Source organism: Eucalyptus grandis, chromosome 11 (genome assembly GCF_016545825.1).
Source record: "Eucalyptus grandis isolate ANBG69807.140 chromosome 11, ASM1654582v1, whole genome shotgun sequence".
NCBI classification, from domain to species: domain Eukaryota; kingdom Viridiplantae; phylum Streptophyta; class Magnoliopsida; order Myrtales; family Myrtaceae; genus Eucalyptus; species Eucalyptus grandis.
In genome coordinates, this window is record NC_052622.1 from 21,000,159 (window position 1) to 21,070,093 (window position 69,935).

General features: G+C 39.5%; 9 protein-coding genes and 1 pseudogene across 12 annotated transcripts; 8 read left to right on the plus strand and 2 right to left on the minus strand.

The window, feature by feature from the left end:
- Nucleotides 1-4,205: 4,205 nt before the first annotated feature.
- On the plus strand, nt 4,206-6,381 carry LOC120289430. 2 transcript variants are annotated; one of them, XM_039304317.1, is made up of 5 exons: nt 4,206-4,622; nt 4,722-4,936; nt 5,511-5,581; nt 5,798-6,128; nt 6,354-6,381. In XM_039304317.1, the coding sequence occupies exons 1-4, from the start codon at nt 4,603-4,605 to the stop codon at nt 6,065-6,067; spliced, it is 576 nt and encodes a 191-aa protein (XP_039160251.1). In that variant the 5' UTR covers nt 4,206-4,602; the 3' UTR covers nt 6,068-6,128; nt 6,354-6,381. The 2 variants fall into 2 exon arrangements, with proteins under 2 accessions (XP_039160251.1, XP_039160252.1); XM_039304318.1 differs by having other exon boundaries at nt 4,216-4,622; nt 4,722-4,959.
- Nucleotides 6,382-7,134: 753 nt separating this feature from the next.
- Nucleotides 7,135-8,992, plus strand: LOC120289431 (glucose-6-phosphate isomerase 1, chloroplastic-like). Of its 3 annotated transcripts, XM_039304319.1 has the most exons (7): nt 7,135-7,287; nt 7,713-7,781; nt 7,881-7,961; nt 8,049-8,101; nt 8,185-8,323; nt 8,524-8,689; nt 8,856-8,987. In XM_039304319.1, exons 3-7 carry the CDS (start codon nt 7,884-7,886, stop codon nt 8,981-8,983), a joined length of 564 nt encoding a protein of 187 aa, XP_039160253.1. In that variant the 5' UTR covers nt 7,135-7,287; nt 7,713-7,781; nt 7,881-7,883; the 3' UTR covers nt 8,984-8,987. The 3 variants fall into 3 exon arrangements, 1 of the variants encoding a protein (XP_039160253.1); XR_005547418.1 differs by lacking the exons at nt 8,185-8,323; nt 8,524-8,689 and having other exon boundaries at nt 8,856-8,992; XR_005547417.1 differs by lacking the exons at nt 8,185-8,323; nt 8,856-8,987 and having other exon boundaries at nt 8,524-8,661.
- A 2,483-nt stretch (nt 8,993-11,475) lies between these two features.
- On the minus strand, nt 11,476-16,300 carry LOC104455702 (annotated as a pseudogene).
- A 2,326-nt stretch (nt 16,301-18,626) lies between these two features.
- On the plus strand, nt 18,627-19,766 carry LOC104427431 (BRASSINOSTEROID INSENSITIVE 1-associated receptor kinase 1). Its single transcript, XM_010040527.3, has one exon. The coding sequence runs from the start codon at nt 18,627-18,629 to the stop codon at nt 19,764-19,766; it is 1,140 nt and encodes a 379-aa protein (XP_010038829.2).
- Nucleotides 19,767-24,280: 4,514 nt separating this feature from the next.
- Nucleotides 24,281-25,468, plus strand: LOC104429655 (LRR receptor kinase BAK1-like). Its single transcript, XM_010042503.3, has one exon. It carries the CDS (start codon nt 24,281-24,283, stop codon nt 25,466-25,468), a length of 1,188 nt encoding a protein of 395 aa, XP_010040805.3.
- A 9,134-nt stretch (nt 25,469-34,602) lies between these two features.
- Nucleotides 34,603-35,799, plus strand: LOC104429656 (BRASSINOSTEROID INSENSITIVE 1-associated receptor kinase 1). The gene is made up of 2 exons (XM_010042504.1): nt 34,603-35,472; nt 35,566-35,799. Exons 1-2 carry the CDS (start codon nt 34,603-34,605, stop codon nt 35,797-35,799), a joined length of 1,104 nt encoding a protein of 367 aa, XP_010040806.1.
- Nucleotides 35,800-43,285: 7,486 nt separating this feature from the next.
- On the minus strand, nt 43,286-43,765 carry LOC104429657 (LRR receptor kinase BAK1-like). Its single transcript, XM_010042505.1, has one exon. It carries the CDS (start codon nt 43,763-43,765, stop codon nt 43,286-43,288), a length of 480 nt encoding a protein of 159 aa, XP_010040807.1.
- Nucleotides 43,766-46,430: 2,665 nt separating this feature from the next.
- On the plus strand, nt 46,431-47,687 carry LOC108957031 (LRR receptor kinase BAK1-like). The gene is made up of 2 exons (XM_039305171.1): nt 46,431-46,466; nt 47,268-47,687. Exons 1-2 carry the CDS (start codon nt 46,431-46,433, stop codon nt 47,685-47,687), a joined length of 456 nt encoding a protein of 151 aa, XP_039161105.1.
- A 2,594-nt stretch (nt 47,688-50,281) lies between these two features.
- LOC120289508 (BRASSINOSTEROID INSENSITIVE 1-associated receptor kinase 1-like) lies at nt 50,282-53,319 on the plus strand. The gene has a single exon (XM_039304521.1). The coding sequence runs from the start codon at nt 51,974-51,976 to the stop codon at nt 53,114-53,116; it is 1,143 nt and encodes a 380-aa protein (XP_039160455.1). The 5' UTR covers nt 50,282-51,973; the 3' UTR covers nt 53,117-53,319.
- A 4,715-nt stretch (nt 53,320-58,034) lies between these two features.
- LOC104427422 (LRR receptor kinase SERK2-like) lies at nt 58,035-59,225 on the plus strand. The gene has a single exon (XM_039305172.1). The coding sequence runs from the start codon at nt 58,305-58,307 to the stop codon at nt 59,223-59,225; it is 921 nt and encodes a 306-aa protein (XP_039161106.1). The 5' UTR covers nt 58,035-58,304.
- Nucleotides 59,226-69,935: the final 10,710 nt, after the last annotated feature.

Sequence of the window (69,935 nt, forward strand, 5' to 3'; positions counted from 1 at the left end):
ACATAAATCTCAAGGGGTATAAATATATGACGGTCAAAGATTTTTGACCATAAAGAAAGGGTACAAAAATGTGACGTTATAATATAACATATTTTCACAGATAATATAGTTGCAGATCCACTAATTAAAAGCCTACGCCCATGTGTATTTGAGCAACATGTCATTAGCATGGGCCTAGGAACATCATGAGATGCTGTTATTTAGTGGGAGCTATTTTGGCTTTACTTTGATAAATGTTTCATCTATGTTCGTTACACTTTGTAATGGTTTGATATGTATCAACTTTTGCATTTAATAAAATATTTTTGAATATATTGTTATTATGTTGAATACATATTAATAAAGTCTCAAGGTACTATATAAATCTTGAGTGAAGACTAGGGCGTCCGGTTATTAGCCTTGTGCATATATCTTATTATACATAAAGAAATGTTAACCATATTGAATCCATATCAATAAAGTTGAGAGTACTCATAACCATGGAAGGCTATGTGTATATACATGCATTATCGCCATGATTCGGTGTTTAAGACTTTATGGGATATGATTGACTATTAAGAATTATCTTTAGACCAAATGTGCGCACATACAGTACGATTTCAATTAATATAGTCCAAGTGGGAGAATGTAAGATTTTTTTTAATGTGGATTAAATTAATTGATATTGTAATTTACTGTTTTTACGGTTATCGTAAAACAGGGTTGGTCTAAGGTGAGATATAAGGTTTCTTAATTAGTCTAATATGAGGCTGGCTAGTGTGCGCCGAGTTGAGCCTGGTTCGTAATGAGGGGGCCTGACTGGAAACTTTATAAATAGTGCTCAAGTCTCTCCTCTAACCCTAATTCTCACATGTATCTTCACCTAAGGAGCGTTTACTTAACGCTAAACGTGAGGGAGGCCGCCTCATTGAGTCAGTGATACGAAGGGCAATAGAGGAGAATGACTTGTGCGTGGAACATTGTGTTTCCGCTTCCACTTCAAGAATGATGGATCCAAAACAGGTGTGTTAATCTTTTTACTTAATTATGCATGTTCTTATTCTGGTTATGGAAATCTTGGGATTGCGCAAATTGCATCCAACATGGGAATGCAAGAAGACTAGGAGAATTATGCGAAATTTGCTTTATATGAGTCACGCGATTTGTCAAATTTAGGAAGCTTCGAGGCAACGAAGCCTCTCTCGCTCTCTCTTTCTCCAAAGTTGCTCACAGTTGGTTTCCACTATAAATCGAAAGAGAATGTTACAGCCTTGTGATCTCAACTTTTCAGTGAGGTGATTCTATTGCTCTCATACAATCACTTTCTAGAGTTTCTTTCTTTCGAATACAAGTTCAAGTACTAAATGATGGAGGACAAGTGATTCGGTAGTCTCAAACTTTGGAATTCTTCTTTCACGCCAAAACTTGTAAAAAAAAAATTAAAAAAATAGGGTAAACACGGATCGATTTTTTACTGTTAGTTCTTATTTTATTTAAATCATGTAATTTACGGACTTCAATTATTATTATTTTTTAATATGAAAATCATGAAATTTTACGCTAATGTAAACGAGTCCTTAACCAGGGAAGTAGGTTGTAGTGGTGATAGATAGGTGAAATAATTCTCATTAAGTTAATGAGGGAGCTCAAGGATCGGGTTTTGGACAAGTGCTGTACAAAGTCTAGCTCAAGTCATCCACAAATCATGATACAGGTTTGGGCTCTTCTTTTGGTTAAATATAAATGAGATCTTAATATGCTGGTCTTGATGAAAGCCCAACTTACATTACTCTTGTAATTAAAAATAAATGTATACTAATTCTGTTAGAATAATATAAAATTTAGTATATTGTTCTCACTAATTGATAATTCACCGCTTTTATAATACCAGAATAAAATAATCATGTGTGGGTACTATACAGGTTTACTTAGGTTGAATTGAAATAGGATTTGAGAGTACCTCATTTCCTTAGCCAAGTACGCCTGGAGAATAGTCCAAGATTAGGTACAATGCGATCTTCCTGACTTAGTAACAGAAAGAAAAACAAGAAAAGAAAGTTAGCCTAGTTGAAAAAGAAATCCGTCATCTTCGAGGGTTAAAGTAGCAAAACATATATGCACTAATTTATCGCTATTATCCTTTCTCTCTCCCTTCATTAGTTTGCTATCTCATTGTAACTCCTTAGCATTCGAGAAGTATCCTTTAAAAAAAAAAATTATTTTAGCACAACAACATTTAAACCTTTTCTCATATTATTTAGTAAATCAAGCACGGCGAACAACTCGAAAAATAAGCTGCAACTCTCACTCGCCATTCCTTTAGCCCATCCGCTCACAACACGATGCCATCATCTCGACTCGAAGATCAATGATTCGGGAGCTCGCTTTTGTCCCACCAAGTCACGACCATTGTCCACAAGGATAGACAAACATGATTTTTATTACTTTCAAATTGAAAATCTTCTGGTTGACCCATGTTGATTTTCTTTTCAAGTTCACCATACAAGAAAATTGTTTTCACATCGAGTTGTTCCCTACAAGCCCTAGCCTAATAAAATTTTTAGGTGTGCCCAATAGTCCCTTAACCATGGGCATATGGGTTAGTACTGGAAGAGCGAAATCGGTCACGAGAAGCTTTCAGGCTTGAAGGAGGTTGAGCAGGCAAAAGGAAAAGTGAGGCAAGGAGTATTCGTCGATAAAAGGATTATATTGAGTGAGCATCTTATGGTTATTGAGAGCAGATCACATTGGATAGTTTTATTTCTTTAATTTTTTTGACTTGCTCCAATGGAATTAATATCGAAAGGATCCAAAAAGAAAGTTTCATTCATAACTTTTTGTCTTCTCGCGGATCAAAGGTGGAACACGAGATGACGTTGAGGGGTAGAGTTTGTTCCTTCTTTTGCTTGATGCTGAAAAAGGCAACGGAATCCTGACAAATGAAGGAGGCGATTTTCAGCGTTGGCATTGACCCCGAAACAATGGGGAAGGTGTCATCACTTTCATCCCAAGTTACCTAGGTAGCGGGAACAAGCATCCACTGGTAATATCATAAAGAGAAGGTGATTTTCAAGAAGCTGGATATTTTTGGACCATCCGAACCCGAGTCGCTCCGAAGTGCACAACACGCTGCTTGGACTTCGGGGAACATTCGTTCGTCCTTTTTGTGGAAAGAAAGATCCTCGCGAGCGTCTCCACTGTGGGGTGACATCGAGGGTCCATTTCCGATATTGAGCAGGAACCGAACGAAGACAAGAACATCGGACATACGATTGGCCTTGGAGCGAGACGGCCCCATGCCTCAAAATCAGCCTTCGATCCAACGACTTTTCCTTACCATTTCATTCATTCGCACCGCCCAAAAGCAGTGTCCAAGCGGACGGTGTTGAAGATCAGCGCCTCTCTCTCTCCTAGAGTTCTCAAGATCTCTCTTTACTCCTCTAGATTTATCTTTCTCTCTCTAGACAATTCCTCAGCCGCAATTATTGACAAATGGGTCAACAACTTGCAATAAAATAATAGAAAAAAGATGGTGCGGGAAGTCGGTGGATGTGCCGACTTTGTCCCCTATAAATAGGGCTCAACAAGCATCCACTGGTAATATCATAAAGAGAAGGTGATTTTCAAGAAGCTGGATATTTTTGGACCATTCGAACCCGAGTCGCTCCGAAGTGCACAACACGCTGCTTGGACTTCGGGGAACGTTCGTTCGTCCTTTTTGTGGAAAGAAAGATCCTCGCGAGCGTCTCCACTGTGGGGTGACATCGAGGGTCCATTTCCGATATTGAGCAGGGAACCGAACGAAGACAAGAACATCGGACATACGATTGGCCTTGGAGCGAGACGGCCCCATGCCTCAAAATCAGCCTTCGATCCAACGACTTTTCCTTACCATTTCATTCATTCGCACCGCCCAAAAGCAGTGTCCAAGCGGACGGTGTTGAAGATCAGCGCTCTCTCTCCTAGAGTTCTCAAGATCTCTCTTTACTCCTCCAGATTTATCTTTCTCTCTCTAGACAATTCCTCAGCCGCAATTATTGACAAATGGGTCAACAACTTGCAATAAAATAATAGGAAAAAGATGGTGCGGGAAGTTGGTGGATGCTGACTTTGGAGAAAATATTCAGTGGTTCGTGCGCGCCACGTCATCCGCTGACGTGGCGTGCACATACCACTCAGCTCGACACCTGTCCTGGGGATCCGCAGGAAAATGAAAAGACTTTCTCCGCTCGGCTCGGCTCGGCTCGGCGTGGGACCCACAATCTGGTCAGACTGAGGAGAAAATCAGGCGCCATTTTAAAAAAATTTCGGACCGAGCGAGGGTTTCTTCTTCTTCTTCTCTTTCTTCGCGCCTCCCACTCTACCCTCCCTCTCTCTCTCCGACGAACAGGACGCGACTCCCAGTCTCTCTGTGCCCTCCTTCTTTCCGACCGGCGAACCACGGCCAGCAACCGACGAACCACCGCACCGGACCGGCGAGAGGACCGCGACCTCTCTCTCTCTGCATTCCCTCTTTCCGACCGACGAACCACCGCACGGACGAGAAGACCGCGAGCAATCGACGAACCGCGGACCTTCGCTTCCCCGGCCCCTCGCCGCCGGCTTCTCCCCGCCTCCTTCAAGATGCGGCAGCGCGGCCTCAGGTGCTCCGCTAGCTGGCTGTTTTCCTCGGTTTCCATGGTGGGTGTTCGGGATTCTCATTTTTTTTTTTTCTTTTTGTTTCGTGTGTGGATGACTACTAGTTCTAGGAGCAGGAGGCCGCAGGTCAAGAAGGCTTCGCCGGATAGGCCGTCGTCGATTGTGGTTAATGGAGAGGGCGAAGAGGACGCTCCTTTGGCGGAGAGCGTGCGTAGCGCTGATTGGGAAATTGTGGCTGATGATTCTGAGGACGATGATTCCGATGGAGTCGTGATTGATGTGGAGAACCAGAATGCTGATAGAACAGAAGCTTCCGACAGTACGGCGATGGAGACAAATTTGGTATTTTTCTTGTAGCATTTCTAGTGCTTTCTTGGGAAATTTCTTTTTTTTTAATCTGTCTGGATACGCGTATGCAATGTGCACATTGGTTCTAGTTCATGAATATCTCGCAAATTAAGAATTTGAGAGCATGTTTCCTTCGGGGGAGCTGCAATTGTTTTACAGGTTCAAGCACAGTGACACTATTGATGGTTGATGTTGCAGTGCCGCCTATCCTATATACGGGCTTTACTTTTTGCACTATAGCATCAATGTGGTTGAATTGCAATACATCTACATTGCTCAATTATTAGGTTGTTCTTTCCTTAAAATTAAGGGCTTAGTTCACTTGCCCTTCCTTTTTTGTTCTGTTAAAAACTAGAGAGCGAAGGCTCCATTTGCCTCTGTAATTTATTTTCCCGTCTGTTTTACCTATAGGAAATATGCTCTCATTCCTAGTCTTTTGAATATCTGTACATGTTCTTATATGGTGTGAATTGTTACTTCTATAGTAGGCCATCAATAGTTCTTTAAAGATATATTATTAATTCCTTCAATTTTTGTGGCTTCAGGCACCATGTTTCGTCGATGGAGTAACTCTCACCACAGTGAGGAAGATGACTCGCTGCAGTTTGAATCTAAGGTAATTAAGATTTCAAAATTGCAGCGCTTGTAAGGACTGGACATTTCGCAGAGTGTATCTCCTTGATCGATTGCTCATATTTATCTGATTTCCATGGCTGACCATGTGGTTGACCTGAGTCAGTAGTTTTTCTGGCCATGAGAAACCATGAAGTGGCCCTTTTTGCAGATAATACTTTAACGTCAATACACCCCTTATCTGTACCCCTTTTTGCAGATCATGGGCATCGGAGGCAAAGTCGGCAGGAATTACAGCGGGAGTGATTCGACTTCGTCGACTTTCGTCGGGACACTTCATCCCGGAACGCCTGATCCTCGAGGCCAGTACATGGTTCCAAGCAGTTACAGTTTCCCAAGGTCGATGAGTACTCCCTCAAGGAAGATTGAAGGGAGTTCGGCCGGTTCCAGAAGCAGTGGTTTCCCAAAGTCCAGGACTACGGTGGGCCCTGATGCTCATTCAGGATCTTCGGTTCTCATCTGCCACTAGTGCGGGGAGCAATTCAAGAAGTTGGATGCTGTTGAAGCTCATCATCTCTCCAAACATGCTGGTAAAATAACATCTTACCTTGAACCACATGATCATATCTGTTTCTGCATTGCCTTAGCAGTTTCTCATTCTCTGGTCTAGATAAATATAAAATCGTTTGTTTAATTTTGGAGTAGCCTGAACGAACTGGGGATTGAACTTCTGGTTTTTAGCTTATCTGAGGATGGAAATTCTTAGACTGAACTGTCAATTTGATTAATGTCATTGCAACTTTTTCTTTTTCCAGTAACTGAACTAAGTGATGGAGATTCATCCAAAAGGATAGTGGAAATAATCTGCCAAACGAGCTGGTTGAAGTCTGAGCACAGCAGTTGTGAACAGATTGAGAGGGTCTTGAAAGTCCACAACATGCAAAGGACCCTCGCCCGGTTCAAAGAATATTGAGAGATGGTCAAGATCAGAGCCAGCAAGTTATCCAAGAAGCACCCCTGCTGTTTGGCTGATGGGAACGAGCTCCTAGATTCTATGGCACGGCCGTGGCTTGCTCGCTTGGTGCCAATTCTCTTGTGCCAAGTGTCAAACAACTGTGTTGATATGAATTCAATATTCTATCAAACACTCTTGAGGCAGTCATTAGTTGGTCCAATTCCTGGTAGAGATACACTAGCAGACACTACTTTTTTGGTGCACCACCAAGAGGCCATATTCAACTTATCTTGTAGTCCAGCGGCCAGCAAAGAATAGAACAACATAGATTAGTCCCATTTTAAAGTTTGCCTGCTCTCTCATGCCATGCCCGTCTCTTTTTGCATTGCTCTTGGCTCTTGTTTCATCTTTGGCTTGGTACATCATTTATCTGTGCATGAGATGCTGTTACAGTTGTAGAAATGCTTTAAATCCATCATTTTGAAGGCTAATATCCCGAGACTCCTTATTCTCTCACTTCGTTGTGCTGTTAATATGAGAGGATGTATTTCCTCCTCTTTTAAATCCAAGTTACGAGAATTCTCCTGATCCAAGACTGACGCTTCACATTTTTCGGCGCAGGTTGTGAAGTACTTCTTGGATGCTAAGACTTTCAAAGGTTAAGTTTGTGTACCTGAAGAACAACAATAGTGTCGAGCTCATGAGATCATTCTTTGATGAGGAGAACCTTCCTACTGAGTTCGGAGGAAGAGCAAAACTGAAGTACGACCATGAAGAATTCTCTAGGCTAATGGGTTAGTTTTGGCTTTAGCTTTGACTTTAAAAGAAATGAAGTTGGTAGAAGACATAACTTCTAACTTGAAAGTGACTGGCTCATTTTGAGAATTTAATAGTACTGAACGCTGAACCTTAAATCATAGATGTTTGGATTCTTGGATAATTTTACTTCTAAAATGAAGCATATAATAACCTTGAGTGACCAAAAGCCATAATACCTGATGTGCAGTCGCTATCACCCCCCTCAGTGCAAAAAACAAAAACGAAAAAAAAAAAAAAAAAAAAAACGAAAACACACACAAAAGAAGAAGAAGAAGTTACAACATAAGAACTATTGGTAGTTTTCCGTAGCTGTCTGAGTGGCTTCTCTACTGACACTGATCAAAGGATGGTTCTTGCCTTTTGTAGTCCTGTGTCAGCGGAAATAACTTTTCTTTTCCAGGTGAAGAACAACCCTGCTGCATTGCTTGCTTTATGTTGGTATTGGGCTTCTGATGGTGTAGGATCTAAGGTGTTATATTTGAATGAGAGTGTCTTCTGAATTGTTGTTTTTTCCCTTTCAGTTTGCAGTCATTGACAATTGTTTCACTATTTAAATTGCTGCTGTCAGGACATGGTAATTCTTCCTTACAAAGTCAGCCTTCTGTTATTCAGTTGGTATCTGCAACAATTTGATTTGGATGGCAATCGGGTATGTGTTTAATTTTTGGTGAAAATAAGAGTTCCATCTCCATCTCTAGTTTCCAAAATGTTAAATCTCAAATTGTTCATTTCACAGGTCAATCAAGGGCTTACTGTTTATGGGAATAAAGGAAGCCCAGATCAGCATGCGTAAGTTATTTTTTGATAAAGTAATGCCACTATTACTTTTACATGCTGGTGACGTGAAGTGCTTTTGTCTCATTTCCATATAGCTACAAACAACAGCTGAGAGAGGGTGTGCACAACTTCTCCGTAACATTCATTGAAGTGCTTTGTGAGAGACCACCTGGTCATGATTGGGAGCTTGAACCTAGTGTTACCTGTGGTGACTATCTGTTTGGAATGCTTCAAGTTAGTTTACAATAAGAGCTACTAATATTTACCTTTAAGAAGATTCTAGCAATAGTCGAAGTTCTTATGTCTATTGTTTCTGAAGTTTAAGATCTCACACTTCTCTTGGAAAGGAGACATGAGTTCAGTGGATGATTTACTTATAGTCACTCGGTTGTTTTCTGCAATTGATCCCTTTTAGATATGGTGAACTTCTGTAGGGAACGGGGGGAACGGGCTATGCTCTATATGCCAATGATCGTGAGTCTATAACAGTCACTGTTGAAGAAGTGACCCCTAGATCAGTGGGGGCTCTTATAGCATTGTATGAGCGAGCAGTTGAGATATACGCCTCATTAGTTAATATTCATGCCTATCATCAACCTGGTAAATAGTTTACCTTATAATTCTTATTTAAATTAGATGATTGCTATATGTTTTGGGCTTGTTGCTGTTGAGAATATGTGTGGCCTCTCTGAGTCAAGAAATCAAATCAATTCATCCAACTGGCTGTCTTTTTTTCTTGGCCCCGATGTGCGACTGAAATTCTTAGGTGTCGAAGCTGGGAAAAAGGCAGCAGCAGAAGTATTTGCTCGTCAAAAACGGGTTCTGGCTGTACTCAATGAGGCCAGGTATCTTACTAGAACAAGCTTGTCTAAGATGGAAACTATCAGCTCTTAAGGAATGGGGGAACACTTAAAGGAACTGTTGAGTGGGGTGGTAGAAACATGGAGAAGAAGAAAAGCAAGCTCGTAGGCATTGCAGATGATGGACAGAAAGAGATCCGCATTGAAAGGACAGATGAATTTTGGCCAAATAGTAAGTTTTCAACGGAAAAAAGATATTAATCATAAAGCCTTGTAATACTAAATTGTCCATTATAATTTCTTTTGCGTCTGACAAAGAAACGCCAATTCATTACTTTGATGTTTTTATGCCAATCTTCTTGTTTTGAATGTTTTGCAACAGTTAACCCCAAAGGAAGCTTTCCGATTGCTTTCCCGTAAATTTCATGGAAAAGGGCCTGGCAAAATGAAGCAAGAGAAGCGCATGAAGCAATACCAGGAAGAATTGAAGTTGAAGCAGATGAAGAATTCAGACACGCCTTCTTTGTCTGCAGAGAGGATGAGGGAAGCTCAAGCCTTTTTTTTCTTTTTTCTTTTTTCCCTAATAGTAAGCCATGCTTACAAAGTTCTGGATGCATATTAGTATGTTAACTTCCTATGCAATAAACTTCCTCCCAGTTCTTTACATGTGTCCACTTTCGATAGTATTTGGAAGAAGATTTGGCAGCAGAACATGATCATCTATCAACTGGAGTCCAAGATAAGGGAATTACGGCAAGTCATCAAAGTTTAATCATGCAGTACACGCAATTGATTCTCTGTAGTCAACATGATTCCAAGAATCTGGACATTTGTTGTTCTGTATAGCACGCTGTGGAAGAGAAAGATGAGTTTTTAACATCGGCAAATGAGAAAGAGTCAATTGTATCATCTGAACCTATTGTTGATGCTGAAAGCAAGGTGGCTAATGGTTATATAGATGCAGAAGTACTTTTTCTCAACTCTTTTGATTTTATTGCTTTAATGTGACTGCAAACCCGACATGTATTCAGGCACTTCACTTTATCACCGTATTCGTCACTCCCATCACAGCAGTCTTATGTATCATGGAGCAGGCAAAGAACATATTTTAGGAGGAAACATTAAGGAGGCAGAAAAAGAATGACCACCTGCTAGTTAACCTTGTCCAGCGGATGCTAAAATCAGTATTACAAGAACCAGAAGATCTAACCTATTGAGGTCAGATGATGTCAGCATATAAATCTTTTATAGGACCTTAGCATTTAATTTTGAGTGTTTTGAGTACGGAAGCACGTATGAATTTATTTTCGAAAGTTTTAAAGAAAAAAAAAAGAGTTGCCCAAGTTTATTTCAAAAATGGTTGTTGGATAAGAAATAAAAAAAAATGAGGTATCAGGGTTTGGATGCCAAGTTTATTTTAAACTAGGTGCGTGTAATTTTTATTTTTTTTTGGTGCGTGCAAATTTTATATGCTTAGTTCCATGAAGTGATCACTTTGAGTCATGAAAATCCGTTATTTAGATTGAGTACAGACTGGAATGCTTCAATCTACATTCTCCTCGTAAATCTTTTGACTAGAAAAAGAGATTTTAAGAATCAGGATCGGCACCGATACTCATTAGTCGCCCCTTTCGCTTCACGCATTGCCATCACCTTTGGCAAAGCATTGTGCAATCTCTCCTTCTTAAGCCACACTGTCCTCCATACTCCTTGATGATGATGAGTGTAAAGCTAATGAGGCGGGAAAGTTAAACGTCTCATGATGAGTGTAAAGCTAATTAGGCAGGAAAGTTAAACGTCTCATTTGATCAAGTGTTCACTTGAAAAGAAAAGTGCGTTATATTTCAATTCGCTAGTGAAAGGGTAAACGGAAAAAGAGCGAAGTAACAAATTGCTTTTGAGAAAAGAGACCATGGCGTCAAGAATCAACAGATTAACATCAATCGCATTGAAAAATTTTGTGGAGAAGCTGATACATGCATCCCCATGAAATGTCAACAAGCATTAAAACTCATGCCAACAACTTGGCGAGTTCATCAACCCTCAAGCTTCCTAGTGGTGATACATACAAGTGGTGTTCATCCAACTCTTTTCCTTTGAATTTTTGTATCTCTCTACTTGTTTCCTCTCTCCGTAAGTGTAGAAGAAGGTTCGCCTTCGGCATCTACATTTCCATCTTCTTCCTTCACAATCTTCTTGGACACAGCTCTCCTAGGTCGGTGCCTGAAAATGGGGCCAGGTGGAGCAGTCTTTGCAAAAGCAACCGCCCTTTGGTAAGCAATGTCAACATCCAATGAATTACTAATCAAGATAAGTGCACTGCCGTTCTCGACAGCCTGCCTTAACATCGTGCAGTTTCTCTGTTTCCACCATGGTCTCGGATTCTTCCGCAACAACATCGTGCATAGCAGCAGCTGCATTGATGCTCTTTGCATCTTCTGATTCTTCTGCTTCACTGCTTTTGCCGCCTACAGTGATTTTATTTCCATCAACCTCCCTCAAAATTGAATCTGCATCAGTAACTCCATATACCTCGTTTTCTTGAACAGAAGGAGGACTGGTTTTGCCAGGAACTTCCTGTTTTCATCCTGTTCTGAGATTACTGGAAGAGGAGATCCTTCACATGCACGATCAACACTAGATGGATAATCCTTGTAATAAACTTTGGGAGTTGGAAAGGAAGACTTCCACTCTCTTCCTCTCCACATAAGTATGTGCTCATCTTCAAATGAGATTAACACACATGGGACTAGGTCCTGGAAATGAGGAACAATGAACAACACATCTTAACCATCAATAAGGAAATCCTCGTCTCACCCCTACAAGACACACCCACCTTGCATTTCAATTTTCTTCTTACATGTGATTAGAAAGACTCCTCTCAGGTCAAAAATGTTTCACAACGTCCAAGAAATCTGCTTCCGACCACAAGCAGGGGTGCCTGGACAATCTGCGAGGATGATGGAATTAGAAGAAAAATAAAGAAGCTAACTCATTTGCAAACATCAATGATCACTGTAGCAAAGGCACGACTAAACCAAATACCCGCGTGAAAGCAACATATTGCCCGACTCTTGATCGATGATGCAGGAACTAGTGACTTAATGTTCCATAGCATAATGAACCTAAGTGAAGATGAGTGCATATGATATGTTGCTTGCCTAATCAAGCAAGGAAGCTATGTAAGTAAGTGAAGACGAGTGCATATAATATGTTGCTTGCCTAATCAAGCAAGGAAGCTATGTATGTGCCAAGACGAACATTCCATCAGAACCTCAGTGATGAACTGACCAACTATATTCTACAGCCAAAAGGATTAAAAAAAGGTGACCAAATATGTTTGAGACATATTTCTGATTCAATAATATGCTCAACTTCTTCTGAGCTAGTCTTCCTCAGACAATTTGCAAAGAGGGGAAGGTATAACTAGCAGTAAAATTACCAATTTTTTTTTTTGGAACAAGCTTCTTAATTCCTTCAAGTGTCCTCCACACCACTGTCATAAACTTTAAGATATGCCTCCTCTCCTTCATCCTGATTTCGAATTATAGAAAAGGTATCAATCATACGAAGGTTATGCTAGAAATTACTAAGGATTGCTGCGACAGAAAGATCTTGCAAACTTCCACCAAATGTCATCCAGATAGAAGTAAAGCCAAACAACTGAACCATGCATTAGGACATCACCTTTAGAGAGTATTGCTACCAAAGAAAAGAAAACTGAATCTAAGTTCAGATAGCAACATTCTACAAGTTAATACAAAAGTAAGCCTTTTAAGGTTAATTGCCTCGAGATACATGCTGATTCTACACGTAGAGGAGCAAATGTACTCCAAAGGATGAGAGACAGATACCTCAGATGTGTCATCTATTGTCGCTCCAGCATTAAATGATCTAGAAAGTTTGGTTGTTTACTCTCATATCTTCCTGTGAAGGAGGAAGAGAATGCATTACTGAAATAAATGCTAGTTTTTTGTCTCATCAAATTTCTAAAAGGCAAGAGCTCGTACAAGTTCGTAATTTAGTAGCTCAATCCGCTCCAGCAAGTCTGAAATATGATGCTTAAGTGCCTGCAGTAAAAGAAAATTTAATAACATAGAATAGGATAAGCATTGTGACAAGCTTAAGGATAAGGGATTAAGAATAGTTTTTCAATCAGTTTCACCTCACGTCTCTGAAGTTCAATAGAGCGAGCCAATGCCTGCCTTCTAGTCAGCAAATTTCTGGGTCTCACTGCATGAGGCCTTTGATAATTCTTCCCACGATAAACGATGATAGCATAGCTTTTCATAGTCTTATCTAAGGATACCAGCACTCCACCACTTTCAGCCTCTAAAGAAACTACAAGACGCTTCACTTGTGCAAAACTTTTTCCCCTCACTATTAGTTTCACCAACTCGCGATACTTCCAATGCAAGTGCATGTTCTCTACGGTACCATAAAAATGCCACGCCTTCCTGGATTAAACCAAACAGAAGATGAAAAGCTAGTCATGAAAGCTGACTTTTTACATTGTTCAATCAAGAGGCAAACCAGCTATTCTTACTGATAAGCAGGAAGGGCTTCATACTCAGACCAATCTTACGTAGTAAAGATCTCTCCTCATCACTTATGGTTTCCAGATCAACTGGAAGGTCTGCTGGTCTAAGATTCTCCTGCACTTTTGCTAGAGCTTTCTCAGCCCTTTCGACCTTCCCTTTAGCCTGAAAGAAGAGGAAAAATAAATGGAAAATGTGGTAAATAATTAAGGAAATGGAGCAGAATTTTATAGCATAAGTTTGTTCAATCTCGTAACTTACAAGAGCAAGTTTCTTCTTAAGATATTTCAAGAGTGCAGCGTGCTTATTGAGTGATTCATCTCTACGCATATGCTCAACATCTTTGCTACTTATTTCATTCCCCCACTGAGAGGTGGCAGCCAGAGTTTCAGTAAGAGTGCCAGCAACAAGTGGGCTTTTTAGAAGCTTTAATTTTGATTCAATTGCAGCTGAGGCCCTCTGACATGCTTGATCTTCCTCATTTGCCTGCACATCTGTTAGTTTTTCTCTCTCTTTCAATGCTTCTACCACCACAGGAGGCAAGAAGTCATTGCCCCTGTAAAACACAATATAATCTTTGTTCCTAGAAAGTAGTGTTCCCCCAGTTAAATTCTGCATTCAAAATGACACAAATCAATAACAAGAGCACCAAATTTTCCTTACCTAAAGAAAAAGGACGGAATATGCAACACTAAACAGAAGTTGATATTATCATAATGCCAGAACATTAAGATTGGAACAAAATGCTCGGAGAGATAAGAACTTGCATAACCAATCCTTCACAACACTACACAAGTATGTCCCAGAATGGTGACACACTAACCTTGGCTGATTTTTACCATTATGACAACAATTATAAATTCCATGGTCAGAGATGAAATAGAAAATTCAGCATTGTACTGTGGGCTTGAAGGATAATGATTTAGTCAAACTACCACTCTATGGCAAATAGTAGGTAATTCTTTCTGTCAGGCAAATCAAATAAAGTACAGACTCTGAAAGGTTCTGTGCTCGATGAAAGCAACAGAACACCCATTTTCAACAATAATTAGCTCATACATATATGCTAAAAGTCAACATATGTAGATTGTCCAACCTTCAGTTCCTCAGCCATTCTATCATTGCAAGTATTTAGCACGCCGCGTTTAATTGCTATTTTTGCAATAGCACTGCTCTCCCACAACTTTACCATGGCCTCAGCAAGACCTTGCAGCTTTCTGTTTCTTCCTACAAAAAAGTAGGATTAGTTTAGAACAATTTTGAGACATAGTATAATCAAACCAGTTTGTCAGCCATTAACCAGCAATGACAGAAAAGCACAAACTTTATTGCCATTGATGCACACATACCCAGGGCAAAATGTGAAGGCATCGTTCTTGCAAGTCTACGAAACCTGGTCATCTCTTTGTTTCTCAGACAATGTCTAACCCCATAAGGAAGAAGCTTAACTGGAGGTTTATATCCTGGAACCTCTGAAGGGAGCAAGTCAGCATCAACTGAAACTGGCTCACAGCCTGACCAATCCTTGAACCGTGGACCCAACTCATCTAATAAACTGTTAGGATCATTCATATCCATGCGTTTTTCCTTAGACAGATCCTTCATATATTCTGCAGAACCACATAAAATCCGGCCTCCTTTGCTATGAAAAACATTACTGGCTGTGTCCTCATTTTTCAGAGAATTCACACTGGTCTGTATTTTTTCATTGTATGATTGGACACAAGAAAGCGTATACGCCATCCCTCGGTACAACACCACTGAACTTCCAGATCTCCATATAACAAAGCCTCCAGTCCTACTCTGACAAGGCAAGTGTATTAGAGGCTCATTATCTCAGTGCATCAATGATTCATGATTAAAATAAAGACTCTCAAGTCTCCAACGCCAACAGAGATTTATTCAAGTGATTACATCTTTTGAAGTCATGATTTTATATCCATTCCAGATGTCAAATACGGCACTTAAATGCACGCAAGCAATCAGCAAACTCATGAAAGTTCCAGGCTTATCAAGATTCAACCTTCATTTACTTACTTATCCATAAGCAAAGAAGAGACCAGCACTAACCTCCAAAGTTTCATGGGTTCTTTTCATGTTAAGTGACTGGGGACCTTCAAATTTCAACTTCACCACTTCATCCCTCTCCACTTCTCATGTATAGAATCCACCAAAGCCTGGGTAATTCCTGCATCCCCAACTTCCATCCTCTCCACCATCCTGAGAGCAATTTTCCTAAGCCTCCTGAGCTCATGTTGCGGAATTACTCTCTCCGCCAAGTCCACATGCTTCCTCAACTTGGAAACAGCTGCAGAAACCGCTTCCATAAGGAAGCCGGAGCTTGAACCCAAATGGGAGAGAGGACAGAAGAGCCAGACCACTGCCCCCGGAATGCTGGAGATAGAGAACTCCGCAACGCTCCATGGCTACAAGCCTACAATGCTTGCAAAATCGTGCGGTCCGTAATTTCTCACGCAGATGGCACGCGAAAGAAGAGATAAAGTGAGACTGCCCGTGAATTTTCTGAATCACCGACGGATGCTGCAATCCATCGGCCATGTTTGCAACAGAGGATGGGGACATGCAATTGGAGCTCCTGAGTATGCAATATTCAAACAGGACCACAAAACAAGCAGAACATCTTGCGATTGATCAAGGCAAGAAGCTCCTTCAGTGCACAGAAGCATTCCCATCATCCATTACTTTTGCGTTCTCATGTTGATCATGGCGTATATTCATCTAACTGTCATAGGTAGGGAAACATACAGGAGAACATCACGGCGAACATGAGTAACCACAGATATACGGCTTTAGCATGAAGATCTTAGAGTCTGGGATAATTGGAACGAGCATATCATCTTGAAGATCCTAGAGTCTGAGGGCGTCGACGCTGCTCTGCAGGTGGTTGCAGAAATGGGATCCCCAAATCTCGGCCGCCCAAGCAGATTAATGCGCGAAGGAAAGCGGCGCCGGAGCAGAGATGGAGCGAGCAACGGAGCAAAGAGCGAGCGCCGAAACAGAGACGGAGGAAGCGACAGGACCAGCGAGCGAGCACCGAAGCAGAGACGGAGGAAGCGACAGGACCAGCGAGCGAGCGAGCGCCGGGCGACGGCGGGGAACGGCGGCTTGACAAACGCAATGCACGGAGTCGAAGCTGATGACGATTTCGTCAGAGGGACGCAATCGGACGGAGGTCCAGAAGTTGCCGAGAGACCAACGCGAGCACAAAACTTGTGCTCGATCTCCGCGTTGGAAACGATCGGAGGTGGAGGGGTTGGGACCAGCTGCGACTGGCGGCGCTCTTGGACGAGGCGACGTGCCAGAGGCAGATGGCGGCGAGGCTTTTGGGGGAGGCGGAGCCGGAGCCGGAGCCGGAGACGGAGGCGGAAGTGGAAGGAGTGGGATGCGCGGAGAAGAAACAGAGGAGGTGTCGATTGTTATCTGTTTGCGAGGGGAGAGGAGAGAGAGAGCGAGAAAAAACCCAGCAAATTCAAGTGAGGAGAGAGATTATTTGAGCGGGAGTGTTACGCATTTATTGACCCACTGAGTTGTCTGTCCTTTCTTCTGCCAGCGAGCCGAGCCAAGCCAGCCGAGAGAACCAGCCTCTCCATTTTCCGGCGGGTCCTCACAGGACGCGTGTCGATATCTGGGTGGTACGCGCGCGCCACGTCAGCAGATGACGTGGAGCTCACGAACCACTGAATATTTTCTCGCCGACTTTGTCCCCTATAAATAGGGCTCAACAAGCATCCACTGGTAATATCATAAAGAGAAGGTGATTTTCAAGAAGCTGGATATTTTTGGACCATCCGAACCCGAGTCGCTCGAAGTGCACAACACGCTGCTTGACTTCGGGGAACGTTCGTTCGTCCTTTTTGTGGAAAGAAAGATCCTCGCGAGCGTCTCCACTGTGGGGTGACATCGAGGGTCCATTTCCGATATTGAGCAGGAACCGAACGAAGACAAGAACATCGGACATACGATTGGCCTTGAGCGAGACGGCCGCATGCCTCAAAATCAGCCTTCGATCCAACGACTTTTCCTTACCATTTCATTCATTCGCACCGCCCAAAAGCAGTGTCCAAGCGGACGGTGTTGAAGATCAGCGCCTCTCTCTCTCCTAGAGTTCTCAAGATCTCTCTCTTTACTCCTCTAGATTTATCTTTTCTCTCTAGACAATTCTCAGCCGCAATTATTGACAAATGGGTCAACAACTTGCAATAAAATAATAGAAAAAGATGGTGCGGGAAGTCGGTGGATGTGCCGACTTTGTCCCCTATAAATAGGGCTCAACAAGCATCCACTGGTAATATCATAAAGAGAAGGTGATTTTCAAGAAGCTGGATATTTTTGGACCATTCGAACCCGAGTCGCTCCGAAGTGCACAACACGCTGCTTGGACTTCGGGGAACGTTCGTTCGTCCTTTTGTGGAAAGAAAGATCCTCGCGAGCGTCTCCACTGTGGGGTGACATCGAGGGTCCATTTCCGATATTGAGCAGGAACCGAACGAAGACAAGAACATCGGACATACGATTGGCCTTGGAGCGAGACGGCCCCATGCCTCAAAATCAGCCTTCGATCCAACGACTTTTCCTTACCATTTCATTCATTCGCACCGCCCAAAGCAGTGTCCAAGCGGACGGTGTTGAAGATCAGCGCCTCTCTCTCCTAGAGTTCTCAAGATCTCTTCTTTACTCCTCCAGATTTATCTTTCTCTCTCTAGACAATTCCTCAGCCGCAATTATTGACAAATGGGTCAACAACTTGCAATAAAATAATAAGAAAAAGATGGTGCGGGAAGTCGGTGGATGTGCCGACTTAAAGGGTGCGTTTGGTTCAACTTTTGGGAAAAGCCTTGCCCCTTGAGTGTGGGGTGTGTACGTAAGTGTGTGGGGGTGAGTGTAGGGGTCTTGTGAAGTGTATGTGTAAAGTGATAGAGAGTGAGTGGGTGTGTGCGAGAGTTGTGTTCGTGAGGTTTGTGAGTGAGTGGGTAAGCAAGTACAATGAGTGGTTATGAGAATGTGATAGAATAGAGAGTTGTAATATTATTTTATAATAAAAATAATTATTTTACTTGTACATCCACTTGCTTTTGAACAGATGACAGTCCCAAACCATTCAACATAGATCAAGAAAAACCATCAAGCTCATACGATCCATTTGCGCTTGAGAAGAATCTACTTTTTCCCCGCTTAAAGATGGTGTTCAATCTCCGAACTTTCAGTTCTCCCGAGTCCGTTGAAAATGATCCAACACCTCCTAAAAGCTTCTCCCTAAAGGAGCTCCAACGCGTGACGGACAACTTTAGCGGCAACAACTACGTGGGGTTCTTTCCGTGTGGCAAGGTTTACAAGGGGCGCTTGGCCGATGGTTCGCTAGTGGCAGTGTTCAGAGCAAGCTATGTCGAACTGGGGAACAAGAAGAGCTTCGAAACAGAAGTGCAAGTGGGAAGCACGGTTTCGACACACCCAAATGTGCTTCGCCTGAGGGGCTTTTGCAGGATCAAGAACGAGCTCTTAGGGGTGTATCCATTGATGATCAACAAGACCCTATATTATCATCTTGTAGTGAGACCAGATCGTTCCACACGACCTCTAGATTGGCCGACTCGCAAGCGTATAGCCTTGGGAGCAGCAAGAGGTCTCGCACACCTACATAATCAAGGCAATGTCAAGATCATGCACCGCGACATTTGCTCGTCAAGTATATTCCTAAATGAACAATTTGAGGCCGTGATAGGAAATTTTTGGCGTGCCCTTATCATGCACGACGGAAATGCAAAGGAAGGGACTATTCAATGGCCCAGACTAAAGCACCCCGTGAGAGTCTCATCCTCATCCCAGGAAGAAGAATCGGCTGATTCTGATTCCTATTCTCTGACCTATCATCTCTACGAAGACGTGTATGTTGACACCACCTATGCCGACGGCAGAGACGATTTTATTGCCCCGGAGTACCTGCACACAGGAAAGTGCACACTCAGGAATGATGTTCACGCCTTTGGGAAACTGCTTCTCGAGCTCATCTCTGGAAAGCCACCTGCAAAACTCGATGCGTTGGCGTATGATGAAAATCTCAGTTTGGAGGAATGGATTGGTGAATTTATGAACAAGAACGAGTTGGGAAGATTGTTCGATCCCAATTTGCAAGGGAACTATGTGGAAGAAGAAGAAGCAGAGAAGGTTGTCCGACTGGCATTGTTGTGTGCACACAAGGATCCATCTGTTCGACCAGAGATGTCTGAAGTGGTTGAAATACTCGAAAGCCAGTTTCTTCAGCGGGATTCTAGTACAAGGAGTAGTTTGAGTTTGAGTGAGTGTGAATCGACTACTCCATAATACTCTTTCCCCACTTATTCTCCTCATTTGGTGATCGGTCCATGACGGGCATTTCAATGCTACAACATCACCATTGCCTTTTTTTACATTAAATAACATGTTCAACTTCTATGTTTACCGCTTTCTGAACTCTGCATGTTCCACCAGTTTCATTCGCAAGATCTTTCTGTAGTACTGCTCTCCGATATTTGGAGACATATAGCACGTCCTTCATGCGATGGCTGCCATCTTCTACATTTGTCATTGTACTAAAAAATAGAAACTGAGATACAAATTCACGGTGTCATCTTTTGATATACCGAATTATTGTGAATAAATGTTTTGTTAAGAAAGTTCTGTTGTTCTCGCAAAAAATTGAATGCCACGATGAAAGCAGTCCTTCAAAGACATTTTGATACATCCGGTGGCGCGTGCAACTTCGTGCGAATTAATCCTTGGATATTAAAGAATAGCCGAGTTGTTGGAACTTCCATACTCGCCCTGCATCTTTCAAACTTGTTTCTCTGGTTTCAGAGGAAGATACGGTTGTAGTAGGCTTTGACTTTCTTCTCCACGAGATAAACTCATATGAAGCTTGCAAGAAGATTCTCAGCGATGGGAGTCATCATTACGAAACAGCATTGCACGTCAACTTCTAGTAGGCTCCAGTCGGGACTTGTAAAATCCGTGTATACACTTTCCACAATTCACACCTACCTGAGCCATTTCAGCTGCTTTTGGGCAATTTTTCAACCCAAGCAATCTCCTTATAGTCTTAGGCTTAGTTTATTTCGTGGGAAACATATCGGGAGAAAATATTTTCCTTATTTTCCAGCATTTGATTTGCTTAGAAAAATGAGTTACTAGAAATGTTTTCCTAGTCGACAGAAAAAAACTATGCCTAAATTCAAGAAAATAATTTTCTATTTGAAAATCCAGAATATATTTTCCAAAATATGACTAGGTATTGCCCATATTTTTATAATTTTCTAGTTCATTTTTAGAAAAAGAAAAGAAAAGAAGAAAATAAAAATAATTAAAAAAATTGAAGATTTTGATGATTTTTCCTAAGAAAATCAAATCAATTTTTTCATACCAAATTACGATAAATATTTTATAGTTTATTTTCAAGTATTTTGTCGAACACTTGCAAAGATTGTCATTTTATTAAAAGAAAATGGCTTTTTGGAAATCATTTTTGAGAAATGCTATATTTTGCGTGAAATAAATTGATCCTTAATTTATTTGATTTTCTCTAAATTGCGGGAGACAATGACAAGAGCAATGACCCTGTTAATCGTGACCTCATTCGAACAATCAAGAGGTGGATTGTTCGATTCTTCCCATGTACACCTCTCTCAAGCTGTCACTGACTGTTAGTGAGTTGGGAATTGAGAGACTCATGCTAAATGTCATGTCACACAATCAGATCGTGCACCTAGGAGAGGTTTTAATAACTTGCTTAGTTTTACGATCAATTTTATTGTTCGTAGTGTACGCTGTGATATAAGTTGTGTTGTGTAAATGTTTCCAATGAGTAATGCTATCATTTGTAAGTTTTCAGTAGTTTTGATTCCAATGAAGTTTCTTTCCAGTTTTCGCATTTCAATTTTTTCTTCGGACGTACTCATCCATTAATTTCCTTAGTTTTGGCATTATTGTTTATTTTCTTTTATTTCAAGCATTGATTCTTTTATTTTCTTCTATGTTCGGGTCATCGCACTTCAATTCCAAGCACTTCACTTTCGGTTCTCACGGGCGAGCATGCTTCTCTCTCACTCAAATCCATCTCCATCCAATTTGAAAAACTTGTCTAATGGAAGCCCCAATTTGATTCGTCTGGAGAAAATCATTGGTATGTTGTCCTCAATTCCTTGGTTCATAAACGAGTAGGAGGTGTTCTTTCTAGATGGAGAAAGGTGTCGGTGGTCCTTTTGTCACTCTAGAGACACATTTGTCTTTTGTGGGTCAACAACGTCAATTACGGGATGAGTTGACTTTTTTGATTCTCTTTTGATAAGTTAGTACGCGACAGAGGCACTATTTTCTAAGGAGGTAAATTTCCAAGAAATTGTCCATCATCTGCTTCTTGAATCGCTCCCATCTGAAATTCTTCTTGGTGATGGATTCCTTCAAAACCATCATTTTCCTCGGTCTTCCCTTCTGTTATTTGTCCTTTTAATATTAGCAGAGGACCCCTGTCGCGGTCCTTTATGTATCGAAAATTTTGTGTCGGGACCCTATCAAGTCAACTATATTTGTAGGATTATTAGGTCATAAGTTTATCTAATAAGACAATTTGTTGTGAATTAACGAATAATCTAATGGATCTTACAATTCAATACGTAAAATAAGAGGCTGAAAGACGAGAAATTAAAAGTAAGAGAGCCTATTGTTATGGAGCACGCGGCTCATTTTAATAAGCTAAGCATATTTGCAAAGGACATTGTCGTGGAAGGAAAGGACAAGGTCGATCACTTTGAGCAAGAGTTCCAATCACAGATTCGCTCAAGCCTGTCTTTTGACTACCTGCTGAAATGTTCTGCAGAGAGCACTCAAAGGTGACCAGGACTTTGAGTGCAGTGCACGGAGTAGACAACAGTTGAAGAAAAGAAAGTGGATGAAATAATCTGACTCTTTCACGTACCAACCCTCTCGAAGCAATGGCCAGATCCACTTGGAAGGAAAGAGATATTTTTACTCCAAGGAATAAGACAGCGGATGATTTAAATTCATACATAATCCTTGTTATGTGACTGAAACATTAATCCGACTTCGGTTTTGTGCAACGGCACTAGAGACTGTCACTGTAATAATTGGGCCAAAGCCCATGGGCCCAAGCTCAGCCCGCCTAATGAGCTCTCAAACTCTGGAGGAGCTGTGAAGAAAGAAGAAGAAGAGAGAAAAAAAAAAAAGAGAGAGAGAGACAACCGGGAGATAAGAAGCAAAGGGAGGAGACACAAAGCTCCTTCAGGAAAAAAAAAAAAACTAAACGAAAGAAAGAAGAGAAAGGGGAATTCGCGCGTACACGCTTTGGACGTTCTGACAAATCGGATTAACTTGCGAATCGGAGTAAATCCGGCTAAGTCCTCGTGAGTCGTGGCCTGTACGCATGACTTTCCTTCGTCGGTTTTCCCTTCCTGTTCCTTCTTTCTTTCTTTTCTTTTTGCCTCTTTCCCTTTCTGTTTCTCGTACACTCGGGCCCTTTTATTGCGGAACGTCCACTTTTCTGCCCTCTTTTTTTTTTTTTTTTTCTTGACCTGGTCAAAAATCCAAATATTACAATTTTAGTACTCAAAGTGCTCATTCTTCGCACGGTACATCACCCACTGAGTCTCACTGGCCATTTATTCTTAAAAGAAAGCATTTCCTCTTTCTCATTGGCCAAATTTGAAGCTGTGTTGCCTTATTTCTCCTAAGCCAGTTCTTAGCCATGGACAACTTTCTGTTGCAATTTCCACAGCAACACAGCAACAACCAGAGATGGATTTGAGATTTCATTGTTAAATGAAGATGAGGGGACAATGCACATACCAAAAATATTGTGTACAAGGAATTTTTTGACAAATTTCCCTCAGATTAAGTTATGATAGCTTATTTCAATATTCCTTTACAAAAATATTCCCGTGGCACCTCACTTTGGTAACATTTATGGCCTTGACTTTTTATACTCAATTTAAAGAACAACGAATGGACTCCACGTGTATCCCATGCATAGCACGGGCTGCTGGGCTAGTACACTGATAAATTAGTGGCACGAATTTTCAATGTTCCTTCGCTTATAGTTTTTGAAGGACATACAAAAGCATTGTTAGTTTCTGAGTCATGAGATTTGACAATCGCAAAAGGCCAAGAGTAGTTGTGTAGGGAGTTTACAAGGAACACGAACTCATATCAAGTACGTTGGTCTCTTCCAATATTTAGTCAATACTAACTCCAGGAAGATCTAATGAAAATAAATCGCATTTTTCATTTGTTTGTAGTGTCAACTCGCTATAAGTTTTATGTTTTTAATAATTCATAGCATAGATTTTTACTCCAAATACGAGTAATTGGAAGTATGGATCTTGGAGGATTCACAAAAGTTAATAGCCTTTTTATGTAATGTCCAGCCAACGAAGTAAAAAGAAAAGACGTGTGATCCACATTTGGATTTTTCAATGCGTAGGAATCGAAAAATACGAGGAGAGTCATGCAAAATTGGCTTTATATGAGTTGCACGTTTTGACGAATTTGGAAGCTACGAGGCAGTGAAACCTCTCTCGCTCTCTCTTTCCACGAAGCTTCTTTAGGAAGGCTTAAAAGTGAGATGGCTCCACACTTTCACATCAGCCTACAATCCAACGACTTTTTCCCTGCTTAATAATGACATCGTTCATTCACACCGATCAAAAGCAGTCGTGGGTGAGACGCACAATCCCCACAGATTTATAAAAGCTGTGTGCGCAAGCAAGTCTCTTGGGGTATGCCAAAGGTATTCCCAAACCAATCACTACCAATCGAGAAAAACCATCAAGCTTACCCAATCCACATTGATGGTGTTTAATCTTCGAACCTTCAGTTCTACCGAGTCCGATGAAGGTGAAATAACACCTCCCAAAAACTTCTCCCTAAAGGAGCTCCGAGTCGCAACACACAACTTTAGCATAGACAACTTCTTGGCAGAAGGTGAAATTTGCAAAGTTTACCGGGGGCGCTTGGCCAATGGTTCGCTAGTGGTAGTAAAGAGAGCATGCCATGTCGATCGATGGAGGGAAGAGCAGTTCAAAGCAGAAATACAAGTTGGAAGCACAGTTTCGATGCACCCAAACGTGCTATGCCTGAGGGGCTTTTGCAGGACCAAGAAAGAGCTCTTACTGGTGTATCCCTGGATGATCAACAATAGCCTATATTACAATCTTAGAGAGAGACCGAATCGGTTTGCCTGGCCTCTCAATTGGACTACTCGCAAGCAAATAGCCTTGGGAGCAGCAAGGGGCCTTGCACATCTTCACAATCAAGGCAACATCAAGATCATGCATCGTGGCATCTGCGCGTCAAATATACTGCTGAATGTGAATTTTGAGGCCGTGATAGGAGGATTTTCCTTTGCCACGATCATGCATGAGCGAAATGTGGAGGAAGGGACTATTGAGTGGCGCACTTGCATGCCAAGGCAGGGCACAGGAGTCTCATTCTCATCGCCGGTAGGACAAAATTCAGCTGATTCTGGTTCCAGTTCTCAATCCTTTCATCGTTATGAAGATGTTTATGTCTACACGCCCATCCGTGGCAGAGTGGGTTTTATTGCCCCCGAGTATCTCCGCACAGGAAAGTGCACACTGAAGAATGATGTATTTGCATATGGGAAAATGCTTATCGAGCTCATCTCGGGACAGCCAATTTGCAACTTTCCCACTGAGGTACTCGATGCCAAAGCTTTCTTGCCGGAGGATTGCGATAGAAAACTTATGAATGAAGACCAATTGGGAAGGGTGATCGATCCCAATTTGCAGGGGAACTACGTGGAAGAAGAAGCGGAGCGACTACTCCAATTAGCATCGTTGTGCTCACACGGGGATCCATCTATTCGACCAGAGATGTCTGACGTAGTTCGAACTCTCGAAAGCCGGTTTCTTCAACGGGACTCTAGTACAAGGAGCAGTCAGAATCATAGTGAGAGTGACTCAACTGCGTACTACTCTTTCCCTCCTTCTCCTTTTCCTCTGGGGATTGCTCCATGACTGGCATGTCAATGCTATATCATCACCACTGCCTTTTACCTTCAATAACAAGTTTAGCTTCTATGTTTTCATTCCTAAACTCCTTATGTTCCTCTTCACTTTCATTTGAATGATCTTTCTATAACACTTTCTTTCCGATTTGCTGATACATAAATTTTAGCAACCTAATTAGTTGTTTATTGCATATAAAAATCAGGGATCAACCCCGACCTCAAGAAAAAAAAATTAGGTTAAATTGCATATTGCTATTAGAAGCATTTGCATATTAGTTGCATAATTAAACCCACATAGTTGCATTGGATTGGTGGCGGAAGGACTTAGATTAATGACTTTGAATTTAATGGATTGGACCGAGCCCATAATAGTATTAAACTTTGGTCAAGCCCGTTACTCTCTTCATGACCAAAATTATTCACAATAAAGCTTTATATTTACATGGTAAAGAAAGCAATTGGCAGGATACTCCAGAATATTCATGTATGAGAGATGGGCAGATTACTTTTTTTCCTTTAGATCTCTCATATTGGCAATTGGCGTATCTACAAGAGGGCAGAAAAAGCAAATGCTCTTGGGTCAATTTGTGATGGCCCAGGTGGCGGTGCGCGGGGAGAAGGGATGGCGGTGTGTCCTCGCCTCGGTCCCTAGACGTGCGCAAGGAGGGGGCGTGTCTCCTTTCACACATCTCTTAGTCAGCTCTGATACCATTTGTAAGGACCCGAGCCTCCCACTATGTAATATTGTCCATTTTGGACCTTCAGCCCTCATGGTTTTAAAATGCGTTACACAGGTTAGAGAACCCAAGCCTTATAAATTAGCCCAGGATTCCCCCTAAGCAATGTAGGATAGAAGACACGTCCCCTCCTGAGGCATGAAAGCACCACCATGCCTCCTTCCCGCGCACCGCCATGTGACATCCTAACTTTTCGACTCTGCTTTCAATTCAATAAATCGAACATTTCATTGACACGTCTATAGTGCTATTCTCAGAGTTGATCACTTGTGAGATAACTAGATTATCTAGTGGAGCTATTAAAGATTTTAAGGCAAATAGACTTGAGGATTCGATCAGGAATCGGCTGCTCGACCGTGTTCATTTGTTGAGATCATTTCCGCACATACGTAAATTGATTAGAAATCAGAGATATGTCGATTCAACTGAGATGATTGGTTAATCGTGGGTGATCCCACTAAATTGCAAAATTCTCAGCGATCGGCACTAATTTGATTTTTCTATCGTTTTGGTATCCTGTGTTTGTATTTGAAATCTCGAGACTTTCATGACAACTAAGAGTCGTTAATGTGTCGAATAGGTTCATTGTGGCTCGAAGAAAATCGACCACGAGTCATTTGCCCTAAAAACATTTTGAAAGCTACCCGATAGTCTAGGTCACGCTAAAAGCGCGCTAGAGTGAAATTAACCGTGAATTTGAACCTGATTTCAGAAATTGAAATTTCTGTCATGTCACGATCTATTTTAAGAACGTCGACTCATCCTCTGAAAAATTTTCAGAGATTCCAAGATTTTTACGGAAAATCAATTCGGATGTTGCGGTAAAATAGCAAAAATTCAGACATGCTCAATTGAAGGAAATTTGGACTTCCAAGCCGAGCTTTTAAATGTTGGAGACTTTCAGAAAATTGTTTGGGAGTTTTCTTTAGCGAAATTGGACCTCGAGTTGGATAATCGAAGAGGAAATTTGAGTTTAATTTAAGTGAAATTCGGAGCTGGAGTTTGAGCAGCAAATTTTGGCTTCAAATTGGAATTTTGATGGATAATTTGCAAGATTTAATTGGGGGATATTAGAGGATAATTATGAGAACTTTAGGGGACAAGGTTTTAATGCAATTGGATAACTTCTTTCACTACAAGCCCTCCAAACTTGCTGAGCACACCACCAGCTGCTTCCTTCCCATAGCTGTCCACCTCCATCTTCGTGTGTTCTTTTCTCCCTCGAGCTACTTCACTTTCTGCTTCTGTTTTGCTTTCATTTTCATCCGAAATTCAGCCCTTCTTCTTTCATTTTTTCTTCTTCACAAAACCACCGAAACCCCACGTTCCAGTCAACACCAATCTCCACCAACCCTTTTTGTTGACTGCCCTTACTCTCCTTTTTCCTTTTGAACCGAGCGAAGCCCCACCGATCCACTCTGCCATCCACCGAAGAAGTCCAACTGAAATCCCCAGCTTCTCCAGTCAACAAAAGAACCCCCACCAGCGTTGACACTCGACCCACGATTCAACCACCGAAGCTCCTCCATCTGCACGTGTCTTCAACCGAGCAACGCCAGCGAATTCAGCCGTGAGTCCAGCAGCTTCGGGGTCAGCTTCAGCAGATTTGTTGACCACAAATCTCCTCCGCCTCCACCGATTTGCACGAGGACAGCGAAGCAGCCCAGTCACCGAAGCTGCTTCTTCGTGACCCAGCTCCAGCACATCTTCGTGCCAGCAGCCCAAGAAGTCGGCCCAACTTGCAAAGATCAACCCATTTGAAGCCCACGAAAATTTCAGCAGTTTAGCCCGCAGCCCATCTTCACGTTTCAGCTCAGCCCATTTGTACGTGGGCCCATTTTAAGCAGCAAGCCCACGCCTTCTTGAAGCCCAAGCCCACGAAGTCAGCCCGTTTCAGGCCCAGCCCAACTCAAGAACAAATCTCAGCTTTGGCTGAGATTTGTTGGGCCAAGTTTAGGCCCAGTCCAAGTCTGTCAACGCGGCCAAAAATTCGGATTTCGGCCGCCGTCGCGCGCATCGTTGCGGTGAATTGATTTTCGCGATACACTGGTGAGTTTATGCACTAAACTCTTCTTAGTAGGTTAATGACGTCTAAGAGATGTTTAGTTTAATTTAATTAGGAATTAGGTGGTTAGTTAGATTAATTTAGTGATTTAATTATGCATGTTATGTGGTTAGATTAGATTAAGTGAGGCCTAGATAAATGATATTATTTATCTAGAAGGGTTTGGAAATTTTCCAGGCCCGTATTGGTATTTAATTTAGTGATTTTGGCCTAGGTTGGTATTTTAAGGATTTAAATTGATTTATTTAATTAATTTTTAATTAATTAATTATTAATTATTTTTCCGGAAATTAGGCTGGGATAGCCGGTAGCCAGAATTTCATGCTGATTACAATAGTGTGGTTAATTTCCACAATTGAATGTTAAATTCTACAAATTGAGTGCTAATTGGAAATTTGAATGTATAATTCTAAAATTATGAATTTCCAATAATTATTCAGAAAATCCCAAGTGCCGGATTTTGACACTGGAAATAGTTTTAAGTACTATATAAAATAGTGGAATTTTAAAAGAAATGATATCAAATTTTTGAGATGAATTTCTAATATGAAGAAAATAGGCTAGGTTCACCATTTTAATGAAGATAATTGAGTGCAATACACAGTGCCCTAGGGGTGTGCAATGGAAACCGCCCGAACCGGGACCGGACTGGACGAGACCGGATCAGACCGGACCCGCCGGTTTCGGTGGTTCTCACAGTCGACGGTTTGGTTCCCGGTTCCAAGGTGGGAACAGGACCAACCGGATCGACCACCGGACTAATTTTTTTATATATATAATTTATATACATATAATTTATAAACACATATAATATATGAATATTATATATGAAACTTGTTACAATTGGAATTGCAATTGAGGTAACAACCTCTTATGCATCCAAGAGATCACCAAAGCTTTTAGAAAACTTATTTGTTAGTTTTATCTTCTCCTCGATGTGGGATAAGGCTCTAGGAGTTCCTCATGCTCACTCTCTCTCTTGCTCCCCTTACTTGCAAACAACAAGGCATTTCAAGCCTCAAAGAGTCTGACATCGACTAAACATTCATAGAAGAGATTGTCTATAAAACCTAAGCCAAGCACAAATTTTACTCAAATTGTTCATGGCTTTTATGCTTAAAATTAAGAGTGAAACACATAAATTATGATTAATATTCATGCAAATGAAGTTTGAATATTTTGCACGTGAAAACATGTGTGAGTAGTTTATTAGATCACCTAGGAACCAAATTGGATTGATTGGTCTGGAGCATGGTCATTCTTTAATGAATGGTTGTTATTTAGTGAAAAAAAAAAGAAAAGAAAGTGCCGATCCTATTGAACCAAACCGGACCAGATCGGAACTGATGGTCCGATTCACAGTTCCCAAAATTGGGAACCGGTTTTCCTGGTTCGGTTCCCGGTTCCACCTTGGAACCGGACCGAACCGGGAACCGATCACCCCTACGGCACCCTAGACTATATTTGAGTGATCGTGTGTTGGTTAAGAGAATTTGTCCCGAGCTATTAAGCTGAATGTTATCCCTGTATGGGATGCCTTACCAATGGATGCCGATCGCAATAGATTCTAGACCGATGCTCCTTTATGGAATGCCGTCGACGCAGTGACGATACCGTGTACAATAATGTGAGACGATGCCTAACAATGTCAGAGGATCGTTGAACAGAAAGTAGGCCGTACTATATGCCGAGAGCAAAACTATGAACGCATGATGGTCTGAGTTTAATGCGTCGGATTATGGGACAAAATTGTGTGACGCGGTATGGGACATGTCATAACGATTTGACCTTATAATCAGGACTCATGTGCTTACTTGAGAATTTCAATATAGCGTTCCAATTAATTGAGCTTAGTTGTTGCTCATGCTTTCATGCTGTTCGAGATATAAACTGTAGTAACCTGTAGGGTGAAACTAATGCGAGGTAAGTTCTCTATGTTAAATGCGTGATTGTGTGTGTGGTTAGGACACCTCTAGGCGTATTTCTCTCCTAATTGGGGTTTAGAGTGTAGACTCGTTGAGATATATACCTCACCCTATTGTGGGATAAATTTTTAGGGTCATCGAGTGGAGGACCTGGAGCCAAGAGGAGGTGATCTAAAGTGTAGGTCAGTTAGGACTGCTTCTTTTTGAAAAGCCAATCTTTATAGTCTTTTAGTCATAAACCTTGTACATGACTCAATGTGTGTATAAAGGTAAGTTTTGTTTGTGAATTTGTTTCCTGCTTTTCTATTTCGAAATAATTACTATCAGGGAATTTATTTTCACTTCCGCATATGCAATAAAACGAAAAGGGTCGGTGACTCGTCCTAGGAAGTCGCAAAATTTTATCGACTAGAGAGGGATGGGCACGCACTCGGAGTTTGGGGCGTGACACGCCACCTGGGCCGTCACACTCTCCACCCCTCAGGAGCACAGTGTCCTCGCTGTGGCCCACACATGGTCAGGAGTCGGCTCTGATACCATTTGTAAAGACTTGAGCCTCCCACTATGTAATATTGTCCGCTTTGGGCTTAGGCAGCGGTGCCCGGGGAGGAGGGATAGCGGTACGTCCACGCCTCAGTCCTTGGACGTGCGCAAGGAGGGGGTGTGTCTCCTGTCCCACATCGCTTAGGGGGGGAGTCCTGAGCTAGTTTATAAGGCTTGGGTTCTCTAACCTATGTAACGCATTTCAAAGCCGTGAGGACTAAAGGCCCAAAGCGGATAATATTACACAAATGGGAGGCCCGGGTCCTTACACAATCAAAGAGTAAATACGAGCAGCAAATATTTGGCTCGACAGAGAGAGATCCGCAACCTCAAAATAAAATATTTGTGTGGAATCAATCAACTAGGGAAAGAAATAATTGACTGAGGAAAAGAATATATGAGGAGGTCGATTCCTATGCAATATAAATAGGCCATCGCATAGCTAAAAAGAGGAGGCCGCACAATAGAATGCATGGCCACATGGAGATAGATGAAAAGCAAGAAAAAAGAAATAGGGAAAATTTCAAATAAGGGCCTGAAATGTCCTTATTTTCTGAAAGAAATGGACTTTGTTCCAACTAAGAGCCTAACCGCCCTCATTTTTTTAAATAAGGGCTTGAAGTGCAATTTATTTTAAATAAAGATCTAAAGTAACTATATTAATTTTAAATAAGGACTTGACTTTCTAGTTCGACGTATGTATTTTCATCCTTTACATTTTCTTTTCCTTTTTTTTTCTTTTCTTTTATTTGGATTTTTCTTCTTCTTTGCCGATGACTAGGGCAATGGGCGAGGGTCGCCTCACTAGCAGTTGGTGAGGGATGGCCTTGCCTCAATGAGGCGACCCTTGCCCTAGGCGAGGCCACACTCAAAAGCTACGAGCAAGGTTGACTCTTATCAGATTTGGGCGAGGGTTGCCTTGACAGTGACAAGTGAGGGGTGTCCTCACCTTGACAAGGTTGTTGAGCCCTTGGCAAAAAAAAAAAAAAATTAAAAAAGAGAAGAGAAAAAGAGGGAAAAAAAGAAAGAAAAAAGAAAAAAATAATTTAAAATAAAAATCGTCTTTTGACAAAACTACCCTTTGATCGACTGAAACTACCATAATTATTTTAGACTCTTATTTAAAACTGATATGGTCACTTTAAATCTTTATCTAACACAAGCTCTATTTTATGCCATTTTTGAGAAAAATGGGGGCATTTGATACCCTCGATTAGAATTTTCCCAAAGAAAAATCGTGAGAGAAGGATATAGAACTCTTTTTCATCCATGGGGTCTCTTTTGGCTAGTCTGACTACAGGCAGAGAAAAGAAAGCACAAAAGAGCAGTGAGAGACAGGGGGAGGGAGGGAGTGGGTCGTCTTCTTCCCTTTTTTTTTTATGACAGGGTCGTCTTCTTCCTTGAACGACCGCGACCGAGCTCCTCCATCTCCACGACCTGACGTTGCTTTTTGTTGTGAGCTTCACGTCGCCGCCCTTGTTGCCGCATGCCGACGCCCTTGTAGCCACGCGCTGACGTTGCTCCTCCTACTCTATTGACCACCGTCGCCGATCCCATATCGACAACGCTGCTTTCTCTGTCCCAGAGCTACCTACCCGCGCTGACAGCCTACAGATCTGAAGCCTCTCCTTGCTACATCGACAGCGAACCATCTCGTGAGCTGTACGCTGTTGCTACTTCGATGATGACGACAGTGCCGCTTTCCAGTTCGCTGTCCACCATCGCTGCATCTCGCATGAGTTTTCCTTGCTTGCTGCCTCCTGTCCAGGGAGTACTACCTGACTGGGACGGCGTCAGTCGGTGAGGACATTGCTGCCGCTGTGTCTACCCACAACGGCGATTCCTCACCGTAAGGCGTGCATCTTTCCCGACAAGTTCCAGTACCTCCTGCGTGCACCTAAATCACATCGTTACCATCAACAACGGTCTTGTTTGCCATCCAAAATAGAAGATTTCACCGGCGCCTTGCTCGGAATTTCTTGGTTCAGCGACAATTCTTAGAATTTAGCTTATTCGGCACTTTTCTTTGCAAGTCCTTCAGCGAAGAGAGCCACTCTTGCAACTAATCCCAATGCCAAGTGCTCTGGGGACAGAGAATCCAAAAAGAGGAAAACAACAAAAGAGTGGGAGTCGCATTGGTGGAAACAAGTCCACAAAAGAGATACACGTTCGTAGAGGTGCTCGAGGGTCAAACTCCCTACGACACTGTTGGACTCTTCAAGTTGCTGCTTAGCACTGGTCCCCGGCAATTCAACCCGAGAGCCCTCTAGACGCGGGTCTTGATGGGAGAGTAGTAGCAACTAGAATAATATCGGATTAACGTTGCAACATAGAATAATATACCCTCTTGTGTAAACCTAATATGAACTAATATAGTAGCGTAAAATAAATATTAAGTATGCAAATGCAAGGTGATTTTTTTTATGTAGAAAACCTCATCGGTGTGAGAAGATAAAAAAACCTCTGGACCGAAGTCCATCCAAAAATTTTCACTATCAACAAAATCGAGTGAATAAAGTTATTCTCTAGTAAACAATGGATGTACATAGCAACAAGGACATCAACAACATCAATTTTGACAATACAGATAAATTACCAAAGAGATCAAGAAAAAATCTGACCAAGAACATAAGTGTCATGCCCCGAACCTTGGGCACAAACACACCTCTCGGCGGTCGATTAAAAATGCGACGACGCGACCCATTTTCTTTTCATGCTGAAGCAAATTAAATAAACCCCAGACAACAAACAAACACAGGAATAGTGAAAGCAGGACAACATATTATCACAAACCACGCTTTATAAACAAATCGAGTTAGACCTACGGGTTTATATATACAAGTATGACCCAAAAAGAACTCCTAGGCCACCTACGCCCCGGACCCCCTTGACTCTGGCTCAAGATCCTTCGCGACACCATTCAGTTTTTGGAATAATAGCATGGAGTTTTTGGACCCAGTCTAAGAATTAGTCGATAGTGACCACGTTTCTTCTACAATTTCCAAGGAATTGAAGGCCATAAAATTGAAAGTGTAATTCAAAGTGTCGTCTCTTGTTCGATTACACTAATTAAATGAGTCATTTGCCTCTTCATTTATGTATTCCACGTATTATTCTTAAGAGAATTGCTTATATGACTACGCTTAATCTACTAGAAGAATAATAGCCAAGTTTTGGGCAAAAAAAAAAAAAAAAACAAAACAAATAATTAGAAATTATTATGAAGTCCACTCTTTTAAGAATTTGTGGCTCACAATATATTATTAGTCTTATAGTAACTAAAAAACTGTTATGTTAGCAAAACCCTATTAATTTATCACACTAATGGGTGCAAAGCTCAACCACCATAATTGCCAAAAAAAAGAAAAAAAAAAGATGTTTGATGGAAAAACTAACGGATTTAGGGCCTTTTTCTTCATATGTTCCCAAGTTTTTATAGAAGAAAAGCCTAGTTAGGTCTCTTCCATGAAATTTCAATGCGCAGATGGAGCATTACTCTCACGCTCATCATCAGAGGGATCAAAGAACAAAGAAAGACCAAGCATGCTAATTTTTCTTTAAATCAATTTCACTGGAAGATTTCTCTGCGTGTGCCTACCAAAACGGGAAAAATCAAAAGAAAAGAAATCTTGGTCTTGTTTGGTCAAGTCTTTCTTTTGGTCCGCCACCCTCTCTCCAATTTTTTTACCAGTACCCTCTCTCAAATTGACTTCGTCTCTTTCTCACATGGTGATCGCTTCCGGCGTGTGAATAAAAGGCTAAGACGGTGGACGAGTTGCTATGCCAATTGATCATCGTCTTCCTTTGAGCGGCTTCGGGAATCAATCGGTACCCTTCAATTAGTGTTGAAGAGGAATTGGATTTCTTAAAGATGGTGTTCAATCTCCGATCCTTCAGTTTCACCGATTCCATTGAAGATGATCCCCCACCACCTCCTAGGGGCTTCTCTCTAAAGGAACTCCGAGTCGCCACACACAACTTTAGCGGAGAAAACTTCTTGGCCGAAGGTGGATTTGGCAAGGTTTACCGGGGGCGCTTGGCCGATGGTTCTCTCGTGGCAGTAAAAAGAGCTCGCACAGTCGATCAATGTAGCAAAGAGCAGTTCGAAACAGAAGTTCAAGTGGGACGCTCAGTTTCAACGCACCCAAATGTGCTACGGCTGAGGGGCTTTTGCAGGACTACAAAAGAGCTTTTATTGGTCTATCCCTTGATAACCAACAATAGTCTATCTTACAATCTTACAGAAAGACCAGATCGATTTGCCCAACCGCTCAATTGGACCACTCGCAAACGAATTGCCTTGGGAGCAGCAAGGGGACTTGCACACCTTCATGATCAAGGTAACATCAAGATCATGCATCGGAACATCTGCGTGGCGAGCATACTGCTGAATGTGCAATTTGAGGCCATGATAGGAAGTTTCTGCATTGCCATGATCATGCATGAGAGAAATGTCGAGGAAGGGACTACTGAGTGGCGCATGCACATGCCAAGGCATGGCACAGGAGTCTCACTCTCCTCTCCTTTAGATGAAAATTCAGCTGATGCTGGCTTCGATTCTCAAATCTATCATCGCTATGAAGATGTCTATGTCAATACCCTCACCTGCGGCATAATTGGGTTTACTGCCCCTGAGTACTCCTACACAGGAAAGTGCACGCTGAAAAATGATGTCTTCACATATGGGAAAATGCTTCTCGAACTCATCTCGGGACAGCCGATTTTTTATGTTTTCCCTGAGGTACACAATGGCGAAGCTTTATGGTTAGAAGATTGGGTTAGAAAACATATGAATGATGGCTAGTTGGGAAGGGTGATCGATCCCACTTTGCAGGGGAACTATGTGGAAGAAGAAGCAGAGCGACTAGTGCGATTGGCATTGTTGTGTGCACACAAGGATCCATCTGTTCGACCAGAGATGTCTGAAGTGGTTGAAATACTCGAAAGCCAGTTTCTCCAGCGGGATTCCAGTACAAGGAGTAGTTGGAGTCCCAGTGAGTGTGAATCGACTACTCCATACTACTCTTTGCCCCATTCTCCTTCTCCTCCTTTGGTGATCGGTCCATGACGGGCATTTCAATGCCACGACATCACCATTGCCTTTTTTACGTTAAATATCATGTTCAACTTCTATGTTTACCGCTTTCTGAACTCTGTATGTTCCACCAGTTTCATTCGTAAGATCTTTCTGTAATACTACTCTCCGATATTTGGAGACATATAGCACGTCCTTCATGCAATGACTGCTGTCTCTCACATTTGTTATCAAACTGAAAACTAGAAACTGAGATACAAAGTCACAGTGTCACCTTTTGATCTATCGAATTATTGTGAATAAATGTTTTGTTAAGAAAGTTCTGTCGTTCTCGCAAAAAATTGAATGCCACGATGAAAGCAGTCCTTCAAAGACATTTTTACATCCAGTCGCATGTGCGACTTCGTGCGATTTAATCCTTGGACATTTAAGAATATCCAGAGTTGTTGGAACTTCCATATTCGACCTGCATCTTTCAAACTTGTTTCTCTGATTTCAGAGGAGGATATGTAGTTGGCTTTGACTTTCTTCTCCACGAGATAAACTCATATGAAGCTTGCAAAAAGATTCTCGGCGATGGGAGTCATCAATACGAAACAGCATTGCACATCTATTTCTAGTAGGCTCAAGTCCGGACTTGTAAAATCCGGGTATACACTTTCCACAATTCACACCTACCTGGGCCATTTCAGCTGCTTCTGGGCAATGTTTCAACCCAAGCAATCTCCTTAGGCTTAGTTTATTTCAAGGGAAACATATTAGGGGCAGATAGCTTCCTCATTTTTTGGCATTTGGTTCGCTTAGAAAAATAAGTTAATAAAATGCTTTCCTAGTCAATAGAAAACTTATACTTAAATTCAGGAAATATCGTCTATATTTTGATAATTTTCTAGTTCATTTTTAGAAATGAAAAAGAAAAATAATTTAAAATTTTGAATATTTTGTAATTTTCCCAAGGAAAATCAAATCAATTTTTTTATACCAAATGGTGGAAAATATTTTCTAGTTTATTTTCAGGTTTTCAATCAAATATTGGTAAATAGTCATTTTATTAAAAAATAACTTTCTAGAAATCATTTTCCAAAAATGCTACATTGTGCATGAAATAAACGGATCCTTAATTTGATTGATTATCTCCAAATTTGCGGGGAGGCAATGACGAGAGCAATGACCCCGTAAGTCGTGATCTCATTCGAACGATCAAGAGGTGGATAGTTTGATTCTTCCCATCTACACCTCTCAGGCCGTCATTGACTGTCAGCAAGTTGGGAAATGAGGAGACTCGGGCTAAATGTCACGTCGCGCAATCAGATCGTGCACCTGCGAGAGGTTTTAATAACCTTCTTGGTTTTACGGTCAATTTAATTGTTCGTAGTGTACGCTGTGATTACAAGTTTTGTGTTTGTGTAAATATTTCCAATGAGTCGTCCTAATGTTTGTAAGTTTTTAATAGTTTTGATTCCAGTGAAGTACTTTTCCAGTGTTCGCATTTCAATTTTTTTTTTTCTTTGGACGTACTTGTCCATTAATTTCCTTAGTTTTGGCATTATCGTTTATTTTCTTTTATTTCAAGCATTGTTTCTTTTATTTTTCTTCTAAGTTCGGATCATTGCACTTTAATTCCAAGCACTTCACTTTCGGCTCTCACGAACGAGCATGCTTCTCTATCACTCAAATCTATCTCCACCCAATTTGAAAAACTTGTCTAGTGGAAGTTTGATCACTTTGTCTCGAGCAGGAGAAGCTTTTTGATCGTTTTTCTCTAATTGCTAGTTTGTCATAGTTTCCTAGATCGATTTAGATTCAACAGTTTATTTAAGTGTGGATGGTTCGAGGGAAAAATGTCCAAAAATCTTAAACATATTATACTTTTGCCAATTCAATTTTAAACCTCTTAATTTTGTCAATTCAAATATAAGCCTCTTTACTTCTTGTCAATTGAATCAATCCGGTTAATTTTAATCGGAAAATGCCGACGTGGATACTATCGTATCACATAGGATTTGATGATGCTAACGCGGAAATTTTTTAATAATATTTTAATATTTTGAGTTAATACTCTGAAAAACCTCAAATTGGTACATCTATGACAAATTTATTCTAAACTATTTTTTTACCACAAAAAATCCCAAACTGGTATACCTTTGCAAATTTACCCCAAACTATTACACTTGTGACAAATTTACTCTCTGTTAGTTTTCGTGAAATTTTACTATCAAATTATTAAAGTAAATAACACGTGATAGTTGATTAGTATACACCACCACATTGAGTGACGCTGCTAGCTTCAGGGCTTTCTCCCCTCACGAAGGGGAGAAGTTCAAATCCCCAGCACGTCGCAAGTGGACTTACCCGCTTCACGAGGGTGGTGGGTTCCTCCGTGGGCCCTAGGGTTTGCCCACCGGCTATCGGCTAATGGGTTTCCTTGGATCATAAAAAAAAAAAATAGTTAATTGGTATACCAATTTAGAATTTTACGCTCCGTTTGTCATAGTTTACAATTTTTTTTTTTTTTTGTGATATTAATACAATTTAGCGAATGGTATATTTGTCACAAATTTACTAATTTAGGGTTTTTTGAGGTCGAATAAATTAATTTGTGGTAAATTTGTTATAAATGTACTAGTTTAGGGTTTTTTTTTTTTATGGTCAATCGGGGTAAACTTGTCACGAGATATACAAGTTTGAGGTTTTTCATAGTAAAAAAAAAAAAAAAAATTTGAGGTAAATTTATTTCATGTGTACTAGTTTGGGATTTTTCAAGGTATTAACCCTAATATTTTTGAATTTGTATTATATTTTCTATTTTTTTCTTTTTGGCATTCTTCTTTTCCTTTTTTGATAACTGGCCACCACTCACAAGCGACGACCAACCACCAGCCACGGCTATCCCGCTGGCCCTCACACAAGCCAGATTTGGAGAGACCGTCTGTGATATCCAAAATTTCCATATAATTACATAATATTCATAAATTCGTGCTATAATAATGATATTTAGATTTTGAATTAAGTATTATTTGGCTTAGTATTCGAATGAGTACATGAAGACTTTAATCGAATCGTAAATTTTCATGGGACATGCCGGGTAATTTACGTAAACGTAAATCGCCTTGAGTTCGACATGTGAATCGAATTATGTGTGTGTATTAATAATGGAATGGTATTAATTAAATTATTATCATCTTACTAGTTAACGGTTGTTATTAATTTCATAAGTTTTAGTTAATTGATAATAATAGTAAACAATTTGTGTTAATAGTGCTAGAAGAAGAATATTACGTTCTGTTTGCTACATCTTCCCTTGCAAAATTTATTAATTAAAATTAGAAGTACCACATATCCTTAAACAAAGCTCTGCATGTCCATGTATTCTTACAACATAATATTTTGTGGTTAATTTCTTTTACATTTGAACTAAGTAACGATTAATTCAAGATGACTCATTTTTCTCTTGCATTTTCCTTGGCCACGTGCAAGGGCTTCACCTTGCATTTGTAGCGCATCAAACTAAAAATTTACATGAAATTTTACGCCTATTAATGAGAGAAAATCAAATTATCTTAATTAATTTTAACAAAACTCATTTTACCTTGCCAAAGAACTCATTTTCGTCCCTCCAAAAACTCAAACAAAAGCTGCAAGTGTTATTTCCATTTTTCAATCAAAGAATTTGAGAGCGAAACTTTGTATTCAAGAGCGATTAAGGTGGTGAAGGCAATCAGTAGTTCATGGTTTGCGGTTCTATCAAAGTAAGTGAAGTTTATAGTGTAAGGTTAGCTTAAATTTACTTAGTCACTTCTATCTTGATTGGTCGGGTGAGAGATAAAGTCTTGATGTGGGTATGGTGGTTATTACGTGACTTTGATAATGTCTTGCAAGTTCGTTTTGTTTCTTTTTTATTCGTTATGGTTCATTTTGTGTGGTTTTGGGTACCCAAAACATGGTCATTCTATTATATTTACCTTGAAAACCCATTGCATGTTCACTCTGCTTCTTTCAACCTCATTCTAAATAGTTATAATTTGATCATTTTGTTATATTTGCTTTGATGATCCATTGCATGTTTGTTCTATTTCTTTCTACCTCATTTTAGGTAGTTAAATTTGGTCATTTTGTTATATTTGTCTTGATAATCCATTGCATGTTCATTCTGTTTCTTTCTGCCTCATTCTAGATAATTAGAATATGGTCATTCTATTACATTTGTCTTGATAATCAATTGCATGTTCATTCTGCTTCTTTTCGCCTCATTCTAAGTAGTTAAAATCTGGCCATTATGTTATATTTGTCTTGATAATCGATTGCATGTTCGTTCTACTTCTTTCCACCTCATTCTAGGTAGTTAAAATCTAGTTGTCCTATGATATTTGTCTTGATAACCTATTACATATTCATTCTACTTCTTTATGCTAGAATTATACTCATAGTCAGAATATGTTTGTTTTACTTGTTTATGTTGAAATTTCCTACGACAGAGTATGTCTATTGTGAATTTGCCCCTTTGGGAATCTATTCATTTGATCGAATCTATTCATTTGTGAATATGTTCATTTACTAAATATGTCAACTTGTGAATCTGTTCATTGATAAGTATGTTTATTAGTTTAGACAGACTTTACTGAATATGGATATATTCCTTGTTGAATCCGTTCATTTGTTGATTCTGTCCATAATTAAATCCGTCCATTTATAAACCTAGTCATTTTTGTATTTGTTCTTTTATTCTGTAAGTTTTTATCAAGCAAAAATTTACTATTTTAATTGTTCAAATTTTACGACCAAAATATACTTGTTCGTCCAAACTCTAAATATATCCATTTGATTTACCAAATTTTAATGTCCATGACCTACTCAACATTTAGACTTAAATATACCCATTTAACTTACTCGATTTTAATGTCCAAAACCTTCTCAACGTCCAGAATCAGAATGTATTCATTAAATGTCCATACTTTGGTGACCATAATATGATTATACGTTATTTGATATGTCTTTATTTGATAAATGCATTAAATTCAGTTGAAATATGAATGTTATGCTTGTAAGTATGCATATATCATGCTTTGAATGAGACTAATGTGATTCTATTAATCGTGTGGCGGTGAGTGACAATGCCCCATGCTGGAAATTCGTTGGATGCCCTACCAGTTGAAATACTCCGGAGAGTGTTTCAGGATGTTTCGAAGGTCGAGATGCCCCTGTGGTGAGAATGCCCTATAGTTGAAGTTTGCAAGATATCTCGAAGTTGAAATGCCCTAGTAATTAGGATACCCTATTAGTTGGGATACCTCATGAGTGTTTGGGAGAATAAAACATTAAAGAATAAAAAGCATTATCATGTGTAGAACCAAAACATTTGTGTGAATCATAATGTGCATGTGCATAAGTTTGGATGGATGTTTTGTTAGGTGATGACTTTCGTGACAAATGAAAATTAGAAAGGTAAAGTCAACTTATATTTGTATTTTACTTATCGGATGATTATGCATTAATTTTATGTATACCAAGTGAAGTGATAAAAAAAAAAAAAAATCTAACTTAAAACTAGATATTTCATTTGCTGGGCTTTAGTTCATCCCTTTTATTTTTCAAACGTATAGGATGGACACCCCTCAACCTTTGCACTTTGGAGTCCATTTATATAATGATACTTTTTATGAAAGTGTACTTGAACCAAAGTTTGGAATAATTTATAGTAAATGTAGTTATATGATATGGGTTGATCAAGGAGGCTCCGCAAAGTTGATTCCTTTCGGTTCATTGCCTAGAACCGAAACCTTGACGGTGAGTTAGCCGGCTCATTGAGTGGCTTCGATTTAGACGACAAAGACGTAGTAAATGGAGAAGTTATCGACCCATGACTTTAATCTAGACATTTGTATAGAAAATTTTTTGGAAATATAGTATAGTATGAATATAGGTCTCTCTACCCTTACCTAGACTTCTATCTCTTACCCTGCTCAGACTTCTGTCTTTTGTTCAAAATATAATGAAGTTATGTGAACTGAAATGTGGCATAAATAACAGAAGCATAAGTATGTTGGTTATCTTTGTAAAGCTTTAATTGTTAAAAGAATATTCGTAAATATTTGATTTCGCTTCCGCACACTAAAAGAGAGTAATAATATGAGAAAGACGTGTTAGGTGACATTTCGAATGTCACACCAGCCCTTGCCAAATCTAGCTTGGGCAAGGCCGACCCTCGCCGAGGTTTGCCCTCACCAAGATGGGCCTCACCTGTGACCAGTAGCCAGCCACCGAAAAGGAAAAGAAGAAAGCCAAAAAGAAAAGAAAAAAAAAGAAAAGATCAGAAAAATCAGAAAAAATAATAAAAATTCAAAAAAATATTGAAATATTATTAAAAATTATCCACGTTAGCGCCAGCAATCTTACATGATGCCACTAATGCCCACATCAATATTTTTAGACTAAAATTGGCCAAATGGATTTAATTGGTAAAGAGTTAAAAGATTTATGACTAAATTGGTAAAATTAAAAAGTTTAAGTATGAATTGACAAAAGTGCAATAGGTTTAGGACTTTTTGGACAATTTTCCCTACAATTTGAGCCCCATGACTTGGCAAGCTTAAAATATGTTCATCAAATGACAATTACAGGCATGGATTAGTGTTTGCTTTGATACCAAGAGGTAGAGCAATATGTGAAAGGTCCTCGTTTCCTTTGAGAGAGAGAGAGAGAGTTAAAACCATGAAAAAATCTCAAATTGATATGCCGTGATAAATTTACTTTAAAACTAATTTTTTAACCATCCAAAATCTAAATTGGTATATTTATGATAAATTTACTCTAAACTAAATTTTTTATCATAAAAAACCCTAAAACTAATACTTTTATGACAAATTTACTTCCCGTTAATTTTCGTCAAATTAAATTAATACCACAAACTGATATTCATGTGACAAATGGAGGGCAAAGCTACAATCCGGTACACCTGTCAATTATCACATGTTATCCAACTCAGCAATTTGACGATAAAATTTTTAATAGACGCTAAATTTATCATAAGTATATCAGTTTAGAGTTTTTCATGGTATTAACCTTTTTTTAATTAAAATTGTGAATTATAATATTGAAATATTTTCAAGTGTCTCTCTCCCCAGCCGAAGCTACTGATAGAATTTGGAGTTTGGATTGTAGAGCTGGCCCATAAATTCAACGAATTTTTCTTCTCCTTCCATTCACACCAACCAAGAACGACTCTCCTCCTTATGAGAAAGAGATGATGGAGCGACTTTCACGCCCCCAGACAGAGACTTAGGCGCGCCGAACCAAAGCTTGAGACAGAAAAGCTAATCCGAAGTCAATCAGCACTAAAAGAAATCTCGTATGTGTTCAAGTTCCAAACCTTCAGATTCTTCAATCCCATTGAAGACGACCCAGCACTCCCTAAATGCTTTTCTCTGCAGGAGCTTCAAGACGCAACGCAAAATTTAGGCCGCGACAATATCCTGGGCAATGGTGGATTCAACGGTTTACGGGGAGAGCTTGGCCAATGTTCTCAACGGGCGGTCAAAAGGACCAGGAACGTTGCAAGCCCCCTTGCTGCTCCCAAGGCTATTCGCTTGCGAGTAGTCCAATTGAGAGGTCGGGCAGACCGATCTGGTCTCTCTGTAAGATTGTATGATAGGCTGTTGTTGATCATCCAGGGATACACCAGTAAGAGCTCTTTCTTGGTCCTGCAAAAGCCCCTCAGGCATAGCACATTTGGGTGCGTCAAAACGGTGCTTCCCGCTTGCACTTCTGCTTCGAAGCTCTCCTTGCCGAACCAATGGACATAGCTTGCTCTGTGTACTGCCACTAGCGAACCATCGGCCAAGCGCCCCTTGTAAACCTTGCCACTCAGAAAGTACCCCACGATGTTGTTGTTCCTAAAGTTGTCCGTCGCGCGTCGGAGCTCCTTTATAGAGAAGCTTTTAGGAGGTGTTGGATCGTCTTCAACGGATTCGGCAAAACTGAAGGTTCGGAGATTGAACAGCATCTTTAAGAGGGGAAACAGTAGATTCTTCTTAAGTGCAAATGCATCGTGTGAGCTTGATGGTTTTTCTCGATCTGTAGTGAATGGTTTGGGAATGCCTTCCGCTCCTTTCTTCTCTCTCTCCTCCTTTTTCTTTCTCTCTTTCCCTTTTATCTCTTCCTTTTTCTTTCTTTTCCTTTTTTTTTTTCTTTCTGTCTTTTATTCCTCTCTCTCTCTCTCTTCTCTTTTCCCTCTCCCGAAAACTCTCGATTCCTCTCTCTCTGCTCTCTCTCTGCTGAAGCTTCTACCTTTTTCTTTTTCTTTCTTTTGATGTTTGCGGTTCATGTCAGAGAGAGAGAGAGAGATCGTGCCGCCTATTTGTTCAATTGAAGTAATTTCGGACCTAGGACTTGAAGAAGAAGAGGGTTTTGTGCATTCTCATCATGGGAGCCTCGCCAAGCCGCGTTAATGCATTAACTACGTAACGCAATGCCCGGTAAGCGCTTGTGCCACCCATTCGTTCAATTGGAGTAATTTCGGACCTAGGCTTGAAATTCGGAATTTTGGGAAAATCGAACAGCGAAGTATGATTTTTGAGTCGTTAAGTTGCATATTTTTGTAGAAATTGTACTTTGGCATGTTGTGAAGCTATAGTATCTTACGGATCGTGATTTGAGCTTGCGGTTTGTCCGGAACGGAATTTTGAAGTTAGGGGTGTATTCTGGTACTGTAGTGAACAGTAAGCTTTTTTTTTTTTTTTTTTTTTTCGGTACTGTTTTGGGGTGGCTGAGTTGGGGTTATTGTTGTACATTAAGAGAGCTTTCTAAAAACTATAAGACGGCTTGAAACGGAATTTTGTGGAGGAAGTTATGGCGTGACAAAGTTGGCGCATAGGCTGCGGGTTTGCGGGAAATTGATGGGTTTTCGATAAATGCGACTTTTGGTGGCGCATAGGTTTTGTTTTATCGACAAATAGGCTTAGTATAGACAAGTCATTATGCGAGTATTCTTTTTACTCGGCTTTTTGATAATGTTTTTCCGTTAATTATTAGGGATCCGAGTGCGTTGGTTCGAGTGAATGTCGTAGTTGATTTCCGACTTTCCCAGGTGAGTGGTGCTATCTCTTCTAAGAATTTATAAGCTCATGTTTTTAAAATGATAAATGATTGATATTTTATGAATTATGAATAAGCATATTTGTTGCATAAAATTTGGATTGGGCATTTACTGCGTTTTGGTATTTAAGAATAGTGTGGGAATTTTTGGTGGAAATATATGTTTTGTTTGATGAACGAAGTTGAGAAACATTACATGTTTTGGGTTTGTGGAACCATTTCACGAAAAGCTCGACTTTGAGATGATTTATGGAAGGTTATATAGTTATTGATTTGTAATAAGCTTTTTGAAATATATTTGATTTGAAATTGATATATGTTTTTTATGGAGATTATTCAATGGACTTGACCATTGATACTTGAGTTTTGATGGTGATTTAAATGAGTCTTCATATTAGTATAAGGCTTTGATGATAAGAAATAACTCTTATATGATTTGATATGTATTTTATATATTGAGTTTGATTTATGAGATGGGTCTTGAAATTATTTGAGAATGTTTTATGAAAAGTATTTTTGGCGGATAAGTTGAGTTGCAAAATCTTTTGGTGATATATGAAATGTTTTATGGATTTGGTTTGAAGATTATGGATGGTGTGGTTCTGGATTGATGTGGATGCTCAATATCGCTGTGAGCCCAGCAAGAGGCTTGTGGGTATGTGCATACTATTCTAGGATATCAAGGGCCGAGCCATCGGCTAATAATAGGTGGAAACCTTGCTAAGGGAGAATCTTGGTCGCCTCGTCACTAGGCGTTATATCGTGACCATGGTTTGATATTGAGCAACGGATTGGTCAATGAAGTGGACCATTGACATGTGATATGAGTTGGGTTGATGAAATGGACCATCGACGTGTAATTTGAGATTAGTCGATGGAATGGACCATCGACATGCAATTTGAGATTAGTCGATTAATGGACCATCAACGTATAATTTGAGATTAGTTGGTGGAATGGACCATCGACGAGTAATTTCAATTAAATTATCGATGTGTGGTTTGATGAGATTAATCAATGTAATAGACCATTGATACATGTTTTATGAGATTGACCAATGTGTTAGACTATTGGCATTCGCCTATTATTATCTTGAATATTTTTGTTTTGAACATATTATGTTAAAGTAAGAAATGTTATATTTGCCTATTATGATCTAGGTTTGGTGTGGTATGAGATTAACCAATGGAATGGACCATTGGCGTGTGAATTAATGAGATTGATCAGTGAATTAGACCATTGATGTTTATTTCGATGTTATTATGAAATAATTATTTTTGCTATAAATATAATTATGTTAAAGCGTATGTAACTTATTCTTTTTAATGTATGTTTTGTTATATCCTTGATTTGAGTTAAAAGAGTTGCGGTTTGGTTTTGTAAATATGCATAGTGGGTATTCGATCCGCTTAGAAGAGATGCACTACTCATTGAGCTGTAGTTGCTCACCCCTCTATTTTCCAATGATTTTTCAGGTCCCTCGATTAACGATAAGTAGATACGAGAGCGATATAGATGTGGGGACTTTTAATAGTTGGTTTTTGGGAGCTTTGAGGCTGCGTCCTTGAGTGGAATGATGGCTGTGTCATCCCCCATTCTTGTTGGTTTTGGGGTGTGACAGGCATCGCCACGGGCAGACTGTAGGCTGATTTCAAGGCGTGGGGCCATCTCGCTCTAAGGCCTTCCTGTGAGCAGCTTCGGGGAAAGAGAGAGCGAGTCGAAGTTTCCTAAATTTGACAAAACACGTAATTCATATAAAGCAAATTTCGCATAATTCTCCTAGTCTTCTTGCATTCCCACACTTAGAAAATTTAGGCAGGCTCGGCCAATCCAGATTTTCCACTTGAGGGGAAAAAAGAAAAGGAACTGGTCAGTCAATGTGCAAGATTTATTCTTATTTTGGTAAATTAATAAAATTATTGCACGATTAAAATATAAAACGGAGCTTCTCATACTTTCTTCTTGTCCATAATCCATCTCTTTTATCTTTGGCATTATTGAGTCAACTCACCATTTTATCTCCCTCCCATTTTTTTTCTCTTTCCCTCTTACAAGTTGGGTTTTTGTTCTAGGAGTTAAAAGAGTAGTAGCTCTTTCTTGGTCCGGCAAAAAGCTCCTCAGGCGTAGCACATTCGGATGCACATAGATCAAGCTTGACACTTCCATCTCAGTTTTGAACTGCTTTTCGGTCCCCTGCGCGAGACATCTTCACAATCAAGGCAACATCAAGATATTGCATCGTGACATCTGCCCGATCAATATACTGCTGAATGTGCATTTTGAGGCCGTGATAGGAGGATTTTCTTATGCTGTGATCATGCATGAGAATAATGCAGAGGAAGGGACTATTGAGTGGCACCGGTGGTGAGTTGATTCTGGCTTTGATTCTCAATCTATTGAGTGGCCCCGGCAGTTAGTTGCTTCTGGCTCCGATTCTCAATCCGATTCTGGCTCCGATTCTCAATCCTACCATCGCTATGAAGATGTTTATGTCAATAATACCACCGTCCGTGGCACACTCGGGTTTCTTGCCCCTGAGTATATCCACTCAGGAAAGTGCACACTGAAGAATGATGTCTTTACATACGGGACAATGCTTCTAGAGCTCATGTCGGGAAAGACAATTTCAGAACTTAATTTGTTGGCGCATGATGATCTCTGGTTGGAGGAATGGATTGGTGATCTTATGAACAAGAACGAGTTGGGAAGGGTGATGGATCCCAATTTGCAGGGGAACTACTTGGAGGAAGAAGCAGAGAAACTACTCCGATTGGCATTGTTGTGCTTACATGGGGATCCATCCATTCGACCAGAGGTGTCTGAAGTGGTCTGAATGCTCGAAAGCCAGTTTCTTCAGCGGGACCCTAGTATAAGGAGTAGTTGGAGTCAAAGTGAGTGTGACTCAACTCTGTACCACTCTTTCCGCTTCATGACTGGCATGTCAATGCTAGATCATCCTTTTACCTTCAATAACAAGTTTAGCTCCTATATTTCTCTTCCTAAACTCTACATGTTCCTCTTCACTTTCATTTGTACGATCTTCCTGTGATACTTTCCTCCCATTTTTTAAGACATATAGCACGTCCTTCATGCAATGACTGCTATCTTTTGCATTTGTTATCAAAGTGAAAACTAGAAATTCAAATAAAAATCATAATGTCACCTCTTAATCCATCGAATTAATGGTGAATGAATGTTTTGAATTTATAAAGAAAGTTCTATTGTTCTAACGGAAATTAAAGGCCACCAGAAAAGTCGTCCATAGAAGACATCAATAAGATCAGTTGCACACGCGTCTTCGTGCACATCAATCCTTGTATATGCAAGAAAATCCAAGTTGTTGGCACTTTAATTCTCTGCTTGCATCTTTAAAATTTGTTTCTCTGGTTTTAGAGGAGGATATAGCTGGACTAGTTAGCTTTGACTTTCTTCTCTGCGAGATAAACTCACATGGAGCTTGCAAGAAGCTTCTCGGTCATCAATACGAAACAACGTTGGACATCGATTTCTTGCAAGCTCAAGTTGGGACTTTCAAAATCGGGTATACACTTTCCACTATTCCCACCTACCTGGACCATTGCAGCTACTTCTGGGCAATTTTTCAACCAAAGGTATCCCTTTTTCGTCTTAATTTACTTGATCATCTCCGATTTGCGGGGAGGGAATGACAAAAGCAATGACATTATTAGCCTTAACCTGATTCGGACAATCAAGAGGTGCATAGTTCAATTCCTCCCATCTATTGCTCTCTCGAGCTCTCTAATTGTTAGCGAGTTGGGGAATAAGGAGACTCGTGTTGAACATTGTGTTGCGCAAACGGATCGTGCACTCGTAAGAGGTTTTAATCACATGCTTAATTATGCAGAGTGTGCATTTCCTTCATGTCTTAAAAAAAAAAAAAACGCCCAGGCAAGGTATTGTGCTTTCTATCAAATTGATTTTTTTATTTCAATGACTTTAAAGATTAACCACTCTCAAATCTGTTTCAGCTTGATTGATGTTCTAGCATTTCTTTGGCGGAAATCATCCCTTTGGCTCCCTTTGGCTCATTGCCACTAGTTTTAAGACATCAGGAATATTATCAGCTTGAGATTTTTGTGAGACTACTATTAGTTTGTGGTATATATATCATTGAATACCAATTTTGAATTTTTAATGGTATTAATCCCCAAAATTAATCGATTCAGTATGCTTTCCATGCGGGATCCATCTAACTATAGGTTTAGGTGCAATAATGAACAATCACTCAATAAAGCCCGATGATGTCTGGAGCATGGAATAAGGTAGAATGTTAACAAATTTGTAGGTCGCAGAATAGGAAACCATTGAATTGTATTCCTCGATTCCTAGGTTCATAAACAAGTAGGAGGTTTCCTTCTCTAGATAAAGAATGAAGTTGGTGGTCCTATTGTCACTCTAGAGACATCTATTTTTCGTGAGTCTCAATTAAAAGATGAGTTGACTTTTGAATTCTCTCTTGATAAGTTGGTACCCTCGGAAGACTTTGCCATTTCCTAACAGGATGCACCATTTTCTATGGAGTTGAGTTACAAAAAAACTGTCCATCATCTGCTTCTTCTTGAATCACTACATGTGGAATTCTTCATGGCGATTGGCTCCTTCAAATCCGTCTTCTTCCTCGGTCTTCCCTTCTGTTGTTTGTCCTTAATGTTGGCAGAAGACTCCTATCGTAGCCCTTCATGTATGAAATTATCGTGTCTAGACCCTCTCGAGTCAATTATATTTGTAGGATTATTAATCCATATGCTTGTATCGCAATACAATTTGTTGTGAATTCAATATATAAAACAAGATGCTCAAAAAGAGAAACTAAAAATAAGAGAGCCTGTTGTTATCGAGTATACAGCTCGTTTTAATCAGCTAAGTAGATTTGCAAACAAAATTGCTGTGGAAGAAAAAGACAAGGTCGATCACGTTGAGAGAGGGCTCCAACAAGAGATTCGCTCAAGCCTTCTTCTCACTTGCTGACTACCTGCAAAAATGTTCTGGAGAGAGCCCTCAAAGCTAAGACCAGGACCTGCAGGCTTAGACAACAGTAGAAGAAACTGGATGAAATAATCTAACTCTTTCACGTACGACAACCCTCTCGAAGCAATAGCCAGATCTAATTCGCTCAAGGGAAAAAGACAGTGGATGAAATAAATCCATACATGATGGATCTCCTTTTACGTGAAGACGTGACTCAGAGTAGCAATGCTTGTTATGTGACTACGAAACATTAATCCAACTTTGGTTTATGCAACAACACTAGAGATTATCACCATAATATTGGGCCAAAGCCCATGGGCCCAAACTCAGCCCACCTAATGAGCTCTCAAATTCTGCAGGAGCTGTGAAGAAAGAAGAAGAGAAAAAGAAAACAGAGACAACCGGGTGATAAGAAGAAAAGAGAGGAGACAGAAAGCTCCCTCAGAAAACCAAAAAGAAAGAAGAGAAAGGGGAATTCGTGCATACACGCTCTGGACATCCTGACCAATCGGATTAACTTGCGAATCAGAGTAAATCCGGCTAGGTAAGGTTCCCGTGGCATATACGTGTGAGTTTCCTTCTTCCCTTTTCCGTCTATCTTCCTTCCTTTTTTTTCCCCCTCTTTTTCCCCCTTTCCCTTTCTGTTTCTCGTGCGCTCTCGGTCCCTTTTATAATTTTATTGTAGAACGTCCACTGTTCTGCTTGTTGACCGGGTGAATTGCCTCTTCTTCTCTTTTTTTAATCCAAATATGGCAAATTTAGCACTCAAAGTGCTCATTCCTTGCATAGTTACGTCACCCCCTGAGTCTCATTGGCCATTTATTCTTAAAAGAAAGCATTTACCCTTTTCTCATTGGCCAAACTTGAAGCTGTGTTGGCTTATATCTCCTTAAGCCAGTTTTTTGCCATGGACAACTTTATATTGCAATTTCCACGCTAACAACTAGAGATAGATTTGAGATAATTTTGTTAAATGAAGATGAGGGAATGATGCACATCACAAAAATTGTGTACAAAGAAATTTCTCAAAAACTTCCTTTAAATGAAGCCATGATAGCTATTATAAATACTTTTTTACAAACTATTCTTTTGGTACCTTACTATTGAAACATTTTTGACTCAGAATATTTTACACTCTATTTAAAGAACGATGAATGAAATTCGCGTGGATCCCTTGCATTCCACAGGATACTGGATTAGTACGTGTATAAATTAGTGACACGAACTTTCTAAGCTCCTTCACAAAATATGTTTTAAAGGATGGACAAGAACATTATTATTTCTTACGTAACAAGATTTGACAAAATAAACTATGACAATCGCAAGATGTCAAGAGTGGTTGTGCATCGAGTTTACAAGGAAGATGAACTCATTTGTTTTATGTGTAATATATTTGGTCAACAATATCACCCGGCAGATCCAGTGGAAATAAATCCTGATTTTTTTTTTTTTTTGCAATGTCGACTGATTATATGTTTTATGTCTATAATATGTCATAATAATGATTTCTTGTTATTGTTAATGCATCTGTTTCTTGTTTCCAAGGTTTATCTATTAAAGATAGAACATAGAGAAGCAGAAGAATGATCTTCAATTAATACTAGTATTTCCATGGATATCGGAAAATTTCCATTGAAATTGCAATATGATCAATCGACATATAACGCATGTTTTCCAAATACAAGTAGAAGTATGGATCTTCAATGATATGCAAAAGTTAAGAGCTTTTCCATGTAATGTACGGCCCATGTAGTACAGAGAAAAGACGTGTGCTCTTCACATTTGGATTTTTCAATGCACATTTGGTCAAATTCGGAAGCTGCGAGGCAATGAAACCTCTCTCGCGCTCTCTTTCCACGAAGCTTCACAGGAAGGCTTTGGAGTGTGATGGCTCCACACTGTCGACAATCCTACGACTTTTCCACCATTTCATTCGTTCACACCGACCAAAACCAGTCGTGATGAGACCCGTATAATCCCAACTGGAGTTATGAAAACGGTGTGGACAAGCAAAGTCTCTTTGGATATGCAGAAGGTATTCCCAAACCAATCACTACCAATAGAGGAAAACCATCAAGCTCATACGATCCATTTGCACTTGAGAAGAATCTACTTTTTCCCCTCTTAAAGATGGTGTTCAATCTCCGAACCTTCAGTTTTGCTGAGTCCGTTGAGGATGATCCCCCACCACCTCCTAAAAGCTTCTCCCTAAAAGAGCTCCGACGCGCGACAGACAACTTTAGCGGAGAAAACTTCTTGGGCGAAGGTGGACTTGGCAAGGTTTACCGGGGGCGCTTGGCCGATGGTTCTCTAGTGGCAGTAAAAAGAGCTTGCACAGTCCGTCAATGGAGCAAAGAGCAGTTCGAAGCAGAAGTGCAAGTGGGAAGCACGGTTTCGACACACCCAAATGTGCTATGCCTGAGGGGCTTTTGCAGGACCAAGAAAGAGCTCTTACTGGTGTATCCCTTGATGATCAACAATAGCCTATCATACAATCTTACAGGGAGACCGGATCGTTTGTCCCGACCTCTCGATTGGACTACCCGCAAGCGAATTGCCTTGGGAGCAGCAAGGGGGCTTGCACACCTTCACAATCAAGGTAACATCAAGATCATGCATCGCGCTATCAATGCGTCAAATATACTGCTGAATGTGCATTTTGAGGCCGTGATAGGAGATTGTGCGATAGCCGTGATCATGGATGAGAATAATGCAGAGGAAGGGACCATTGAGTGGTACCCGTGGCCGGCGGATTCTGGCTCCGATTCTCAATCCTATCATCGCTATGAAGATGTTTATGTCAATAATACCACCTTCTGTGGCACACCCGGGTTTTTGGCCCCTGAGTATGTCGACTCAGGAAAGTGCACACTGAAGAATGATGTCTTTGCATACGAAAGAATGCTTCTCGAGCTCATGTCGGGAACCAAAATTTCAGAACTTATTTCCTTGTCATATGAACATCTCAGTTTGGAGGATTGGATCGGTGATCTCATGAACAAGAACGAGTTGGGAAGGGTGATCGATCCCAATTTGCAGGGGAATTACAGGGAAGAAGAAGCAGAGCGACTAGCCCTATTGGCATTGTTGTGCTCACACAAGAATCCATCCATTCGACCAGAGATGACTAAAGTGGTTCGAATGCTCGAAAGCCAGGTTCTTCAGCGGGACCCTAGTACAAGGAGTAGTTGGAGTCAAAGTGACGGGGACTCAACTCCGTACTACTCTTTCCCTCCTTCTCCTTCTCCTTCTCCTCTGGGGATTGCTCCATGACTGGCATGTCAATGCTACATCATCACCATTGCCTTTTACCTTCAACAAGAAATTTAGCCTCTATGTTTTTCTCTTCCTATATTCTATATGTTCTTCCTCTTCGCTTACATTTGTATAATCTTTCTATAATACTTTCCTTCCGACTCTTTTTTAGACATGTAACACGTCCTTCATGCAATAACTACTATCTTCTACATTTGTCATCGAATTGAAACCTAGAAACTGAAATAAAAATTGAAAGTGTCACCTCTTAATCTATCGAATTGATGGTGAATGAATGTTTTAAGTTTATAAAGAAAGTTCTATTGTTCTAACGAAAATTAAAGGCCGCCATAAAAGTCATCCTTAGAAGACATAGGTAAGATCAATCGCACATGCGTCTTCGTGCACATCAATCCTTGTACGGAGGAGGATATGGTTGGACTAGTTGGCTTTTGACTTTCCTCTCAGCAAGTTAAACTCATATGAAGCTTTCAAGAAGTTTCTCAGTGATGGGAGCCATCAATGACAAAACAACATTGCACATCAATTACTTGTACGCTCAAGTTGGGACTCGTGAAATTCTGGCATGCAATTTCCACAATTCACACCTACCTAGGCCATTTTTCAGCTACCTTCTGGGCAACGTTTCAACCCGAGGAATCTCCATTTCGTCTCAATTTACTTGATAATCACCTATTCGCGTGGAGGCAATGACAAGAGCAATGACATTATTAGCCTTAACCTCATTCGAACAATCAAGGGTTGCTTACTTCGATTCCTCACGTCTACAGCTCTCTCGAGCTCTCTCCAAATGTCAGCGAGTTGGGGAATGAGGGGATTCGTGCTGAATGCCGTGTTGTGCGAGTGGATTGTGCACTCGTGAGAGGTTTTAATGACTTGCTTAATTGTGCGGTTGTGCATTTCCTTCATGTCTTGAAAAAAAAAAATGCCTAAGCAGGGTGTTGTGATTCTTATTAGATTGATTTTTTTTTTTTTTTTTTTTATGAATTTAAGAGATTAACTTATCTCAATTTTGTTTCCACCTGATTGATGTTCTAGCGATTCTTTGGCAGAAATAATCCCTTTGGCTCATTGCAACTAGTTTTAAAAGATCAAGGACATTACTAGTTTGAGATTTTTGTGAGACAATAATAGTTTGTGGTATGTGTATCATGGGTACCAATTTAGAATTTTTAAGGGTATTAATGCCTCAAATTAATCAATTCAATACTTTTTGAGATATATTCACTAGAAATCCTAAAACTTATTACGAAAGTACAATTGAGTGTTAAGACTTTCGGAAGCTGCAATCAAGTTCTAAAACTTATTAAGTTTGTGCAATCTCATTAACTTCGTCCAATTAGGCTAATAGAAAATGCTGACTTGGCTCTATGAATTACTTTTCTCTCTTATGTGGCACTAAAGTGGCTAAAACAAACAAAATAACCTCAAAACGGCATCATTTTGGTCCAAAATTAATTTTTATATAAATATTAATTAAATTAAAAGAAAAACCAAATTAAAAAAAAAAAAAAAAAAGTAGCAAGGATAGCAAACAAGCAAGGGCCTATAGGGCCCTTGCCACCGCCGGCCCTTGCCTAGATTGGGCCAAGTGTAGCCATGAGCTATGGTGGGGCCAATGGCTAGTCACCCCGCCCCAACCAACGGCGGCCCTCAACCAAGGGCTAGCAACCCTCAACCAATTTGGGGGTTGGGTTGCAACCCTCGCCCCAAATCTCAGTGAGGACCGGCATGCTCTTGACTACAATCAATCGGAGTCACCGACCATTGGCCGAGGCATAGTGACCCTGACCAATCCTCGCCCCACTACCGTCGACCCTTGTTAACGATGGTGGGGTGGCAACACAAGGGCTTGCAAGGCCTACAAGCCCTCATTGGTTTGCTCTTTTTCTAAAAAAAATTAGTTTTTTTTTAAAATTTAATTATCATCAAAAATCGAATTTATGTCAAAACAACATTTTTTTGGACTTATCGTCCTTGTCTTAGTCACGTCAATGCCATGAAGGAGATAGAATGTAATAAAAAATATTTTATCTCAACATTTTCCATTAGCCATTATCTATGGGAGTAAGTTTCAAAGAAACTGTCCATCATCTGCTTCTTCCGAATCCATTTTCATATTCGGTCTACCCTTTTGTTATTTGTCGTTAATAGTTAATATTGGCAGAAGACCCTGACGTGGCCCTTTATGTATGAAATTGTATCCAGACCCTTTCGAGTCAATTGTATGTGTGAGAATATTAATCCATATGCTTGTATCATGATACAATATAATATGTTATGAATCAACATAGAATCTAATAGATCTTACAAGTTAGTAACTAAAATAGGGATAAATGCATTAAAAGTCCTAAACCTTATTCTGAAAATGTAATTAAATCCTAAAATTTTCAAAAAGTGTAATCAACAGAAGGACTTGATTGAACCAATTTAATAAGTTTTAGGAGTCAATAGCATTTTCTTGACAAGATTTATAACTTAATTGCCTTTTTTAAAAGTTCTAGAATTCCATTACATTTTCATGACAAATTTTAAGACTTTCAATACACTTATCCCTATAAACTAAGATGACCAAAAAGACAAACTATAAGTAAGAGAGCCTATTGTTACCACGTAAGCTTATTTTAATCGGCTAAGTAAATTATCAAAAAGCATTTTTGTGAAAGAAAAAGATAAAGCTAATCACTTTGTGTACGTGCTCAAACTAGAGATTCGCTCAAGCCTTTCCTCTCACTTTCTTACTATAAGGCCCATCAAATGAGTGGTTATGAGATGGGTCCGAAAATCGTATGATTAAAATTGATCCTTTTCATGCAAAAAAAATTCTAGCAATTCAAATCCGACCCCACCCGAACTTAACCCATATCCAACCCATTTTATTACTTAAACAAATCCATATTTGACCTAACTTATGAAAACCCATACGGACCCATTTAATCCATTTTAATATTTTCATGTGAATATAAAAATTTATATTAAAGTAAAAAGGTAAATTAAAAACATAAAAAGATGTTAGTAAATAAAATAAGAAATAAAAATATAAAGATTGAAATACTTATATAGTACTAGAAAAGTATGCATGTGTTATGCCGATACATACACTGAATGCATGCTTTATCGATTCAAGCCAATCTAAAGTTTTTTTATCGCCAAATCTGATTTCTCACTTCAAAATATATTAAGTGGAAGTAATATGTTTTTTTTTTCTAGCGATTTAGTGTACATATATTACAACAATTACACATTCCCCACCAAGTGCAACACTTCCCCCACCCCCACCAGAAGGAAAAATAAAAAAGGTTGAGTACCTGCACGGTGGACCATGCAACCATCGGGATGAAATTAGGGACAAAAAGACCTTGCAAATCCTAATCCTTTCTCCAGTAACCAAACCTTCGTTAATCGCTACGAAGTTACTTCCGCTCATGGTATATAAGTACTATTTAGCATTCTCAAATTTTAAATGCCCCCTTCATCCAAGTAAGAAGGGATTATGGATTAGGAAAAAAAGAAGAGAAACAATGTAAATACTTGTATATATCGCATGATCTCGCTGAAGCACACAATTTCATCACACAGGTGACCCCTAATGAATTTCCGATGGTAGGATTCAAAATGAATTAGAGCCAATATGAGTTGTGGGACTTACCAGATTCTTTTTTATTTATTTAATTTGATGAACCAGGAAACCCCGAAAGCTGGCAGCCGACGGAAAGAACCTGAGGGCAGCACAAGTGAAACCACCATCCCATGCCACCGGGTAAGTCACCACATACAGCGCTTCAGCCTCCTTGCTTCGCAGGGGCTTCGAACCTTGGCCCCCTGCGGGAAAGGGCAAAGGATCCACCATCCACGCTGTCACGGTCGGTGGTGACTTACTAGATTGTTGGTATATGCAAAGATGCAAATTGGGTATGTGGCCCTATAGAACAAAGGTTGTGTGCTCCCATGCAGACCAAGTTTAGGCGAGGAGCTAGCGGAATGTGATTGGCCAACCTGGATTGGGCCGATGAGATTGATTGATTCTCAGAGGTTTACCACAAACAATATCCCAGCCCTTCCTTTGACCGTTAATACCTCGCAAAATTCGACCTCTTCATAGACCCAAATAAAGCCCATTTTTTAGCTGGGCTCTAACGAGACAAACCCATTCCAACCTCTCGTTAAAACTTAAAATAACTCGTATTCTCCCCGATCCATCAAACATGAGCCGATAATGACCACTTTTCTTGCTTTTGCTTTCCGAGTCGTTCTAGAACAGTGGAATAATAGCGTTAAGCTTTTGGACCCGGTCTAAGAATTAGTCAATAGTAACCACGTTTCTTCTACAATTTCCAAGGAATTGAAGGCCATAAATTGAAAGTGCTATCCAAAGTGGGGTCTCTTGTTCTATCACACTAATTGAATGAATCATTTGCTTCTTCATTTACGTATTTCCACGTATTATTCTTAAGAGAATTGCTTATATGATTATGCTTAATTCATTATAAAAATAAGCCACAAAAAAACAAAAACAAAAAATAATTAGAAATTATTATGGGGTCTACTTCTAAAAGAATCCAATGCTCACAATATATTATTAATCTTGCAGTAGCCCAATGACTATTATGTTAGTAAAAGCTTTATTAATCTATCACACTAATGGGTGCAAGGCTCAACTACCATAATTGCCAAAAAAGGATGATTAATGGAAAAACTAACGGATTTAGAGCCTTTTTCTTCATATGCTCCCAAGTTTTTGTAGAATAAAAGCCTAGTTAGGTCTCTTTAATGAAATTTCAATGCACAGATGGAGCATTACTCTCACGCTCATCATCAGAGGAATCAAAGAACAGGGAAAGACCAATCATGCTAATTTTGCTTTACATCAATTTCATTGGAAGGCTCCTCTGCGTGTGCCTGCCAAAATGGGAAAAATCAAAAGAAAAGAAATCTTCCTCTTGTTTGGTCAAGTCTTCTCTTGTTGCGTCACCCTCTCTCCAATTGACTTCGTCTCTTTCTCACACGCTGATCGCTTCCGGCGTGTGAATTAAAGGCTAAGATGGTGGACGAATTGTTATGCCAATCGATCGCGGAGCTATCTTAGCGCTCCAATCTTAGCGCTCCAAAGCCCTCCTTTGAGCAGCCTTGGAAATCAATCGGTACCCTTCAATTAGTGTTGAAGAGGAATTGGGATTTCTTAAAGATGGTGTTCAATCTCCGAACCTACAGTTTTACCGAGTCCGATGAAGGTGATCCAACACCTCCTAAAAGCTTCTCTCTAAAGGAGCTCCGAGTCGCGACAGACAACTTCAGCAGCAAGAACATCGTGGGGGACGACTGGTACGGCACAGTTTACAGGGGCCGCTTGGCCGATGGTTCGCTAGTGGCAGTAAAGAGAGCAACCTCTGTCGATTGGTTGAGGGAGGAGCACTTTGAATCAGAAGTGCAAGTGGGAAGCGCGGTTTCGACACACCCAAACGTGCTATGCTTAAGGGGCTTTCACAGGACCAAAAAAGAGCTCTTATTGGTGTATCCCTTGATGATTAACCATAGCCTATCTTACAATCTTACAGAGAGGCAGGATCGGTTTGCCCGACCTATTGATTGGACTACTCGCAAGCGAATAGTCTTGGGAGCAGCGAGGGGGCTTGCCCACCTTCACAATCAAGGTAACTTTAAGATCATGCATCGCTACATCTGTGCGTCAAGCATACTGCTGAATGTGGATTTCGAGGCCGTGATAGGACTTTTCCGTTTCCCCATGATCATGCATGAGAGAAATGCAGAAGAAGGGACTATTGAGTGGATAACGTGCATGCCGCCAAGGCACGGCGCCGGAGTTTCATTCTCATCTCCAGCAGAAGAAAATTCAGCTGATTCTGGCTTCGATTCTCTAACCTATCATTGCTATAAAGATGTTTATGTCAACACCCCCATCACCGGCAAATTTGGGTTTATTGCCCCTGAGTACTTATACACAGAAAAGTGCACACTGAAGAATGATGTCTTCGCATTTGGGAGAATGCTTCTCGAGCTAATCTCGGGACAACTGATTAACAACTTTCTCACTGAAGTAATCGGTGGGAAGCTTTCTTGCCAGAGGATGGGGTTAGAAAACTTATGAATGAAGACCAGTTGGGAAGGGTGATGGATCCCAATTTGCAGGGGAACTACGCGGAAGAACAAGCAGAGCAACTACTCCGATTGGCATTGTTGTGCTCACACGAGGATCCATCTCTCCGACCAGAGATGGCTGAAGTGGTTAGGATGCTCGAAAGCCAGTTTCTTCAGCGGGATCCTAGTACAAGGAGTAGTTGGAGTCAAAGTGAGTGTGACTCAACTCCATACCACTCTTTCCCTCCTTCTCCTTCTCCTCTGGGGATTGCTCCATGACTGGCAATTCAACGCTACACCAACACCCTCGCCTTTTACCTTCAATAACGAGTTTAGCTTCTATGTTTCTCTTCCTAAACTCTATATGTTCCTTTTTCACTTTCATTTATATGATCTTTCTTTAATAATTTCCTTTGATTTTTTTTTTTTTTTAGATATATAGCTCGTCCTTTATGCAATGACTGATATCTTCTACATTTGTCATCGAATTGAAAACTAGTAACTGAAATAAAATTCAAGGTGTCACGTTCTAATATATTGAATTAATGGTGAGTGAATGTTTGAGTTTATTAAGAAAGTTCTATTGTTCAAACGACAATTGAAATCCAACATAAAAGTCGTCCTTAGAAGACATTGATAAGATCAGTCGCACATGCGTGCACATCAATCCTTATTTATGCAAGAGAATCAAAGTTGTCGGCACTTTCATTCTCGGCCTGCATCTTTCAAATTTGTTTCAGAGGAGGATATGGTTGGACTAGTTGGCTTTGACTTTCTTCTCTGCGGGGTAAACTCATATGGAGCTTGCAAGACTCGGTGATGGGAGTCGTCAATTCGAGACAACGCTTGTGCATCAACTTCTTGTAGGCTCAAGTTGGGACTTCTAAAATCCGGCTATGCACTTTCCACAATTCACACCTACCCAGGCCATTTCAGGTACTTCTGGGCAATGTTTCCACCCACGGAATCTCCATTTCGTCTTAATTTAGTTGGTTATGTGCTATTCGCGGAGAGGCAATGACAAGAGCAATGGCATTAATAGTTTGATTCCTCACATCTACACCTCTCTTGAGCTCTCACTAAATGTCAGCCAGTTAGGGAATGAGGAGACTTATGCTGAATGTCATGTTGTGCAAACGGATCGTGCACTTGTCAGAGGTTTTAATGACCAGCTTAATTATGCGGTTGTGCATTTCCTTCATGTCTAGAAGAAAATGCCCAAGCAAGGGATTGTGCTTCCTATCAGATTGATATTTTTTAAATGACTTCAAAGATTAACGAATCCCAAATTTGTTTCAACTAGCAATTCTTTGGTGGAAATCATCCCTTTGGCTCACTACCATTAGTTTTAAAAGATCAAGGACAATATTAATTTGAGATTTTTGTACGACAATAATTTGTTTATGGTATATGTCTCAAGTGAGAAATCTAATACTCAAATCTAGAGGGGGGTGAATAAGTGTTAAAAAAAAATTTAACAAATAAGTATGGAATAAAATAAATTGCTCGCAAAGTTTGTATGAGGATAAAAAGAATGAAACTCTGGACTTCTATGATAACTAGAAATAGTGCAACAGACTTTAAATGAAGGAGTTGGAGTTGAGGAAAGAGAGAAGTGCACATGAATTTTATAGTGGTTCGACTTAAATCAAGTATATATCCACTCTCCCACACTAACAGCCCACTAGCTAGATTCCACTATATAATCAAACAAGAGATTACAACTATTTATGTAAGGCAAGTGAAGTTCTTCGTCAGAGAGCTAAACGATGTATAATAATTTATTAATAAGTTTATTCTGGATCTGTGTCACAAGAACGATAAGATTAATTCTGGACTTTTCCTCATTCTAGACACAATCTCGTTTTGGACTTCGTAAGAACAGGAAGTGCTTATGGGGATAAACAGACTTTGGCAAAAGTCTTCGATAGTTCCTCAAAAACAACTTTAAAGGAAATCTGTTCTTAAGATAAGCATTAGAACCAGAAATTTTTGTCAACTTCAAAACTTAGAAGGAGTTTTCTTAACAATCTCACGATTTTTTATAGTGACAAAACTTTCACACAAATTTAAACATAATATCTATATTATTCTGCAAATCAACACTTAAGCAGCACAACTTATGGAATAAACAGTCATTAGAGAATAAGCAAACAAAGCAAACAATATAGATATAATATTTCTTAAAAGTCTGCAAAAACTCATAATCCAGCACATCAAAACACTTAAAATCTACACAAAGTCTTGCCTTTTTTGTCAATAGCAAAAGGGTCCAAAAAAAAATCTGCAGGTTAATAAAATAGAACAAACCATTAAACACACTAAAATGATTAGAATTTCTTAAAAGAGATGAAGATTTTTCAAAAATCAAGACTTTCTGGGAAGTCATACAAGATGGAAATCTTCCAAATTTTGCACAGCCTCCTCAAGCTTAGTCATGCATTGACCAAAGGCAGTTTCGATCTTAGCCAAATCCTAGGCAGCTTGTTGTTTGTTGTTTTGAACATCTTCTGCAATAGATTGTACCTGTCCACTGTGATATTGCTAGTACGGTACCTAGAGGGGGGTGAATAGGTTTATAAAATTTTTCTTGAAGATTGCACAATGCTTAGACAGATGAAGGATTTGCAATAATTTAAAAATCAATCGTAAGACTGAGTAAAGGAAAGAGAGAATTGAACACGCGGTTTATAATGGTTCAGCTTGATTCAAGCCTACGTCCACTCTTCGCACCGACAGCCGATTGGCTGGATTCCACTATGAACAAAGAGATGTTACAGTGTTGATCTTCCTTGATTTCTCGATGTAGATGATCTACTACACTCGCTCAATGTGTCACCAAGTATAAACACTCTCTGTGTATACAATTTCGCTCGAACTATATCGACTAACAATCAAGGTTTTTTAGACTCTTGAATTTTTCTCTCAATCACACACATAAAACAACTAGAACGTCTTCCTTTTATACTCCTTTATGCCATCATAACCGTTGGCACTTACCAAAGGAATTCCTCCAATCTACCCGTTGGACGGAATCAATTAAGAAGATCATCCGAGCTATTTAAGGAATCTGATGATAGCCCATCAATCATGTTCGCCCATACAATCGGGATCTTGGTTTCAAGAATAGAACATTCCAAGAATGTTTGTCGATCATCGGATCTTCAATTGATCTTAGATAAGAATCAAAGAATCCAAAATGATTATCCAACCAAGGGATCTTTTCCGAGAGGATAGGATCGAATCCTCAACCATATACTTCGGCTTTGGATTTCCTTCGTCACTTTGGATTAGAAAGGCGTCGGTGAGAATAGTCTTGAGTCTTGAGTCTTGAGTCTTGAGATTACAAAGTCTTGAGACTTTAAACGTCGATATCCGACTAGGGCGATAGAAATGTTTTGTCTTCAAAATATTCGGAAAGATTTCTCCAACACACCGAAAGATGGTCTTTGTAGAGGCGGGGAAGCATGCATTTTTTGTATTTCAACCTCCATTCCATACTAATATGTGTTGATCTCTAGAAGAAGTTCAACTATGCAAGGATAGTTCAAATCTAGTTCGATCTAAGCACTAGCCTCCACAAAGTAAACTGGAGAAATATCCAAACTTGAAATGAGATCAGTTTGTACCTTGGAAGTATTTTCCTTCCCCTTGAACATCGGCATGTTGTTCCTCAAGGAAATGAGAAGCATAGATGTCCTTTGCATCTAGTGGAGAACGACTGATACCATCACTGATAGTTGGTTCTGCATGCTACTCCTAAGGAGTTTTCTCACCAATTTCTCTTATTTATGTACCATCAGTCTGAGCGACCAAGGTTCTCCTACTGTATCATGATCTTTTTTAGTTTCCTTCTACTACTGATCTTCAACAACTTGTTGTTGATCTTGTCCCTCATGATCACCTCTTGCAGCATCATCAGCATTGTCTCCAGCATCATATCCTTTCTTGTCGGATTCTTCCTAATCACCATCATCCTCATCTTCTTCTTTGTCTTGCTCATCTCTATCTTTTTCACCTGCTTCTTCTTCATCACTCTCGTCTTGTTGGTCCATCTCACTCTCTTTTGCTTGCTCTTCATATTATGCTTCCACAACAATGCTTACAATAATATCAAAGAGAGTGTCATCTTCATCTTCTTCCTCGTCCTCATCTTGTAATAGCAAATTAGGTCTTTCTCTCGTGTGGATCCTGGAGACTACACTCTTGTCTTTTTTCTTTTTCTGACTACAAACCCGATCTCAGTCAAACTAGCAAATCCCTTCTTTATGTGCTCCCAAACTTCAGAAATTCCCTTTAATTTCATTTTGGAGATCATCTTAAAACCAATTTGCATGGGAGGCAGAGTTCTGGAGCAAAAGTAGGAAGGAAGTGGAATCTAGAAATGTTTGAAGAGTCTAGTTACCAAGGCGCCACAAGGAAGTTGAAATTTTTCTTTCATCACCATTCGGTACATATGCAGCAGAATGGTGTGTGGCAAAGAGAAAACTACTCTATTGCAAATGACTCACATCATTTTGGCCTCAAACTTAGAGACATCAATCTTTGAAGTAGCCTTGGGTCTAATGCAATTTATGATGGTTTTGTGAAGCAAAATTGGAAGCAGGCAATCTAGAGTAGGTTATGCGCTACTTAAGCACTTTCTCATTTGAGGCATTGATAGGCATAAAGTCACTTCTTTCAACTCCTAGAATGTCAACTAGCAAATTAACATCCACATCAAAAGCCTTTTCACATACAATGAATTGAATATGTGTGAAAGCTGAAATTGACAAATTTGAGTAGAAATAAGCAGTTAGTTCTGGATAAGCATCAAATGTTTCTAAACAGAAGTCCTCCATTTGAAGTTTGGCAAATTGTTCCCTCAAATTCACTTTAATTGTCTCTAGAAAATCAAAATCCACAGTGCGGGGATTAATCACACCTCGGTTCAAAAATTGAGCATAAGCCTCTTTATGCTCTTTATACCTAAATAATTTCCTTTTATAGCCTGTAACTTCAATTGCAAAACCAAGTTTAAACTGAAAATTTTTAAACATTCGCTCATTGTCATCTTCTTTCTTTCCTTCAATTAGACCTTCGATTCCAAAATGAGGATCAACAAGAAATACCGTTAATTCCTCCTCCGCTCTGCCAAATTTCACTAACCATAGTTTTTCTATGGCTCTCAAGAACAATGTCTTGTTTGCATACCCATTTGCTTCAGGAAAGCAATAATAAAATCTATAGGACATCCTCCCTTCTTCAAAAACTCACAATGCTTAAAAAGAATATCAGGCTTTCTTACCAAAAGAGGGGTTGCTTCCTAAATGACTTCTTGTTCCATGGAAGGTCAATTGGTGTTTTGCGGAGATTCATCTCTAGTAAGATCGAAGTGTGTTTGAGTATTCTTCACAGGTCGATGCGCTCGATTGGCTATGCGGGATGACTTTCGTTGTGAAGATATCAAGACTGACTTGGAAGATTTTGAAAACATGATGGAGAAGTGATCAAGGCTAGGGTTCATGTATTGTTGATTGTGAGAGAGGAATTAAGGCTTACGAGAGGAGTGCATTTGAGAGAAGTGGAGAAGGAAATTTTCAAAGAGAATGAACTGAGGCAAACAAAGAGACGTGAAGGAAAATTTTGGAAAATTTTGAAAAGATTGAGAAAATTTTAGGAAATTTAAAAAAAAATATATTTTGAGAAAATTAGGAAATAACAATTCTCAAGAACCATCAGAGGCAAGTAAATATTTGAATAAAAATAAAATATTCCTACATGTTGAAAAGAAAAGAAATTTATGCACTAAAATTTGAAAATTAATTACTTGGGTCTGAATGAGATTCCAGATAAATGTCACTTCCAAAAGGTTGCCTTTGAAAACCTATCTTATGTAGACCTTAACTAAAAGGGTAAGTTATGTGCAATTTATTACGAATGAATTCAAACATATCTTTATAGAGGCTTGGTGAAAATATCTACTAGTTGATTCTTTGAATCAATAAATTGAATATTGATTTCATCACTTTGCACATAATCTCTTATGAAATAGTGTCGGATTTCAATATGTTTTGCTTTTGAATGAAGATTGGGATTTTTAGTAAGGTTGATTGCACTGATTTTAGTACAACATTCTTCTATTCCAAAGTCTCTTAGTTGTTGCTTGATCCATAGAATTGAGAACAACAACTACCAAGAGCAACATATTATGCTTCTACAGTTGATAGCCACATTGTTTTGCTTCTTGGAGGACCAAGATACTAACATATCTCCCAGACATTGGCAAGTCCTGAAAGTACTTTTCCTGTTGACTCTTCAACCAATTAAATCAGTGTCTGAGTATCCAAGTAGAGTAAAGTCTCTTTCTTTCGGATATCATAGATCTAATTTTGGATTAGTGGCAACATATTTAATAATTCATTTAACAACACTAAGATGTGATTCTCTAGGATCAACTTGAAATCTAACATAGATGCACACACTGAATAAGATGTTAGGACGTGATGCAATAAGATAGAGAAGAAAACCGGTCATGCTTCTGTAAATCTTTTGGTTCACTTTCTTCCCATCTTCATCTTTATTGAGTTTGGAAGAGCTTGACATAGGAGTTTCAGTCTTCTTACAGTCCTCCATTTCAAACTTCTTAATAACATCTTTCGCATATTTCTCTTGATACATGATAGTTCATTCTTTAGATTATCTGACTTGTAGACCTAATAAGAATGTCAATTCAACCATCATGCTCATCTCGAACTCTTCCTACATAGATTTAGAAAATTTATTCACAAAAGTTCATTAGAAGAACCAAAGATGATGTCATCTATTGAACAAGTAAGAAATCTTTGCCTTCCTTTTTGATAAATAAAGTGGTGTCAGCTATACCTTTCTTAAAACTATTACTCACTAGAAACTTGCTAAGTCTCTCATACCAAGCTTGAGGTGCTTGCTTCAAACCATATAAAGCTTTCTTCAGTCTATAGATAAAATTTGTTTTTCTAAGATCTTCAAATCCTAATGGTTGTTTTGCATAGACTTGTTATAGAAGAAACCATTAAAAAAAGCACTTTTAACAACCATCTGAAAAAATTTAAAGATATAAAAGCATGCATAAGCAAGCAATAGCCTTATGGCTTCTAACGTGGCTATTGATGCATTTGTTTCATTATAGTCTATCCATTTTTCTTACGTGGAACCTTTTGCCACGAGCCTTACTTTGTTTCTGGTCACCTTGCCGTTTTTATCCATTTTATTTCTAAATACCCACTTAGTTCCAATCATAGACATTCTTTTTGATTTGGGAATCAACTCTCAAACATCATTGATTGTAAATTGCCGAAGTTCTTCTTGCATAGCCTCTATCCAACTTTCATTAGATAAAGCTTCTTCCACTCCCTTTGGTTCTACTTCTGAGATAAGTGTCAATGCTTCTTAATCTTCTTTACCCTTGGATCTAGTACGAATTCCTTCTTCTATATTTCCAATAATGAGATCTTGAGGATGACTTGCTTCCAATTTTTGTTGTATTTGTCCTTTCCTACAAGAGTCTCCTGGGTCTAAGAGGGTTCTTCTAACTTCTCTACAACTTGGGACAAATTCAACAAGAAGCTGGTTCTGGTTAGGAAATTCGAACTTTGTTTAGTCTGAGACCAACTCAGATTCTTCAAATTGAGTTTGATCTTATTGATTTTGGAAGACTTCTTGAAATTTGGCATTCATTGATTCTTCCATTAACTGGATATTTTTATTGAAGAATCTATATGCCTTGCTTGTGGTGGAGTAACCAAGAAAACCTTCATCTAACTTGTCTTCAAACTTACCCGGATGGTCATTTGCATTTTTCAAGATAAAACACTTGCAACTAAACACGTGAAAATAATAAATATTCAATTTTCTACCTTTGTAAATCTTATAGGGGATATTCTCTAGGATGGACCTCAGATATATTTTGTTAATTATATTACAAGCAGTAGAGACTGCTTCTGCCTAGAAATGAGAAGAGACTCTACTTTCAATTAACAAAGTTTTGGCCATTTCCTGTAAAGACCGATTTTTCCTTTTACAACTCCATTTTGCTTTGGAGTGTAAGGAGAGGAGAATATATTGAAGACCATTTTCATCACAAAAACTTGTAAAATCTTTATTTTCAAATTCTTCTCAATTCCATGCTTCATAAACAAGTAGGAGGTCCTCTTGTCACTCTAGATACATAATAATCTTTCGTGAGTAAACAACGTCAATTACGAGATGAGTTGACTTTTTTATTCTCTCTTGTGAAGTTAGTACGCGGTAGACTTCGCAGTTTCCTCACAGGACGCACCATTTTCTATGGAGGTAAGTTTTAAAGAAACTGTCTATCATCTGCTTCTTCTTCGATCCATCTTTTATGGACTCGTTCAAATCCATCTTCTTCCTCGGTCTTCCTTTTGTTGTTTGTTCTTATGTTGGCAGAAGACTCCTGTCGTGGCCCTTACTGTATGAAATTATTTTGTCCAGACGCTATCCAGTCAACTATATTTGTAGGATAATCAATCCATATGCTTGTATCGTGATACAATTTGTTGTGAATTAATGCAAAATCTAATTGATCTTGCAATTCAATATATAAAATAAGATGCCCAAATGGAGAAACTAAAAGGAAGAAAGCCTGTTGTATGCGGCTTGTTTTAATTGGCTAAGCAAATTTTCGAAGACCATTTTTTCGGAAGAAAAAGACAAAGTTGATCACTTCGAGCAAGGGCAAAAACTAGAGATTCGCTCAAGCCTATCCTCTCACTTGCTGAGAACAACGCCCATCAAATGATTGGATCAGGGTCAAGTCTGAAAATGGCCTACCCAAATTACTCTTTTTTTTTTTTGCAATTAATTTCCACCGATTTATATCCATCTTAAACTTAATCCATATTCAACTCAGCACATATTACTAAAACACATCCATATTTGTTCTAACTTACGAAAGCCAATACATGCCAATTTAACCCATTTTTAAATCTCTTCATGTTATGTTATTTGGATAAAATTTTATATTAAACTAAAAGGTAAATTAACAATATAAAAAAGATGTCAGTAAATCAAATAAAAAATATTAAAAAATAAAGATTGAAAATGGCCTACCCAAATTGACTCATTTTTTTGCAATTAATTTCCACCGATTTATATCCAACTTAAACTTAATCCATATTCAACTCAACCCATATTACTAAAACACATCCATATTTGATCTAACTTACAAAAGCCAATACATGCCAATTTAACCCATTTTTAAATCTCTTCATGTTATGTTATTTGGATAAAATTTTATATTAAACTAAAAAGGTAAATTAACAATATAAAAAGATGTCGGTAAATAAAATAAAAATATAAAAAAATAAAGATTGAGATACTTATAAAGGACTAAAAAAGTATGTATGTGTTATGCCGACACGTGCACTGAATTAATAATTTATTGATCCAAGTCGATTTAAATTTTTTTATTGCCAAATCCAATTTATCACTTCAAAATATGTTAAGCGGAAGTAATATGTTTGTGTTCTAGCGATTTAGGGTACACATATTACTTCTGGCGATTTAGGGTACACATATTACAACAATTACACATACCCCACCAAATGCGACACTTTTCAAAGCAAAGAAAGCTCAGAAGAACATTAAAAAGAAAAAAAAATCAAAAAGGTTGAGTGCCCACACGGTGGACCATGCAACCATCGGGATGAAATTAGGGACAAAAAGATCTTGCAAATACTAATCCTTCCTACAGTAACCAAGCCTTCACTAATCACCACGAAGTTACTCCCGCTCACGGTATACAAGTACTTTTAGCATTCTCAAATTTTAAATGCCCACTCAATCCAAGTAAGAAGGGATAATGGATTAGGGGAAAAAAATAAAGAAACACAGTGTAAATACTTGTATGTCTTGCTTGACCTCACTAATGCACGCCCTCAAAGAAGAATTTCATTACACAGGTGACCCCTAATGAATTTCCGATGGTAGGATTCAAAATAAATTAGAGCCAATATGATTTGCGGGACTTACCAGATTGTTGACACATGCAAAGATGCAAATTGGGTATGTGGCCCTATAGAACAAAGGTTGTGTGCCCCCATACAGACCAAGTTTAGGCGAGGAGCTAGCGGAATGTGATTGGCCAACCTGGATTGGGCCGATGAGATTGATTCATTCCCAGAGGTTTACCACAAACAATATCCCAGCCCTCCCTTTGACCGAAAATGCCTCGCAAAATTTCGACCTCTTCATAGACCCAAATAAAGCCCATTTTGTAGGTGGGCTCTAACGAGACAAACCCATTCCAACCTCTTATTAAAACTTAAGATAACTCCTATTCTACCCGATCCGTCAAACATGAACCAATAATGACCACTTTTCTTGCTTTTGCTTTCCCAGTCGTTCTAGAATAATGGAATAATAGCGCACAGTTTTTGGACCCAGTCTAAGAATTAGTCGATAGTGACCACGTTTCTTCTACAATTTCCAAGGAATTGAAGGCTATAAAATTGAAATTCAAAGTGGCATCTCTTGTTCGATTACACTAATTAAATGAGTCATTTGCCTCTTCATTTATGTATTCCACGTATTATTCTTAAGAGAATTGCTTATATGACCATGGTTAATCTACTAGAAGAATAATAGCCAAGTTTTGGGCAAAAACTAAAAAATAAAAATAAATAATTAGAAATTATTATGAAGTCCACTCTTTTAAGAATTCATGGCTTACAATATA

Bases quoted from the DNA above. Each gene is read 5' to 3' on its own strand.
- LOC108957031 (XM_039305171.1), top strand. From the start codon at position 46,431: ATGGCTGTGTCATCCCCCATTCTTGTTGGTTTTGGG. The intron at 46,467-47,267 runs GTGTGACAGGCA...TGGCCCCGGCAG, and splicing joins CCATTCTTGTTGGTTTTGGG to TTAGTTGCTTCTGGCTCCGA.
- LOC104427422 (XM_039305172.1), top strand. From the start codon at position 58,305: ATGGTGTTCAATCTCCGAACCTACAGTTTTACCGAGTCCGATGAAGGT.
- LOC104427431 (XM_010040527.3), top strand. From the start codon at position 18,627: ATGGTGTTCAATCTCCGAACTTTCAGTTCTCCCGAGTCCGTTGAAAAT.
- LOC104429657 (XM_010042505.1), bottom strand. From the start codon at position 43,765: ATGCTGTTCAATCTCCGAACCTTCAGTTTTGCCGAATCCGTTGAAGAC.
- LOC104429656 (XM_010042504.1), top strand. From the start codon at position 34,603: ATGGTGTTCAATCTCCGATCCTTCAGTTTCACCGATTCCATTGAAGAT. The intron at 35,473-35,565 runs GTACACAATGGC...CCCACTTTGCAG, and splicing joins TTTTTTATGTTTTCCCTGAG to GGGAACTATGTGGAAGAAGA.
- LOC120289508 (XM_039304521.1), top strand. From the start codon at position 51,974: ATGGTGTTCAATCTCCGAACCTTCAGTTTTGCTGAGTCCGTTGAGGAT.
- LOC120289430 (XM_039304317.1), top strand. From the start codon at position 4,603: ATGCGGCAGCGCGGCCTCAG. The intron at 4,623-4,721 runs GTGCTCCGCTAG...GATGACTACTAG, and splicing joins ATGCGGCAGCGCGGCCTCAG to TTCTAGGAGCAGGAGGCCGC. The intron at 5,582-5,797 runs GTAATTAAGATT...CCCTTTTTGCAG, and splicing joins CGCTGCAGTTTGAATCTAAG to ATCATGGGCATCGGAGGCAA.
- LOC120289431 (XM_039304319.1), top strand. From the start codon at position 7,884: ATGGTAATTCTTCCTTACAAAGTCAGCCTTCTGTTATTCAGTTGGTAT. The intron at 7,962-8,048 runs GTATGTGTTTAA...TTCATTTCACAG, and splicing joins TTGATTTGGATGGCAATCGG to GTCAATCAAGGGCTTACTGT. The intron at 8,324-8,523 runs GTTAGTTTACAA...GAACTTCTGTAG, and splicing joins ATCTGTTTGGAATGCTTCAA to GGAACGGGGGGAACGGGCTA.
- LOC104429655 (XM_010042503.3), top strand. From the start codon at position 24,281: ATGGTGTTTAATCTTCGAACCTTCAGTTCTACCGAGTCCGATGAAGGT.